Raw genomic sequence first — 72,089 nt, 5'->3', positions numbered from 1 at the left:
CATAGACATGCCAGAATGGCTAGCAACAGACACCAGCATTGTAGTCAGGCATAAGAACATTAAACTAACTGAAAAAACCACGATGGCTTCACTGACTGAGATGAAAAAAATATTAACTATGCATAAAAATTAATTTAGTTTGCAAAACATATTTTAATGTAACAAGACCTTTGTAGGCACTGCATTGTGTTGGCCATCACACAGGGAAGGTATTTAAAATATTATTTTCATCTTCATCCTTTTAAACCTTCACATATGGACTCCACTTGCACTGTTTATAATAATTTTGATCCTCAGGAAAAGCTCTACTTAGATACGACTGCAAATAAGGCACAGGAACAAGCAATTCCCTAGCAGTTTAAAACATTTTTTCTCTCTCTCCTCCCGACTCCAAAATCTCTTCAGATTATGTGTAATAGAATGGAATGCAGAGTGTCTTGTGGTATGGATGCTCATTTAATCTAAAAAGCTAACACCGGCATATTTTGGCTAATAAAGCACTCTACTTTTGCCAAACTATCACATCTCTTAGTATCCTTCTTGAGATACATGTAGAGCCTCCAGTAGCATTTGAGTGTTTCAGATGTATGAGAACATGAATTCTTTAAAGTGTACAGATTCCTTTAATTTGAATGAGTTAATTAGATACACCTAAGGAATAGGAGTACAACAGGACTACAGGTGAAATAAAAAGGTAAAGAGGCTACAATATGAATGGTGTATGACAGGCTGGGTTCTTTGAAGGTTCAAATGCAAGAATGGAGAATGTGCACTTCTGCTCTCTATAAATTTGAGAAAACTAATTTAACATTTGCCTACCTATTTTAGCTTCTGCTGCACATAAATGAATATATATTATTCATAATATTTCCTTCATTTTGATTTGATCTTCCCACTCGACTCTTAATAAGTCTTGGTTTTAATTAGGCCAGCTACATCTTGTAAAGTAACGGAGGCACAACTTTAAAACTATGAATTCCAAACAGTAAATGCAGCCTCACATGAAGAAACTTATCATGAAAAATAATTTGACATTAATGTTCAAAGCTTTGCATTTCTGTAATGTGATAAGTGAGAATAATTTCCTCTTGCTGTAATTCTTATAGGACACAATTTTCATTTAATACAAAATTTAATAGAGCAGAATGTGCTCATGAAATGTGAAAAGATTAGAAAAAGTTATGCAGCATGAATTTCAACGCAACTTGTCCCACACATCTATTTTAGTTATTGCAGACCACCTGTTAACTAAATGCCTCATGTGACTAGACAAAGTATAATGTACCTGCTGTGGCTGTGCTACTTTGAATATTAAGGAAGAATAACACTTGTCATTTACATCGCTGACTTGACAGAAGATAGTAGCCCAATTTCCTGATAGCTGGTATGTATCACTCGGACAGGATTCACTGCTGAATTGTCATTTGTCATTGAAAGACACAATAGTTATTACATTTCTTGTTTAAGCATTTGAGGGGTACCCTAATGATGTGTAAGTAACACCTAATCAACACATTGAGATTCATAATGATTCGCCACAAACAAATATGCTTCAAATAAGTAATTTATTTGCAAAGACACTCCATGCAAACTAAGACTAGTGAGCTCAGTCCACATTCCAAGGTAATCTTGTTTCAATTGAATAATCCAGACATGAATAACAAGAATTCATGAATAATAACAATTAACAAACAGTATTCATTATCTATTCATCTACAAGTTGATGAAATGCAGCTAGATCTCTAAACTGCAATTTGTGAAAATTACAGAATGACAGAATAGTTAGTGTTGGAAGGGATTTCTGGGGATCCTCTAGTCCAATCCCTGTAACAAGGCAGGGTCCCTTAGAGCAGTTTACACAGGTGGTTTTTGAATGTCTCCAGGGTGGGAGACTCCACAACCTCCCTGGGCAGCTCCTTCCAGTGCTCTGCCAACCTCAGCATAAAGTTGTTCCTCATGCCGAGGTGGAACTTCGTGTGTTTTACTTTATGGCCACTATTCCTCATCCTGTCACTGAGCACAAGCAAAAAGAGTCTAGAACCATCCTCTTGACACCTGCCTTTGAGATATTTGTATGCCTCAGTGTTCTCTAGACTACACAGGCCCAGCTCCCACAGTGTCTCCTTATAAGAGAGATGCTCCAGACCTCAAATGATCTTTGTGATCTCTCGGGCACCCTTTCCAGTTGCTCCTTGTCTTTCTTATACTGAGGAGCCCAGAACTGAACACAGCACTGCAGATGCACCCCACTAGGGGTGAATAGAGGGGCAGGATCACCTCCCTCAACCTGGCAATGCTCTTCCTAATGCACCCCAGGATACCATCAGACCTCCCTACATAATTTGGCAAAAACATTTGTCAAATCCAGTAGAGTTGAAATTTTGAATTATCTTTCTCTATATTACAAAGTCTTTATAATTCCATGGTTTACTCACAAAATACTTATCTTTAAAAATTAATAAGAGCATGCTGTGTACTGAATGCATTTATTCTTGATTTATTTAATAACTTTCTTTCAAAGTAAGAATTACATTTGTAAGTGTGCAAACATGAAACAAGACGTGATTATGTGAAAACACCAGGGTTTGGGAGATCATCCTAACTGGATTAAAGAAACAGAAATGTCTGATGTGAGATAAATCTTTTTCAGTATCAATTTCCATTGCTGACAGATCTTACTTAGTTTCCAAAACTGTTTCCTACTTCCATATCACTCCATGAAACTGTCAATTAATTTTGAAATTTTGCTTCTTCCATTTTTAATTACATGAAATAAAACTATCAATATGTTACCTATCACTCAATAATTGGAACTGTTAGCACTTTAAAGTTTGCTTGTGAAATTACTGTATAATTACTTCTTACTCTACCAGAAGAATTTACATATGTTCCACTGTGAGTCTGCTGCAAGTCAGAAAATTTGACACAATAGTGTGTAGCTACTGCAAAGTTTGAATACATACAAAATAATTTTCTTTACCTCTGTGCTCCAAAGTTGTTTCTACAGTTAAGATTTTGGCTGAGCATTGCATGATTCCCTCCCACTCATACCTTTTCCCAGTCGAGAACCACAGCATTTCCTGACTGTCCCTAATTTATGACTGTTATGAGTTTGATAAAAGTCTGTGAGACTGTAGTGGTTTGACGCTGGCTGGGTGCCAGCCACCTACCAGAGCTGCTCTACCACTCCCCTCCACAACTGGATGGTGGAGACAAAACATAACAAAAGATTCATGGGTTGAGATAACATCTGGGAGAGCGATCACCCACCAAATACTGTCATGGGTAAAACAGACTCAAGGATATTAATTAAATTCATTACTAAAAAAATCAGAGCAGAATAATGAGAATTAAAATACATTTTAAAAAACTTCCCCTCCCCCCATCCTTCCCAATTCTACCTCCTCCTCACAGCTGCACAGGCAGTCAAGGAATGGGGATTATGGTCAGTTCATCACATGTAGTTTCTGCCACTGCCCAGGAGGAGTCCTGCCCCTGCTCCAGTGTGGGGGCTGTCCCACAGAAGACAGTTCTCCATGAACTGCTCCAACGTGAGTCCATCCCACAGGCAAGAGTCCTCTCCAAACTGCTCCACTCTGTGGTTCACTCTTCCCCAGGGTGCAATCCTTCAGGCACAGCCTGCTCCAGTCTGGGTCCCCCACCAGGTCACAAGTCCTACCAGGAAACCTGCTGCAGCACGGGCTCCTCTCTCCAGGGTCTGTCAGGATTCTGTTCCAGCACAGGCATCCACCTGCTCTGCTCTGGGTCCTCCACAGTCTGCAGGTGGATCTCTGCATCCCCATGGTTCTTATATGGGCTGCAGGGGAATCAGCTCTGGTGCTTGGGGCAGCTCCTCCCCCTGACCTTGGTGTCTGCAGGGCTATTCCTCTCACATATTCACTTCACTGTTCTCTGGTCTCAATTAAATCTGTGCAATAATTTTGGGGTTGTTCTCTTCTTAATTTTGTTATCACAGAGATGTGGGACTAATTCAGATTGCCTTGCCCTTGGCCAGCACAGGGTCTGTCTTGGAGCTGGCTGGCATTGGGTGAAGCTTCTGGAAGCTTCCTACATAAGCCACCGCTGTAGCCCTCCCGCTACTAAAACTTGGGCATATGAACCCAGCACAGAGATATTGATTTAAGCCCTTCAAATATGCTTCGAGATATGCCAAAGTTTGCCTAGATCTGGCATATGTGAGCATCCTTACTCCTTCATGAATTGAAAAGCCTGATTCAAAAGTCCCCCAGAGACTTATTATCCCTGGTAATCACTGACACAATAAACCAGAAGCTTTCAAGGCACCATTTGGGTCAGTCATATTGCTTTGTGCACAGTACCAGGGGAATCTTTAACATATCACTTATTGACATAATTCAAAACCATGTCAGACTACTCAGGCTGTGCTTAGGGAGCATTAAGGCAATAAACCTGTACAAAATCCTAAGCTCAGCCTTTTAAAAATCCTTATTGAAGTTTTTCAGCTAAAATTACTCACAATTTTTTGAGTGACCAGTTCTTTGTGTGAAGTGACTTGTTTTAAAACATGTGCCTGCCACAACATAATCCTGAATGCCACTCTGGCACCATCTGGAGACCAAGAACTGTGTCACTTCAGGAGTAACTAAAAGATATCCAAGGATTTTGTGTCCCTTATTTGTCATCTAGAAGAGCACTAAGGATACCATAAATAACCTGCCAAGGCTTAGGAGCACCAAGCGGCTTTCAGTGACTTGACAAAGCTCTGTCTTTAGTCTTACATTCAACTCCTGCTCAGATTTTGGCCAGCATACAGCTCATGCAAGGCCAGTTGCATGTGCCCTGCAATGGCACTGGGACCAATGCCATTAGGTCAAAACAATGGCAACACATAGGCACGACATGGCTGGCAGAAGGACTACAGCCATTACACAGCCACTGTCACCTGCAGCTTGCTGTCTCCTGCAGCCACAATCCTTGCACATTGATTTACTGGCACTTTTCTTCAGAACCTGCTAACTCGATGTCTCGGTTTGAAAAAAGACAGCTGTCGGCTAGGGAAGGCAGGAGCCTCTCTTGAAATGGAAAATTTAAACCCCTTCCCTCCAAATTATTATAATTTTGAAATTAAGGGGCTCTCAGGCAAAGATATGAGAGTAGGAATAACAGTTTTTTATTAGGAAAAATAAAAATAAAAATTCAGTAATACAAAACAACACTGACAGAGTCAGAACACAACCTGACACTCTGTTGGTCAGGGAGTTGATTAAATGGTGGCTCCAGTCCTCCTGGGGTGACAGATGTGGTTCTGTTGAAACAAAGATCCTTTAGAAAGAGTGTAAGTTTCCTCTGAAGGTCCAGAGCTAGTGTAGATGGGCCTGGTCTTCCTCTGGGAATCCAGTGGAAAAAAGGCTGTTCCGCTGGGAAGCCAGCGGGAAAGGCTGCGTGTGGTATTCCAAATCTCAGAATGTATCCGGGTAGGAATTCTTGGCTCCTCCACCTGGGTGGAGCATCTCACAATGCAAGGATGTAAATTTATCAGTCATGCAGCGACACTCAATGACCCCTTAACAGAAAATATTTCCTGGAGGGAGGATCAGTTTGTGGGAGAGATAAAGAAAACTGCCCCACCTGGTTCTAACAGATGGCAATAGAATACACACCCCCAGCCACATCTTGCATTTGCAACCTAAGACATTCAAAGAAATTGGACATATCAAACTTTCCAGCTTGAAGGTGTAAATATTTCAGCTTACACAAGGAGTTTTTGAAGCAGCCAGAGAGCTGATAACTGCAGCTGGGGAGCTAGGGCTTTCATGCTTTCTGGCGTGATACAAGGGATGCTTCATTGTGATGGAAGAGGAAGAATGGGCACTCTCACCATTGGCTAGATTATTGTTTTGCTTACAGGTGCACAAGTTACAAGTTGTGAGCTGCAAGTAGTAAGTTAGTAATAGTAAGTTAGACCCTTCAAGAACTAAGTGATGAATTAGTGAACTCAGTTTACACTAGTGTCAATGAAGAGGACTGAGCCCCTGTAGGCTGTGTTGGTTTTCTCTTCTAATGAGATCATATAATAGTATATTTCACCGAACACCTCACCTGTAAATTTGAGAGATCCAAACAGACCATGACTATAGTTATCTTCCAGGGTTTAACTGCCCATGCTCAAGTTCTGCCCTGACCTGCTGTAGCCACATAACCTAGGATCCAGTTTTGCAGAAGAGACCCAAGTGAATCTTGCTTCATCTCCTACTGCTTTATACAAAACTGGCTGGACAACTGGAGGCTAGATAGCAATTGACATTAGTTAAGTGTCAAACACAGAAGGTTGTTTAGAAGTTCCACTGTAGTTTCTCCTGGCTTTAGTATTAACCAACATTTTCATCAAGAGTCTGAAGATTAAATAGAATGGCTTCCTGTTCTGTTTCTATTCCATTATTACAATGATTGTATTTCTGAAAGATAAAACTAAAAGGGGCTGCACATATCTAGGCTAATATCATTAGAGTCCAAATATCCTTAACAAACAAGAACTGATCTAATGAAAAACAGGAAAGAATTCACCAGAAATAAATGCAGATTCCTATTCTTAGCAATAATTTACTACACAAATGTAGGGTGTATAGCATTTGAATTTGATAGCAGATCTTCAAAAACAGATTTTAGGGATTACAACGGATCACAAAATGAACATCAGTGAATAATGGATAATATCCTACCCACAAGATAAAAACATCCAGCCGTGCAAAGATTTATAATTAGGAATATGTGAAGACAAGAGAAATAGCCTCCTTGCTCTGTCTAACATGGACTAAGTTTCAGCTTGAATAGGGGATCCAGGACACAGAATTTCAAGAAAGTGGTAGCAAACTAAGCATAAAACATAAAGAGTCAATTAAAACAGAAAACTGTGGTTATTTAGTCAAAGTTACAACTAACTTGGAGATGGCTTATGCTGCAGCAATAAATATTCATGGTGGACGCTGGGAAAATCTTACTAACAATGGAGGAGCGAAGCCCTTGAACAGGTTGCATATTCTGAAGGGAATATTCTGAACAGGGGATATTCTGAAGTCTTCTCTACTGGAAGCATATTAAAAACTGTTACAAGAAATTCCTTTGTCACAAAAGATATGATACATATTACAGTGCCCATACTGGATGTGGAAGGCATTCTAGCCTATTCCAAATGTTAGAAATAAAGTACCACAAGGCTGCAAGGAAAAAATGTAATTTTGATTATTCTTGTTCTTGTCATTGCCATTTATTTGTATTTAAAAAGCAGCATTCATCATGATGATGTTTGCTCAATTTTCATCCATTTATGATCCTTTTCCAAAGTCTATTTCTTCTCTTAATGAAGCAGGATTTTTTTTAAATCGTGACAAAATCTAAAGATTAACAGATAGTTAAGTAAGCTGTCTTTACATGCAACAGGAAGACTTTCAAAAACAAATCAATAAACATGTATCAGATTCAATATTTAATCTCTCAACAAGAGAACAAGTATATTTTATGTTCTTGTACCCTTAAAAGCTGTATATCAATATTATTAGGTTATATATTGTGCATATTCTCAGTATGGTTTCCTCAGCAACTATATTTTGGGTATCTTTGCTATGGCAACCAAAGATGATTGCTTATTTTACTGTTTCAATTAATAATCCATGGCCTGAACCATTAAAGCAATAGTTAGATAATACATCTACAAAAGGCTAAATAAACATGTGTTACACAAGTGCAAGTTTTCTGAAAGAGTTATTACTCTGGTGTAGGAATAATACATATGTACATCACTAATTAGACTCTGTATTTCAATGCTTAAAATAGAAACACTGGGCTCAGTTCTAGCCTTATACAGAGGAGGGCACAATAATGGGTTTTACAACATAAGTGACAATCATCTATTATGCAAGAATCACATTATGTCACAATCAACTTCTTTTGTACGAAGGCAGGAGAATGAATTTCCCAGTATGCCCTTCTGCTCCAGTCTTGCCCTCAACTGCATGAGAGCAAATCTATTAAGTCAAAGGAGCCTCTCTGTAAACTGAAATTGAATTTCTGACTTGAAACTCAGAAAATTGAAAGAGAATTGTGCCTTTGTCAATTTTGTATGTAGAATTTCTAATCACACTTAGCTTATCGTTATGTAATGGGCAATGTTTCCATCAGACTTCATAAAAATGGTGACAAAATATTCTCAATCAAGAGCATTTTACATTTCAGGATGGCAAGCACAAAAGCTGAATACATCTCTAAGTAAACATGTTTTTCTGTCTTTAAACAAATATAAAGAGTATCTAGATGATCTTAATAATTTTGCAATTTCCACTTATATAAGAATTATTTTATACATATATATAATTTTGCAGCTCTCCACATTTCAGCACACTGTCATCTGACTATGAAGTGGCTCACAGATTTAATTATAAACACAAGTCTAGAAGCCTGGTTTATGTTACCAGTCTCGACTTGAACATTGCTTTCATAAACCACATTTACACAACAAATACACAACTTACATCAGCAATGCTCTTATATTGCATGCAAGTCAAATCATCCTGTCCTAGAAGTAAATGGTCAATCTATGTAATTTACCTTATGCATGGCCTGGCAATTAAAGCAGCATAAATTTGGGAACTTATGCAAGTCTAAATATATGGTCTTACTATAATAATCCCATCATTCTTTGATATACACATCAAGGACTCCTGAGGTAACAGAAGCTAACAGGAAAACATCAGGGAAATATTTCAAATTACTTAAAGAGTGTCCATCTAGGAAGGCAACACATCCAACAGCCCAGCTGAGGTACCTTTACACCAACACACAGAGCATTGCTGATAAAAATGGATAATGAGAAGGTTGAGGTACTCAACAACTTTTTTGCCTCAGTCTTCAATAACAGCCTCTCTTCCCATGATTCTGGAGTGGATGGACAGTGGGATGGGGACTGGGGAAGCAAAGTCCCTCCTCTGTAAGTAAAGATCAGGTCCATGTCCACCTGAAGAACCTGAATGTACATAAGTCTATAGGATCTTATGAGATGTATCCCAGAGTCCTGAGGGAATTGGCTGATATAGTTGCCATGCTACTCTCCATAATATTTGAAAAGTCATGGCAGTCAGGTGAAGTCCCAGGTGACTGGAAAAAGGGAAAGCATTGTACCCACCTTGAAAAGGGTAGAAAGAAGAACCCTGAGAACAATCCATCTGTCAGCCTCCCCTCTGTGCCTGGGAGAGTCATGGAACAGATCCTCCTAGAAGCTGTGTTAAGGCACATGAAGGACAAAGAGGTGATTCAAGACACCAGCACAGTTTCTCCAAGAGCAAGTCCTCCCTTACAACCTAGTGGGCTTCTATGATGGAGTGACTACACCAGTGGACAAGGGAAGGGATGCCAGCTGTCATTTATCTGGGCTTTTGACACAGCCCCCCACGATGTCCTCTCTGAACTGGAGAGAGATGGATTTGATGGGTGGACTGTTGGATGGATAAGAAGTTGTTTGGACAGTCACATCCAGAGGATAGAAGTCAATGGCTCAGAGTCCCAATGGCCATCAGTGACAAGTGGTGTCCCTCAGGGGTCAGCACTGAGACCAGTGTTATTTAATCTCTTCTTAATGACACAGACAAAGGGCACGAGTGCACACTTGGCACATTTTCAGATGACACCAAGCTGAGAGGTGCAGTTGACACACCTGAAGGATGGGATGCCATCCAGAGGGACCTGGACAAGCTCAAGAAGTGGGCCCATGGGAATGCCATGAGTTTTAACAGGACCAAGGGCAAGGTGCTGCAGCTGGGTCAGGGCAACCCCTGCATCACCACAGGTTTGGGGATGAACAGATCCAGAGCAGCCCTGCCAAGAAGGACTTGGGGTGCATGAGAGGCTGCACTGAGCAGGCAAAGTGCCCTCCCAGCCCAGAAAGCCAATTGCATCCTGGGCTGCATCAAGAGCAGCGTGGCCAGCTGGTCAAGGGAGGGGATTCTGCCCCTTCTCCAGTCTGGTGAGACCCACCTGGAGTGCTGCATCCAGCTCTGGGGCCCATCCCAGGAAAAACATCAATCTGTTGGAGCAAGTCCAGGGGAGGCCACCACAGTGGTTGGAGCACCTCTCTAGTGGGGAAAGGCTGGGAGAATTGGGATTGTTCAGCCTGGAAAAGAGAAGGCTTTGGGGTGACCTCATATGGGGATCCATTCCAGCACCTGAAGGGAACATGCAAGAAAGATGGAGAAAGACTTTTTACAAGAACCTGGAGTTACAGAACAAGGGGCAATGTCTTCAAACTGAAGGAGAGTAATTAGATGTTAGGAAGAAATTCTTTACTGTGAGAATAGTGAGGCACTGGGACAGGTTGCCCAGAGAAGCAATAAATGCCTCATCACAATAAGTGTTTAAGGCCAGGCTGGATGGGGCTTTGAGCAACCTAGTCTAGTGGAAGATGTTCCTGCCCACAGTAGGGTGATTGGAACTGGATTATTTGTCAGGTGTCTTCCAATTCAAGCCTTTCTATGAGTCTATGACTAGCTATGTTATGATGTTATCATATGTTATGTTCTGACTGTGCACTTGGTGAAGAGGCAACAAATGCATACAATGCATAATGTCATTTCTTGTAGAGAGCTAAGTTCTGAAGAAAATACCCCCATGGAAAATCAATGGAAAAACATAAGTCACTTAGCCACACAGCCTTTTTTTTTTTTTCAGTCTTGGCCACATTGTCTTGTGCCTCAATCTATCCACAGAAATATCTTTCTTACCTCAAAACACGTAAAATCTCAAGCTATATTTGTGGTACAGTAGTATCGGAAGGTGTGATGTGGTTCCATAAATAGCTATATTATTCTCCATGTCATTCAATATTTGTTTCCCAACTCATTTTGATGGGAATCCACGATTAACAAAGATAACCCTCTCCACATAAACCAGGGTTTCATAGTTTTAATGATCTTTGATGCTCAGATCCTAATGGAAATACTTCATTTATTCCATTTATTTGAAGAACTGAATAATCCTAAAACAGCCACTCTCACCCAGTGGTTTTTACAGCAACTTTGCTAGCTGATACTCCTTTTGACAATTACTCTGTGTCTTTTTAAAAAAGGTCAAACCATAGCCATAATTTTCTTAAGAGAACACAGGGATTTCTGAAGAAAACATTACCTCCTGAGTAATCTAAATTAAGGTGGAAATACAAATCAAAATCCTCACATGGAGGTGCAGAAGCACCCACTGAATTTTCAAAATACAAGACCTATATATACTTTTCAGGAATTAATATAGATGTTTTCACTGGTTCACAGCACCATCACATTAAATGTCAAGATGACCTTATTGTTTTTGACCAAATCTTCTAAGTGCTGTAAAATCCATATGCTGTCCTAGATTTCCTTGAAAATCTCCAGACCTTAAGATATTCAGAAAAGAATGTCTGAGCAGCCCACAATGCAGTCAAATACCACTGTAAAAAAAAAAAAAAAAAGTGCATTCATAATTTTTTCCTACATACCCTGAAAAACTGTGTCTTTGTCTCAAACTAGTATGTTGAGCTTTTTTTTTTCACGTTTAAATTCTGAATATCTACAAATTCCAGGTAAAGCTTATAAAAAAAGCATTTTCTGTGGGCAATTGGCTGTTTTAAAGGAAGCCTGGTGATTCTACTGCAGCATAACTCCTGTTAATGTGTATTAATCACAGACTATCTGTCAGATTCTGAATCTGGATCCCCAAAAGTCTGTTTACTAGGAACATGTAATTCTCCATCTGTAGCAGTACATCTCTTCCAAGACTAGTACTTCTCATTCAAAACATGATGGGTAAGATTCATTTGCTATAATTTTAGGTATTTAAAAATTTGAACATCACAGTACGAGCTACTTTCCCAATGACCAGTGGACAGAAAAAAATATTTATAAAAAGATGTTTTCTCTTATCTCAAGAAAAATTTCTAGAAGATGTTGAATAACTTCTTTAGAAGCTCATTTCCTCACTTTTGAGTAACTGATGGCAGAGTCAAACTGATGCATCATTTTGTCACTGGTGAGTTGAAGAGAAACAGAAGGCACAGGTCAGAGGAAGATGGAGGAAACCAGACGATGGCACAGTCCTTACGTAGGAAGTTATGCCTCACTGGACAAAACAGAAGCGTTGTCAAGTGAGATGCAGCTACAATGGATTTGGAGAAAGAATCAATATCAAACAGTGTATTTTCTTCTCCAGATGTCATTCTCAGTAAAATGGTAATCCAAGATTAGAACTTCTCCTGGATACCAGTGTCCTATCCTGTTTTTTGCAGATACCAATACAACAGTAGACACTGTCCTATACTTAAATAGTTTAATCTTATTTTCATTGCATTTTCCTTGATATTTTATCAAGAAATTACTCCTTCTATTTCAAGATTAAAATTCTCCCACTTTTACTTGTAAATTCATTTAATCTTTCTTAATTAAAAACCCTCACCAAATTGTAAATGATTTGTTTCACTGAAATGCTTGGACCAAAATTATAATTAAATCACCAAAATCATTAAAATCCAAAAGGAAGCTCTCCCAAAAAGTACCATACTAGAACCATTAAAGAAAAAGGAAAGTAATAGGAGGCATCTTAGCAACAAATGTAGCAGATGAAGACCTCCTACACATAGTGGTTACATTATTTTGAAATTAATTTCAACACTTTTAGATATTTCAGCATTAAATATTACCAATTCTAATTTTATTTTTCCCATTAAATAGTGTAACTGACTTCTATAATCAGTTCCAAGAGAAACACATACATGTGGTTTGAAACTGAGCTCTTTGCATAATGCATGCATTTGTGTTGGTTTTCACACTCTAGTAATTATCAAGCAACTTGCCAACGTTAACCTTACTTCTTGCCAAAAGCCCTGTTCTAGTAGTAATCAATCAAGACTTGCACAAAAGCAGATTAAGTTCCACAGAAACATTCAAAATATGACACAAAGTATAGGAATATACTTGTGAGGAAATTGCAGACACTATTTTCATATTTAACTGCATGATTCCTTTCCTGTTTTACCTTACTAAATGTGACAATGGTAAAAATAATGCCTTGAATTCTGCATTTAAAGGAAAAAAAAAAGAAAACATTATATTATAATAGGTGATAAGCAGGCAATTAAGCCTTTGAAATCAATTCCTTCAGAGTGAGGAGGTGGGCAAAAATCAGCAAATGCTTATCAGGCAACAAAAGAAATGTTGCCAGTTGAAGGAGGACCTCTTTACAGCTATAGAGATTTGGGCTTACCAAAAGTAAAAGATGTATCTGTCTTAGAGAGAAAATGCTAAGGAAGAAGATACAAAAAAGGAGGTCACCAACTTCCAAATTAACTATTGGACAAAAGAGCACTGAGCTGAAGTGTGAAGAGTATAGTTTTTAATGGAGATCCTATACTCAGAAGCCCAGACAAAGACACCTACAGCCTTGAAACAAAATGCCTGTGTCTTTTGAATACTGAGAACTTCTTTCAGATGATACATAAGAGTATACAAACCATATATCAACAGTTATGATCCCATAGGGGACAAAAATTAATGCAAGAAATAGACTAGGAGGGTTGTGATTTTTTTTCTGGTTTTATTGCCAGATAATGACTAACCACTAGAAAATTCAGAAAACCTGACATAACTTGTATAGTAACTTATTTAAGTGTGGTGATGATATTACGCAGAGAAGCAACAGCTTGCTAGTATTCAAGACTGATAGAGCTTAATAAGCAAAGCTTAACTTAAGCAAGAAGCAAGAACAAGGTTGTTGCTATTTGATTTGCCTGACAACATGAAACATGAGAAGTACAATGGGGAAGCTCTCAAACAAATAATAAAACACAGGGTAAATATGAACATTCAAAAGCATATGTATACAAACTTGAGACTGAGGAACAACAAAGGAAATGCTGAAAATTCTAGTAAGTTCAAGAGATATATCTATCTGGTTTGAAATAGAAACAGCTCCTGAAGACTCATGGTAGTATGAGGAAACAAATTTTATAACTTTTTCAGCTTCTAACAGAGCACACCAGTAGTGGTATCTATATTAGAACTGCACAGCTGAGGAACACACCTTCAGCAGCTGTAAATTACTCTGAAAAAATAGCCCTATTATTGCTTCTTTATGTGTTCTGAATTGAACAGCAGCAATGAACGAGACTGAAAGAAGATCACTGTAATATTGTGATTGTTGAAATGAAATCTATTTCTCGTACTCAGTCTTAAGCTATTACAAGCACAGTGGGAGGAAATCAAGCTGTTCCATTGAGAAAATTGGTATTGAGGATCTGGGATCCCTTCACTGGGTATAACACTCCTGTTAAAGAATGAGGTGGCTCCTGGCTATGGTCAGCCTCAACCTCTGCCACCAAAACATATTTCTGGGAGCAGATTGTCACTCTTACAATCTGCAGATAGAATGTGTGTGTCACCTGAGTAACAAGTGCAGACATGTTGGCTTTTCCTAGAACATCTGCAACTTGTGACTTTTTTGGCTGGACATTCAACATGTGGTGGCCTACAAGTATGTCCATGCCAAACATGCCAAGTATGTCCAGTGAAATGGTCTTTCTGTGTCTTGCTGTTTTAACTGCTTCTTCTAGTGCCATATCTGAGCCAAGCTTCAGCCTCTTTGACATGCAGCAGTTCTTGTATCACATGGTATGTGAATCCAAACTATTTTGTACAGAACTCCTTAGCAAAGTGTTGCATACAGGTGCAAACAACTGTGCCAGAATTCTCAAATATTCACTGTCCTGTGTGAAGTAAGAGAAAATTTTTTCTCTCTCATGAAAACATTTCAGAAGGAAATAAAATATTTATCCATCTTACTGCATCATTCAAGAAGTTAAAGGGCAGCATGATATCTTAAACCACATCAGACCAGGAGGGAAACAATCCTGTCTTTGCATTTTTTTTTAAAGCAAGAAACTTTCCTAATACTTCTGCACCCTGTTTCTGTCCCCACCATAAGATGGTACACAACCACAACCACAGTAAATGTTCCCAGAGATGGTATCTGGAGAACAAGGTCAGGGAGTTTTGTGGGGGCCTCTTATATACAGTCTTCATTATCATCTTCAGATTGCTCTTACTTAGCCATATCTCCAACATACAGTATTTATTATGACTGAAGAAAAATGTGCTTGCACAGCTTTGCTCTCTGCATGTGTCTACATTCCTGCCCAGCAAGGCACTGATGTAAGGACCACTACTGCCTTGAAAGCCCAGGAAAAGTTTTACACATCCCCTTCCTTCCCACAGGGACTTAGGCCCTGACAATTTCTGTCACCAGCCTGTACTGTCCATGCTGCACCCTCCAGCCCTTCCTGCTATGATGTGATGAACACAAGCAGGGATCCAGGGAAATCAGTTTCTTCACCAGGCAGGAAAAAAAGTCCCTCTTTCTTTAGCAAAACTAACATATTTACAAAGGCAAAGCTAACACAAGACAGAGAAGAATCAGGCCTAGATTTGTGCTTATCCGCTTGTCTAAAGCCATACATTAGAGAATAGTTTTATTGTTGAGAATAGCAAATGCAGACTTCTACAGAAGTACAAAATATTACATTATTATATAATTTGTACCATATTATTTGAAAAATAGCATAGAAAATGTCATTTCTAATATCCTCCAAGAAGCCTTTCTTCTTAGGAAAAACTGTACTTTAGGTAGCTTAAAAATAAGAGTAGCAGTACTAAAAACATGCTCAGAGCACCCCTCCAGACCTGCTAATAGACATGCAAAAGAAGCACTGCTGCCCTTGCAGATAGCCATAGCAGAAAGACAGGCTGCATAAGGCCTTGAGCAACCTGGTCTAGTGGAAGATGCCCCTGTCCAGTGGAAATCAGGACTAGATAATCCTTCCAAACACTTAACATTTGATGATTCGATAATTAGCGTTGGGAGATGTCTCTGCAATGGCTTATGCAGGAGAGACCCACCTGCAAATCTTCTAACAAGGAAACATACAGCAAGTGCAAATCCAAATTATTCATTTTGTGCGTTTGTTTTACCAGAACTAAATTAGAACAGAGATAAAAGCATCTCACCACCACACAGCTATTTAGTGTGTAGCGATACCTTTGACATGCAATTTGTCTTTCAGAGGGGGAAAGATTATTCAGACTGACGTACCTTTGTGTTTCCTTTCAGATCTGAGGTAGTAGAGTCGACAGCAATGTTCCTTGGTGTCACAATCTGGCTGCAATCATCAAGCTGCCCCCTTCCAGAGAGGCGAAAATTTACCATGTTGACATATTCTTACTGGCAGTGTAGCTGTTTCATCTCATGTAGAAGGAACATACTGCCATGTTAGGTTTTGACAGGTCTCCAGAAAAATAAATGCACTTAGCTGGCAATTTCTCTGCAGAGACACTATGATACTTTAGCCCACTTTCATGAAGACCAACAGAAACACTTCCATTATTACTGACAATATAATCAGCATTATGTGGATTTTCATTATAATACTTTCTTGTTAATAGGCTTTTAGAGAAGTTTTAAAATTAAAAATATTTATTTTAAGAGTATCTAATCTCTAGCAAGAAATTAAGGCCACAAATTTGAAGATCTAATGACTAACATTTTCTCTCAACCATTAGTTCCTTCCTCTCTGTCAGGAGCTGACTGGAAGAAGTTTTGACATTGTTGCTCACTCTGTAGAAGACACTGTAATTTGAAACCTTAAGTCTAGCCTGTTGCAGCACATGACCTGTTTACCTAAATAAATTCAATCTCCTTTGTCTTCATGCTGGCATCAGAACTGGTGTGCTGTTAAAAAGCAATGATCATTTATTCTTAACACAAACATATTCTCTCTTGCAAAAGAAATTCATTCTAGTTCAGCATGGGTTTCTAGTCACCAAAGTAAACAGGATGTTGCCGTAATTGGGGGATAAATATCCTGCCCTGCTGCATGTCCTCGCCTCACTTGGATGTTGTTTGTGAGGTTTTCCTCTGGCTCCCAAGGCAACTGTTTGTCATGAGTTATCCTTGGTGTGATCTCTAACATATTTCAGGTTTGCTGTACCACCTGCACTCCACTTTTGGTTACTGTACCTGACTCTTTGGGGTTGTAGGTGAAAGAAAATATTGGCTGTAAAGAACAATAATATGTGGACTACATTAAAAACAGTGACCAAACATTACCAGTTAATTATCTAAAACTATTTTGAGGGCTTGTAGGTATATATTTTGCAAACTACCCAGGCATAATTATCACTTTATGGTACAGAAGCAAAAACAGCACAGGGGATACAGGGACTGTCATAGCATACCCAAAACCTTGGTGGTGTTGCCAGAATCAGAATAGCCCAGAGGCAGCCTGCATGGCAAGAATGAGGTGTGTTTTTGCAGTGACTGAGTGGTATTTGACCACTCAAGCATCTCAACACAGTGAGGTGAAATGGAAAATAAACCTCTTAGGCTGGTAGCACCCACATATCTTTTTTTCTTACATTAAAAATCCCCATTTGTTCAAATAATGGTGGTTGAAATCATTCCCTTCAATCATGTTTCCTACTTGATGCTGCTCATACCATGCAGGCTCATAATCCCCATGGGATAGTACCGAATCTGTGGTCCTTTTGTGAGATTATGTACAAAAACAATTCTCATTTCTAGAACAATCCATACCAAGGAAAAACATTATATCTATGTAATACTACCAGCTAGAGCAGCAAGGCCTTGGGGTATTTCTCATGAGTTAAAGAACTGTGCTGGGTTTATCATAGCTCAGAATGGGAGCAGAAGAGCCTGCGGTAGGACAGAGATAAAAGGACATTGGTTTGCTACATATCCAGCAGAGAGGAACCAAGACCTAACCAGGAAAAAAAAAATCTGATCAAACAGTTTGGGACTTTCACTAACATAACCCTTCAAGTCATCCTAGCAAAGCAGTGAATAGAATGGAATTTGTGATTCCAAATTCCAGTTACTTATCTTGTAAATGCTGCCTGGCATGTTAAACAATCATAGAATTTTTAAGGTTGGGAAAGACCTCTAAGATCATTGAGGCCAACTCTTAACCCAGCCCTGCCAAGTCCTCCTCTAAACCCCATCCTTAAGTACCACATCTGCATGTCTTTTAAATACCTTCAGGAATGGTGACTTCTTCCCTGCCAGCTCATCTTTCAGCACATGGGGACAGTCTGCTCCTGTGTCTTGAAGATTTTATTCTGGAAGAATGCCCAGGCTTCCTGGACTCCTTTGCCCTTCAGGAGTGCCTTCCAAGGTACTCTCACAACTAGTCTCCTAAACAAGCACAAGTCTACCCTCCTAACTTCTACAAGAATCAAAAACTATAATTTAATGTTCACTGTGCCAAAACAATGTCCAACCATCAAAGCACCCACAAGACCATTATGGGATCCAAAAACCCCCACAAAATTTTTCAGTTCTTGAGCCCAGAGTCCTGCACTGTTTTTTAATGACTTGAAATCCAAATGCCTGAATCAAACCACTTGGCTTCCTCCGCAGTGACGCCAAGATTATTTTTTTGCCTTTTCTTTTATATATCTTTTATATAACTTTTATATCTCCTCAATATTCTTAACTTGCATACTTGTAATTCCTTAAGTCTAATAACTTAGCATAACTCTAGTATTTTTTTAGGCTGAGAGACCAAACATCCCAAAGGCCGCATAGCAAGAGGCCAGAAAACCCTACGCTATCTTGGGAAACCAAGGTTCTCTCTAGAATATATCCCATAAACTAAAAATTTGGCCCATCCAGGAAGAAATTCGTCAAATGAAGGAATACCACATCATTCATCCAGGCCTCCAACTGGAACATCTTTATTAGATATCCTAATTTGTAAGGTCTATAAATTATATATGCGATATATCTTACATGTGCATTGTGGCACGTCCCATCTTGATGAAGTGGTGTACCAATAAGGATCCTTATTAAAATACCAAAGTAAAAACCCCTTATCCCTTAACTGTGTCTGACTCTGAATTTTTTTAAGACCATAAAAAGGCATCAGCAGTATGCAGGAGACCTGCAAGCTAAGGGCAGGACCCTTCCTAGGAAATTAACCAAGGAAGATCTAGCTTAGTGCCAGCCCTTTCACATGACTTGTATTTCATTTGTTTAACACAGGTGTAATATATAAAAGTGTTCTAGTCTGGTTGCTGTCTCCTGACCCACTCCAGAGTGAGAATTGCTGGTGGAATCAGCCAAGAGTGCCAAAGGCAGCCTCACCATCCCAGAGCACTCAGCAGAAACCGGTGCATGGCATGTGGTGGTGGTTGGGTATACACCTTTGAACTTTCCCTTACAAATCCAGGGGAAAGCCAGACATAGGCAAAAGATAGTTTGAAAAATACTACCTTAGTACAATTCAAATATAACCCCCCACTGAACAACAATTCACAACCTAGGACCCTTGTGTGTGCTTTCAAAAAATAGTCTGTAGGAAATTTAAATTGCAAATGAAGCTACTCTAATCTTAGCTTCTTTAAATACCTTACTACATGGCTCCTTCAGGGTGACAGATTACTAGATTTAGATTTCTTTCAAGTTAGTCTCATGACAACCATTTGGGAGATAATATAATCTCCATTTCTCTGCTACTCTGAGGTAGGCTTTGGCTGCTTGATGCACACTAAAGAAAGCTTTGTTCCAGCTCTGTGATACCCTGCCCCACAGAAAGCTCAGCTACCCCTGCATTCTTAGTCCAGGATCTGTGTGTTTGCCTATTAATAATAACAAAAAACCCCTTCAAATCACCAACATCACAGAAACTATGGCCTAGCATACAGTCATTTTTCATCCACATGGACAAATACAGCATTTCTAGTGACTGAACCTTTCTGGCAGAGTGATTGAGATTTCTCATGCAGGGAAAATATTGTCTAAAGCTAAAGTGTATTACAAACTATTTATTGGTTAATCGCCACACAGTAAAGTTCTCGGTACAATTTCTCAGTAGAAGTATATTAAATTCAACTGAAACAATTAAGGGAAAGAGATAATGCTCTGTGCTCTAATAGTATTTTATTTAAGTGTTTACTATTGCTAAACTTTGTTTGGACATATAATCTCAAGCTACATATTTCAAGCCCACAAATCTCATGCCAGAATTACTAGGGAAAAATATTCTGTATTATTTCACATTTTGGTAGCTACAGTGGGATTAAGTTGAAGAGCAGAGTTCTAAATTGAACCTTAACTATTCTCAATGATGTAAATAATACAGTATTTCAGAACTAAACTCACAAAGGAAAAATTCAAAACCTGCTAGATAACATTGTAAAAAATTCCTATATCAATGTCAACATCTAGAAATTGACCTTTTCCTTTGAAAATCTCTTTTAAATAGTCTGATAAAAAAACCCTGATATTCATATTATTAAAGTAAAATTAATGACTTATGCACAAACCCCAGTATTGCTTCCATACCTTAGAAATAAATCTGAACTGATGAATACTTTCAAATAAAATATCCACATCTCTGTTGCCACAACAGACATTTCTAAAAGGGCATGAGACTGCACCTTAGGATGACTGCAAGAGGAGTATAAATTACCTTTATACCATTTCCTACTCCTTCTACAGATTTTGTCAGAAAAATTAATATATCTTAGACTGCATTCTGTACTTGCTGTAGTCTGTCTCAGGAATGAATTATCACCAAATTTTAATGCTTCAATACTGTGCATTTTTATTCTCATTATATTCTCCCTTTTTTCTCAATCTTGTGAGAAAAATTATAATAATAAAGAGAAAATAGCAGAACATTTATCCATTCCCTTGACATCCTTAATATTGTAACCAGAACAGAAAATTATATGAAAATGATTTGTTCTTATACTAAATATAGGCACAAGGAAAGAAATACGTTTAAAATTAATCAGTCCCCTGAAGAATATGAATCCCTGGTCCATCTTCAGTGCCCTAAAATGTACTTCTACACGGAGCATTGTCATCAATTAAAGCTACAGTCAGTATTAAACATTGACATCTGCTACTGTGATGTGGACTGCTGTGAAGTAAGCCTGCAATTGGACATGATACCATTTTGGAACAGTGAGGCATAGAGAAAAGAAAGGCAAGCACTAGATCTCTGAGCTGTTTTATAGAAGCACAGATGTTAGGAAATCTGAACTCTGCAAGTCCTTGTCTCTAAACTGAAAAGGATCACATTTCTGCTAAACATGCAGAATATGCTATATTTAATGTTATTTGGTCACTCCTTTTTTTTTTATAACAGAATAAGATACAAATATATAAATTGTCATTTTCTTGGTATAAAACATTTCCATACCAAGGAAGAAAATAAATCCATCAATCAGTGTCTTAGAGTACCATTTCATAAGTACAATCCATCTTTAAGTACACATATATTTCTTTAAATACACACACATCATTACAATATCTATGCACACATAGATAAACATACAAATACAGATAGTAATGATATTCCAAGTAAAAACAGCCAAACAACTTTTTGCAAGTGAGCTTAGGATAAGCTTGCAGCTAAGTAAGTTGTCAAAACTGTCTGCATGTCTTTACCAAGGAAGAAGTGTAAAGAAAATTATTGTGGATGCCTGCAGAATATGTGTATCCTCAATAGCAGGGACCATGATCAATGGCCACTGAGATTCATATTGCATCTCTTTTGGACATGACTAGTTCATCTGATCTGTCCTTTAGGGTGCTCTACTATCATGTAGTCAAGAGCAATTCCTGTCCCAAAGAGATCATCAACTGCCTCAGTAAGAAATGGGAGAAGAAGTTGAGGCACAAAAACTTGCCATAGGGATGGAAAAAAAAACCGTGACAAAGAATATGATTTGAGTTTCATGACTGTCATGCCAATATCCTTTCTAGGAGTTATTCACCAATCTGAAAAACAAGACAATTTAATTACTTGAGCTGATGTGAAGATTTTAATTTTGATATTGGTGGAATACATCCAAATGCACCTGATATTTCAACTGCCTTTACTTTATATGTCATAAAGCTCATCTAAAGAAGTCTAAACATTTTACAGACTACAAGTACATGTATTTAACTACATACTTGAATCTGAAACCAAGTTCAGATTAGAAGCAGTGTGAATTCCATCATGGGATAGAAAACCCAGAACCTCTGGGTGATGCTGGGAGGGATGCTACAGCTTTTTTCCCTCTGCTGATAAATCTGCATATCTTTCCTGTCCCTGTACTCTCTTGGTAATATCTCACTGTGTTTTAAAGGATTGCTATTTACTAATAATTCGTTCTTTTGCCCACAGTATCTTCCAACAAATTCTAAGAACACGAAAACATGTTCTCATATTTGAGAGAATAACTAGTAAACTAGTGTGTTAATAAACTCATCTTGATGAGTACCCACTAAAACAAAGGCACCCCCTAGTTTTAAGGTAACACAACACAAGCATGCTAGCTTATCATTCTTTTTGATCAGATAAAAAACTAGTCTTGTGTAACAATCAAAATGAACCTTTGATTTAATTTTAAGTCAGCATAAGGATTTATCACATGCTATACTTGGCCTCCTCCTTATATTAAATGCATAATTTTTGCTTAAAAAGAAATTTCTTTTATTTAATTTATTTTAAAAAGAGAAGTTCCTTCCTGGCACTAAATTATATCATCTAGTCCAACTTTGAATTTAGGAAAGTCATTATAAATTAACTCATTATTACTCTGAAATGCACTTCTGTGGATATACTCTGAAAATCTTATTGTTGACAAGAAGCAATTAACTACAAACCTTAGCAGACTCTTGGGGTACCTAGAAGTTCACATTATCTGGAAAACTAACAACTAGGTCTGTTAGCTCTGTATCTGCATTGTAGGTAAGCTTTACTACTTTAAAAGTCAAATGAGATCATCATTATCCCTGAAAAGCAAGTAAATTATTTTCTTATTCATAATATAGTGATATTATTATGGTACTGTAGTCAAGGTCTTTTTCTAATTCTGCACTCAATAGTGAACACAAAGGAAGTAGAAATCTACCAGTATGAAGAAAGAAGATGGAAAAGTATGGTCAAAGTCCATGAAGATGTTAGATCTTGTGAGCAAGGAAAACAGTAATTTTCAAAGATCATGAATTATGGAAACCTGGGTCACATGGCTTAAAATCATAGGGAAAGAAATCACAGTTAAAAGTCTCCTATTTTCTTATTTGAATTTTTGATGAACAAACTGCAAATTACTGCTTTCAAGAGTTCTTTTCTGTGTCAAAGCCTTGGTAGAACCTTCTGCCAGAAGAATTTCTGAAATTTCATGAAATTTTATGTATCTTATGTGTTGGCAACACATAAGAACAGCAAATCTGGGAAATCTGAAAATTAAGGACAATATAAATGAATGAAATTGAATATCTGAATTAAAAAGAGCAAGCCTATGGAATTAAGATTTTTTTTAAATATACAAGCTTGAAGAAGAAACTCAGAGCAATGTAAAGAAATATCTTTGCATTTACCACAAAAAGTAAAAAGGTGTCAACTCCTTATTCAATCATCTGAAATGACAGGAGACTTGAAAAAAGTGGCAAGAATAACAAGATTTCAGATCAAAGAAGATAAAAACAGATTTGTGCTTGTAAATTGACAAAATTTACTGAAGTTTATGTAATAGTCAATAACCAGGGATATCAATGCAAATATCCTAAATACCTAGCAGCATCAATTATTAGTAGCTATTGAATTCAGAAACATAGTAGGATATGAGAATTACATTTTTGTACACTCAGGTACTGCTTAATTCCGCTAAACACCAAGAAGAACCAATTTAAAGACAGCTATGCACATCTCCGGCAGGAGAGCCTCTGGATGTAAGCTATTAAGCTCTATAAGAAGTAAGTAAATGAGCACGGGAATGAATTTTGGGGTTAGAAAACATGCAAGATTAAGAAAAGATTAATAAGTATGGAAAGCCTCAGAGAAAATCTGTAGCAAGTACAGAGAAATTCTGTTAGCCTCAATGGGTGATCGGTATGATGAGCGAAGAAGACATGAGGTACAATCTCCATGAATGTGAATTTCCCTTTCTTAGGACTTTGCAAACTGTTTAACTACCTACTTCTTTCTGTATGCTTTAGAGACCTCCTGCAGTTACCATCATTTTGTCTGAAAAGGTCAGGGCCTTTAGTAGCACCTTTCTCTGTTTTTCTGCTGTGAAACCAATAAATAGTATTTTACTGCACGTTATTAATATTAACAAGAAATATGCTCTTAGAGGAAAGTGATGCAGTGAAATAATGAGAACAGAGAGGGATCTTTCAGGAGCACCATCTCAGCATGCCAGGAGCCCACCCTGCTAAACACACTCTCTAACATAAGGGGACTTTTGGTATGACTCCTTGCTACCTCCACTACTGGCCATGGTGGCAAACTGCTGGCATCTCCTCTTCAGTTCTCCTCCAGACTAAATCACACACTAAGTCTTCCTGCTTCTCCATAGCCTGATGCCTAGAAAATTTACAGCTGTATATCATCATTTTCACACAATCATTTACTTAATCTCCAGTTTCATGCTCCTGGCTATCACAATCTGTTTTGAGGGGCAGTTTACCTGGACACCTTCAGTTCGGCACTATCTTTGCAAGTAATTATATAGAATGAGTAGCTGTTAGGCATTAGCATGCTTACCAACCCAAAGTCTTTGCAGGTGGGGAGGGCTCATTCTCTGCAGCTGACTGGAAGGGGTCCCAGGTGTTGCAGAGCTTCTGTGACCCATCAGGTCCATTGGGACTGATAACAACGATGACATAACTCAATTACTCTGATTCCTAGGCTAACTCTTGACCAAACTTCTTGGTTTTTCCTTTAAGATTTTACACCTTTTCTTGTTGTGTTTTCCTCTTGAATGCTTCAGCTGCTAACAATCCTGCCTCAACAATTTCATTTTTATCTCTAAATTTACCTTCTTGACCATTCTGCATAATATCTGACAGGTCTTCCTCAGCAGCAAGAGCAAAGGGGAGCATGCTCAAAGCATGAGCAGCATGATGCAGTGGGGCTATATGAGAACTAGGACTTAGAACTTCTGACACAGGTCCAGGACCGCTGGGTTCATCTGGGTGCACAGCCCTTGCTATTCTTTGCCAAGTGTTTGATCCTCACTCCCACATTCTTAGGAAAAGATTCTCTTTGCCTCTCCTGGAGCTGACATAAAGCCACATGCAGACTGAACAGAGTGTAGATCCCCACCCATTACCAGGTCCAGCTCAGGGTCAATCATCTGAGATGTCAAAGTCCTAACAAAAAAAAAAATTTAAAATAAAATGAGACCTATTGCTAGTTCTGGGGCAGAGATTGGGTCTTTTAAGGTCCAGACTCTTTGTGAGGAAGCTTTGATGTGCCACTCAAAGCTTTTTTTTTTGTTCACAGCCCACTGTACTAAGGGACCAAAGTGCAGCCAGAGAGTGGATATGGTATAGGAAACATGGCAAGCTTTTAGCACTATGATACTTAGCAGCTGGTGTTTAATACAGCCGTTTGCTTGACCAGCTGTGACAGAACACATCACTGGCCAGATGCTGCCTTCTTCTGCAGGACAGCTGGGACATGGTTGGTAAGCTTTTTCTCTGTTCTAACAGAAATTTATACAGTCCAGGGATCTTAACATGCATGACTGACTATTCATTCTCTTCAGTGGTCATGGGAGCTTCATTTATTCATGCCTGACCAGGAAAGGAGAGTCTGCACATTAATCACTGACTCGGGTGTTATTTCAGGTAGACATGATGGAAGGTTATAACACATAATGTAGCAAAGCTGCATTTGCCAGGCTTGGGTACAGTAGTGGAAAAGTGCTCTGAAACACAGGAAGCACCCAAGCACTCCTCTCCTATTATAACCATTCTGAGAGAGAAGGAGTGAGCAACCACTGATCACTCTGGTTATTTTTTGCTCAAGTGCATAGACAGTGCATAACCTTTTGACTACCAGCAGTGATAAAATCAGGCCACACAATTTTGCATCACCTCTACCTACAGTTTATAATATCAAAGAAATAGGACTCATATTTGATAAATTTTATCAAATTTATCAAATGTATCTATCAAATATTTAATCTGAGGCATTTACAACTCTGAAAGTCTAGCTAATGGCCTTAGAAGTGTCAAGTCTTGTTGCACAAGTGTTAAGCATCTTGGGAAAATGTTGGGTTGGAAATGGGCACCTAAGACTTTTCAGTAGAAAATATAATTGTTTTTTTTATGATGGACCCTGCATAAAGGGCGTTTTTATCTGAGGAAAGATGCAAAAACAGTTTGAACTGCTAAATAAAAGCAACACAATTTTCATTCTGTGTTTTGGAATGAATGAAGTAAATATTACAGAATGCTAGGGTATTTCATAGTAATCTAAAACTACCACTGTGCCTGCTCCAACAGAAAAGATTCACAAGAGTTTCTTGCAAGAACCACTAATGTTCCTTTTCTAGATGTCTGTAGTGGTAAGCTGAAAGTGCAATTACAAAAAACCACATAATGTATATGACATAGTGGTATCAATAAAAAGTTTGAGAATTTGCACAAGTTACCTAAAAGACTCATCAGACTGGGTGTACAATGACAATAAATACACCACAAACTTATCCAGAGGGAGCACTTGACGAAGACCTGTTACCACAAAATTATCAAAATGAAGGGCTGAAGTTACTGCCATGATATCTAACTAGTTCAGATTTTTCAAGCTTTTATACCAATTTGCAAAAATTAGGTATTCCTACTATATTTCCCCACAATACCTACAAGTGCAGTTCAGTGAGAATTTTTTGCTGTCAAATCTACTTTTGCCAGACATGCTATATCTGACAGCAATGTCTGACAATGGGCTTATAGCTCAAAGGACATTTTAGGCATTTTAAAACTATATATGTGACTATAGGATATTGAGTCCATGTTAATTCTCAATACAAAATAAAACATTTTAAAACAATAAACCAATATCAAGGTGGTTGGTCTTTCTGTCTTGGGTGATACAGAATAATAGGGATGCCAGATACTGAGTCCTGATACTGTCTTCTAGAGTCTTCTTAGGTTAGTGATGACTTGCTGGTTTTGGATGTGCTTTCCTGTACTCCTTAGGAAGGGAATGCGATTCAAATTCCTTTTCCATCAGGTCTAGGGACTTACTCAGCATCTCTTGGTTTCTGATCTGGGTATCCTAAGAAGCTGTACATAGATCCTGAAGATCTGCTGGTACTAGTGTCATCAATACATGCCAGTTTTCTGTTGTTCTTTCTGGTGCTTCTGCATTTCCATTCACTTTGCCCTCATATCAGTCTTCATGGTTCTTTATAATTCCTTTCACAGATAATATAATCACAAAATTATATCAATGAATCATGTGCTGACAGCCCCTGACACTTTGCTAAACAAAAACAAAACCCCTGCACAGTAAGAAAACAATGTCAGAGTTACTGCAGGAGGAGAAAAAGACAAATTTGGGTTTAAAAAAGACCTATCTGTATTGTAGGAGCTGCCACCACCTCCTGAAAAGAACACTGTTCATCTCTGGGATAAGAAACTAATCACCAGCATATGTTTTTCAGGAGATTGACCCAATTATGAAAGATTTTTCTCAAAAAAATATGAGAGAGGGAAAAAAGTGTTTAAGAGACTGGGGAAAAGGAAGTACTGTGAAATGTGCCAGAAAAGGCCACAGATAGGGACTAATAACATCAAACTGGTCATGGCATAAATGGGTATCTGGACCTGCCAACCTCAAAAGTAGTTATGCTAAGAGACCACAGATTTGTTCATCCAAGAGCAACTCAAAGATTAAATAAAACATGGTCAGCATAGTATTTGTTTGGTGGTATCTTAATTTATTTCTAATGGCGTGACATATTACTGCTATTTTTAATACTAACCATCAGCAGGAAGAGTAAAAAATGGCACTGGACAATACTGCTTTCAGAGACTGAGCTTCCCAGGCAGAATGTCTGTGAGCATCACAGCAGAGCCCTTGAAGCTCCACACTGCCTACTGAATCAAACATGGACTAAGCCTGACCCCTGGCAGGATCCCCAGCACTGCACAGCCACAAGCAGAGGATACTACATGTTCCTTCAACAGTGCCCAGCTCTGAGACATTCTTGGTCATGCCTGCAACCTGATAACCAGACATCCAAGCCCCCTGCTACTAGTGCCAGGTCACCCTGGTGCATAATGCCATGCTGACATAGCCTTGTCCCTGTGCTTCAGGGGGTGAGGAGAGGCCAGAGACCTGCTCTATGAGATCCTCAGAAACTATGCAAAACTTGATTCCACAGGAAAAAGTTTGGGTGCAAGCAAAGCAGCTAACCTCTCTGAATTAACCCACTCACTTCTGACTGAAACACTCAATTGTACATCTTTCTGTATTTAAGGACGCTTTGCCTTCCTAAGAGGCAGAGCAGCTTGGCAGCCAGGACACTCCTGCCTTATGTCAAAAATGCAAGTTTGAGTTCCTACTTCGAATGGGGCCCAAGTAAAGATTTGAAGCTGAATCTTTCGGGCTCTCCCACAGTGCACTATTGTGTATGCACGCTGGCATTTATGCACCTGGTTCCCGGGCTGTGGTGAATGCTTCATCCAGCTGATTTGCACCTTTAGCTCAGCCACAGGCTGGGGCTGCACTTCCACAGTGGAGATCCCTAGAGCCACACTGAGGATCCCTTTCTTGGAGCTGCCAGTTATGTCTCTTGAACAATCAACAAGAAGCTTGTTAACCATGTAGCAGTGTCAACTAACAGATGGTTCTGCACATGCCTGGTGGCAAGATTATAGACACTTACTGGTTAAGAGATTGATGACAGTGGTATCACATGGAGATACACTCAGGAAATAAGTCCTCTTGATGAATTTGACCTATAATTGCCAGGGTTATGACTACAGGGCTTTCAGGGTATGATAATGTGAATTGTCTACTGCTTTTTCATCAATAAATTTCGACTGCTAAATTGATACAGCCACCAATATTTAATTCAGATTCAGTTACTCATCATCTGATGTCACAACTGAAACACTGAAAGCAACACTGACTTCAGTTCAGTAACTCATAGAAAAAGCATATAGCAAAAAAAAGGTGCTATGCCGAATTTACTTATATGATCACAGGGAGGATTATACAACATTTATCCTCTCATTACTCATCTCATCATAAGGCCTATTGCATCCAAAGGCTAGATAATATGTTTTTCTGTAATACTGCTTCTTCAGAGAAGTATGACTTGCTGCATCTTATCAGCTTGGAAATGTCAATTGGAGGAAGTGAACCAAAGAAATCAAGACCGTTTATTCTACTTCAGAATTAGCCTAAACTCAGAGCAGGTACCTAAAAAACCTGTTAGAAACAAAAATAGTAATAAATACATTCAATTTAGAAGAATAAGTTGGGTTTCTAGTATCAGTTAAATGGGGGAAAAGAATTTGTGTTTAATTTCTTCAACACATTAACTACAGCTGCACACAAAGCACTGGAGACTAATCTCTCTATTAGTCACTCACTGGGGTTTACAATGCTAACAACTAGTAATACTTTTCCTACCACAAACTGACATTAAAGGCTTATCATTCATCCTTCATGCAGACAGCATGAAAATTGACACTCCACAGAGACATTATAAATAAAGCCAAACACTACAGGATTATTAGATAGTCCAGGTAACTTTCCTCATCTTCCAAAGAGACATTTTTGCACACTATAATATTCTACAAATATATTATTGTCACAATGACTTGCTCTTGAGGTTTTTAGACCAAGCACAGAGGAAAAAAGTGTTCCTGTGCAATCTGAAGGACTACAACGTGGAAAACTTTCAGTAACAGTCGTTGACCTTTCACTGTAGAAAACTGTCAGAGCAGTGAAACTAAGAATGAGGATTTTTTTCAGTGGCTGCTGGGGTGTTATACAGCCTTCCATGTGTATACTAATTCAAATCCTGCCTGGACCACTATTCTTTCAGCCACACTCAGCTGACAATTACTCTGCTACAGTTAAATGATTGCCATCAGCTTTCTCCTGAAGAAAGCAAACAAAGAAATAAACAAAAAGTTAACTCTTAGCCTCTCTCTTCAGTTCACCAATACAATCCTAGTTTTGTGAGACTTGCCCAGAGAGCCTCAGCATCAAAGCACAAGATGCCTGTTCTAGTTGCAATTAAAGTTACAGAACTGACCAGAAATTATTGCTTTACAGCAATAAATTTAAATAACGCCCATATGGCTTCACATCTGAACACTCACCAAAACAAATCTTTTGTTTTCTTTCCCATAGTATGAAGAATACAACCACTATCTGCAGCTCCAGCACAATCTTCTATTCATCAATACATTCCACCAGCACTTACATGTCAATTGGCCTTGACATAGCTTTCCTTCTAAATCAAAATCAAACATTTTCACTCTATACCTCCTGTTAAAATATCAGTCCATGCTCCTATCATCTCTCTCATTGACCCATACAATCTTCTTCCTTATGGCCTCCCCACCATCTGCATAAATCTTTTCTGATGCATTGAAAATAATAAAATAAGCATGAAACAAAAGGACAATATTCTTAATGAAAGCAATGTCTAAACCAATCTGCATACAGCTATTGTGTTCCAAAACACACAGCCTAATGGATACAGGCTTTCCAATTTCCTGAAATCATGGATAAATAAGAAGCTACATTACTACAAGCTAGGAAGAGAAAGTGTGACTTATTATCTCAATTGGACTGGAAATCATAAAAGAGTCAGAATAAATTTTGAATCCCTCAGTGCTTGACACTTCCAGAAGATGACAGATACAGAAAAAAGAAGACCCCAGAGACTATGAATATAAGCAATTAACATCACCTATTAAATATTTTCAAGATATTCTGCAATAACAACAAATAGGCAATCATTTAGTTTATCATAAGTTTATCATTTAGTCAAAAGCATTAGAATGTAGATGCTCAGACAAAATTGGTTTCAAATTCAGTAATCTTCTGTCATCCTTTTTTTTAGGAGTTAACTCTCTACATCCTCAGGAAGCATTACATAATAGAACCTATTTTCAAATGGTCTTTATTGTAGCTGCCTTTTCTGCATGTTTGCACGTGATCACAAAGTTTGTCTTAAAGGCCTCTGTTTGCAGGTATGCAATGGTACATAACAATGAGGCATAAAGCTCAGCTCCTATACACTGAAAATCCAACCTTAACACCTGGAAAAGTACTATAAAAAAGCAGGATACTAGTTGAAGGGATTTAGTGCCTTCTCTGCTGGGATACACATTTGGGGCTTGATCTGGCAAGGTCCTAAATGTGCTGCTCCTGACACTGTGAGCAATCAAGCACGTGAGTAAATTTAAACAGCTGACTCATTTCTTTGACTCTCTGTGTTCTATGTACATGCATTGGGTGGCATGTGACTGATGACTTCATGGGATGTCAGCCAAAATGTGCAGACTCTCATGCTGTTCAGACTAAGGGAGAAGTTAAACATCCCGAACACTTCAAGAGAATACATGTATTTATGTACTTATACACTTACACATACATATGTTTATATACATATAAACACAATTTTCTGTATGAATTCCATACATTTATATTTTCATGGTATTGCATGTTTTGTCTAAGAAGTGACAAAGTTTGAGTCTTGTCCTGCTGATACTGATGAGTTTACAGCCACAGATGAAATCTTTGCAGACCATATTTCTGGACGCTTCTGAAGAGAAGTAACACATTCTTAATGCATAAACTGTGTAATTTTCCCTAGTACTGCTCTAGAGTTACACAAAACAGCAAATATTCCTCTAAGTGAAGTAGCCTTGATCCCATTTGAATTTGAAAATTAGTAAAATCAAATGTTTTGCAATTAAGGATGCTACAAATAAATTCTGAAATAGTCATGGAAGTATATATCTATATTACATATATTTTTACAGCTTTCATCACATCTTTGTGATCTTTGAATCTCCGCTGGAACATAAGGCCAGTCAGCACAGAAAAGATTGAACTCTGTAATTGCAGAAGACATTTCCTCAGACATTCATGGGCACTGTGGTTTTGGCAGGAAATTTCATACATCCTGACAGAGATGGTGCATTTTCACAAAAGTATTTTCCTTTCCTATTTCCACATAAATCTGTGGAAGTTGCCACCATCTACAATGGGAACAGAAGTGGGGGAAAAAAAAGAAGGCACAGGATCCTTCCCTGACTTTGCTGTTGAACTTCTGCAAAAATTCCAGAAATTCATTTCATCTTTCCATGTCTTGATTATCTCAGATGCAAACTGGGGATAATTGTCCCCACTGTTCTTCATAACACACCACAAAATCCATACAGGAAAGCTAATATTTAAACAACACCCAAACTGTACTAAATCTATAAAAAAAGATTCCATTACTTTGGCTAGTGAGTTTGGATTGAGTGCTCTAATACTAATCTGGCTATCATTATTATTGTATTATTTTTATGTATATTATTACAAACATGCACATCTATATAGCTTCCATATTTCACGTGTTTTAGGTTTTTATCACCATGGTCACTGAAGTAATTAAGGTGATAATAAATTTATCAGTTTTAATTACATGTATTTAGAACTGTATTCCTCAGTTTACATACCCCCAGTGGTATTTCTTATGGCATGAATTTTCAGACTGGTAATAGAAGCTAAATAAATTTTCCCTCAAAAGTTTGTGTAACACGTGAAACCCAAAGGCATTATGCAGTTATATTTTTCTGAGTCACAATGTTTTTTGTAAGAATAGCTGTGTATTTAGTTCAACAATGAAACTCAAACTGTTTTACTAATGAAAAAGGAGCAGGCTATTGAAAGCAGATAGTTGGCTCATTCAATGTGCCTCTCATGAATGATGCCACTTCCCTTTTGACTGGAAGTTAATAACCCAGACTTTGCATTCTACAAAGTATTTATAGGACCTTCTGTGATAAAGATATGGGAAATACATTCCACAAAGAAAATAGAACTTCTTAGCTTGCAACAGCAAAACTTCAGCATTTACCAAACAATTTTATGTAGCTTCTAGCTTCATCAAAATTACTTTTGATGAAATTATTTATAGGTTTTCCCATGGGCTTACCACTACCATTGGGCTGCTGCACAAGCATCAAAAAATTTATGAAATTTTGGTAATATTGGGAAGAACAATTACTTGTTTTTAGATACAGGTGGATTCATTGGCATACTGAAGGCAATGGGAAAACTCCAATACCACACAATAAGACAATACTTTATATAGGGAATTCAAGAAACCTTAAATAAAAACATCCAAGGTGAACATCCATATTTTAATTAGTTCTCATTAGAGTAATCTGCACCTATGACTTCTTTCTTTAAAGAGTAGTTATAGTTTCATAATATATGTCTCAGATATTTTTATTCTTTCCCATTTGTATTCTTTGGGCTTTGTTAATTTTTAATTCTGTGTATAAATTTAATTACTTCTTGCCTTGGATATAATTCCATAAAAATCTGTGTATCAGGACTGTTCACTCTTCATGCAAAACAGCTGAGCAGCCTGGTCCCTGACCAGGTTCTTCACAGTGGACCATGACAAAAGGGTTCTGAAAGATATAAGTCAGTCTTAAAAGATTGCTTAGAAAAAGTGCTGAGCTGATGACCAGAAATAGTGAGCTGCATTTTTAAAGACCCATTGCAAGAACTACATAAAAGCATGTTACAACTAGTGACCCAGAACCACAGAGTATTTAATGAGTGGTTACTTTAAGAGTCGCCAAGGGGTGTATAAATTCCTCCCAAACCTCTCCACTACTCCGATGAGTGTAGAATTTATAGGGCATAGCAACATAGTAGGGACATTGTTTTTGCCAACAGCATGCTCAGGTGTGTTAGGAAAAACATTGCCAGCAGTTAAAGGGAGGTGATCCTGCCACTCAGCACTTTGAGACACAGCTGGACTGCTGGGTCCAGTCCTTTGCTCTCCAGTACAGAGGGACATGGATATGACTGGAATGAGTCTAGAAAAGGGCCAAGAAGGTGACTAAGGGTCTGAAGCATCTGGCATGTGAGGATAAACTGAAATAAGAGGGATGCACTAGCTTGGTGGAAGGCAGGCAGGTTGTTAGCAATGCATATATATATATATGCAGGAGTGAGTATACATACCTGATGGGGGCTTAAAGAAGAGAGAGCCAAGGTCTTTTCAGTGATGCCCAGTGACAGGATAAGAGACAATGGGTTCAAACTGAAATAAAGAAAACTCCGTTTAAACATGAAAAAGCTTCTTCACCATGACAGCTGACGAAACACCAGCAGGTTGCCCAGAGAGGGTGTAGAGTATCCATCCCTGGAGCTATTCAAAACCAGGTGGTTGGACTAAGTGACCTCCAGAGATGCCTTTCACAGTCAGCAGTTCTGTGATTCTCCTTCCCTAGGTAAGGAATTTTGGCATGTAGCACAGCTCCTCCTGAATTTTGTCCCTTCATCTGACAAAGATACACCACCTTCAGCCTAACTGCAATTTCTTGTTTTCCCAAACCACCTTCTAATTTCAGCAAACATTTCTTGGGGCACTAATCTTGAATAAAACATATTTTAGCATGAAAATATGAGGGACAATTTGTATAATGTCAGTTTTTTCATTTATAACTAACATGCTTAGATTTAGATGGCTCAAACTCCATAAGAAGGTAAACTTTATTTCTAATAATACCTAAAGACTTGGGGGGAAAAACCACCACTGTGGATATTTTCCTCTAAAAAGGTATCTAAATGTTGATTATATCTAGATTTGAAATGTACGATTACATAAATTTATGATGTTAACATCAATTTATTTTTCAAGAAACTTCTACTTATAACAACCATATGCACAGAAGTCAAGAAAATGTCTGACAGCATAGCTTGGGAAAAAAAAGATGCACTATAGAAAATAATGTGATGTAGTTGACAGCTGCTACTCCCCCTTTAACTCTTATTCAACTTCTCTTATGTTAAATAGTATCTTCTTTTATTTACCATTCAATACTAACATAGTTGTCATCACCAGGCCCTCTGAAGCTGAACTGTTTCTGCTGTATACATTTTACTGGATAATATTGGAAAATACATTTTTCTCGAAAAGAAACAGGTAAACGATATAAAATATTCAAACTACTTGTGGAAGCACTCTTGAAGAATGTGAGAACATCTCAATAGCTTACAAGAGTACAAACACTGAAATCAGGAAGACTAGATTCAGACTTTACTTTCTCAAGGCTGGAGGCAGTTTGCATGCATCATTCTAGCCATCGTCTACCTCTACTTTTGTTATGCTTCTACAAAAGCCCAAGAAACCTGCTTCTTACAATCCACAAAAAGCATGACAGTGTTCATAATAATCACAGGGAATTCCCAGATTTGCCACGATTGACGAGTGGCTCTCACATTGCCCTGTGGAGTTCAGTGGGGAAGTCAATCAATGGGTGTTTAACTCTGGCTGGCATCCTCTGCACTCACTCCTGCAGTCTGGCTGCTCCTGCCTCCTGCCAGCACCAACTCCAGAGCTTTTTTTATTGCAGGGCTGGCAGCTGCCTGCATGTCTCTCTGCTCCAGCCAGCGCTGCACAGAGACATCTCTCAAGTGCTGGCAAGAGAGCTCAAAGAGATTCCAGCAGGCAGAGGAGATCCCCTGCCAGGCTAAAGGACTGAGGAAAAAGGAATCGCTGGGCTTTTTAATCCTTTTTTTTCATGTCTGTATAAAGGACAGCAGGAAGTACGTGACCCCAAAGGAAAGAATTTTCTATCAAAAACAGCACCATTCTTTCTGTAAGCCTTTCTGTGCTCTCAGAAAGAAGCAACTTTTGCTTCTTGAAGGGATCAGAAGGAGTCTGCCAGGGTGACAAAAGAAAAGGAGAAGTTAACCTCGTGACAATGATAATAGGTTAAGCCAGTATGAAGGAAGCTTATACTGCAAAGATCTTCTAGGACTGAGAAGAAAATTGTCTTTGGTTCAGCAAAAGAAGAAATGCAACACCAGAGGATTAAAAAGAGAAGGAACACAGTAAAAACGAGAAAACAAAGAGACGCCCCTTTGCAGCAGCACTTTGAATAAACAAAGCTGCAGGGGGCACAATGAGAGACAGGACATGACTAAGCCATACAGGCAGAGAGAACTGTTAGTAGGCCTGTGCTACAAGCAGTAAGATTTCAACACAATCGAGTGGGAATTAAAAGAGAGGGAAGATGAAAACATGAGTCATGGATGATATTCAAAACTATTTGTAAATAGGAGCATCCAGGGCACAATCTCTAGACAGTCAAAAAACTGAAAAAACCACAGATGGAAGCCTAGCACATCCCCAGCAGCAGAAAAAAGAGGAGCCAGTACTAAAGATTCAAAAAGCAAAAGAAGAAATGGGAAAGGACGTTTTTTTTGGAAGTGCACTGGGGTTTTTTTAAGTGTTTGCTGGATTTGGGAACGAGTGTTTCTAAAGCAGTCCATCACTCAGAGCCAATGATGAAACACAGGCCTTTATGTCTAAGTTGTGGAGATATCCACATGATATCCAGCTGATGGAGGAAGGATTGAGCCATACTGAAGGAGATGTAGGATTAGAGAACTTTTGAACAGCATGTTTGGAGAGGTTAGAGATGACAGGAATAAAATAGATGAAGTGATAGGTACAGGAAGGGATTCCAATGGGTGTTTTTATGACAGGGATGATTTGTGACTACCTACCTTTATTTGAGAGGAAACTTAAGGACTTTGAGAAATAGAAAGGAAAAAAGGCAGGAAGAAGTAGACACACAGGATAGGAGGGGAAGAGATAATAAGAGATGAAGTAAGAGAAACAATGAAATCAACATCTGTGTGACAAATCAAGAAGTAAATATAGAAATGGTTAATGATAGAAGTAATTAATTCTGTATTTAAACTTTGGATTTTTTTCTGCAGAAGAAAATGAGATGGTTGCAGTAGAGCCTATTTGTTCAAAGAAGGAGAAAGACACCGTGAAGTCCAAAGGAAGAAAGTAGTGGTTTTTTTAGGAGAAAAACTGGATGTAGATCTATGACTGAAGTGAAAAGATGAGAACATAGTGATAGTCAGCTAAAATGTCAGATTAAGTATCATCAGAGAAAAGTAGCTCAAGGGTGAACATGTGCATGCAGAAGTGATAATCACTGCCCCATAGTCAGCATCTTATCTACAATCAGAGTTAGCCTCTTTCATTACAGCAGTGCAACTGATGTCCAAAAATTATTCAGAAAGCTTCTCAGACATGCTCATTTCAGCCAAGGTGGAGTTAATTTTCTTCACAGTGGCTGGTATGGGGCTGTGTTTTGGATTTGTGCTTTACACAGTGCTGATAATGTAGGGATGTGTTTGTTGTTTCTGAGCAGGGCTTACACAGAGCCAAGGCCTCCTCTGCTTTCGTACTGCCACACTGGCAAGGGGGCTCAGGGTCCATGGGAGGCTGGGAGGTGACACAGCCAGAGCGGGTGACCCCAACTGACCGAGGGGACATTCCAGACCATATGACATCATGCTCAGTATGTAAAGTGGGGCAAGAAGGAAGAAGGAGATGACATGTTGGAGTGATGGCATTTGTCTTGCCAAGTGTAGTGGGTTGAGCTTGGCTGGGTGTCAGATGTCCCCCCAAGCCACTCTATCAATCCCTCTAGCTGCTTCCCACACAAGTCATCCCTGTTGCCCCTCTGCTACCAAAGCTTGGCCATGCAAACCCAGTGCACCAAGTAACTGCTATGTGTGAAGGGGCCCTCCTCTCCTGGGGATGGCTGAACACCTACCTGCCTATGGGAAGCAGGGAATTAACTCCTTGGTTTGCTTTGTCTGGGAGTGCAGATTTTGCTTTCCTTATTAAATTGTCTTTATCTCAACCCATGAGTTTTCTGACTTTTGCCCTTCTGATTCTCTCTCCCAAACCTGCTGGTGGGGCAAGGAGCCACTGGCCAGGTTGCTGGCTGGGGTGAAAGTATGACATCAGATCAGCGTGGTCATGCAATAAACAAATGGCTCTCAAAAAAACTAGATAAACCAAAAAGGAGGAAGAACAAAACCAACGCAAAAACCCTACAAATACCCCCTTCAGGGTGTAGCTGATTATAACTTTTTCCGCTCCAGATAGTACACTTTATTTTCAATTTTCAGTCTCACAATATACCTACCTCCTTAGCCTTGTGCTCAAAATTTACAAAGCTTTAGCTTGTCAGCTCTGGGAATTCTCTGACTTTCCTCTGAATATTAGTTACATAATAGCTTGAGCAAAGCAATCAAAGCAGTGATAGGTCAAAAGGAAGATTTGCCTGAGGTGATGCAGGAAGTTGATGGCAGAGCTTGAAGCTGAATACACATTTCTCTGCTATTCCGACAGCACAAAAACCAACAGAGCCTCCTTGATTGTTTGGATTTTGTTGGCTTCTTTCCAAAGAAGCACTGTTTCTGAAGCCAAAGCTACAAAATGCAATGGCATTGAAAGAGCTAATAAGCCAAAGAGGTATCCCCAAATGGCACTGTTTTCTAGCTCTCAATGACGCTTCCATGTTACTAATAAATGATATATCTTACAATCAATATTTTCTACATGCATGCTGTACTTTGTGTCATTTCAACTGCCTGTGAATGCGTACAGTTCTTGAGATACTAAGCAAAGACTTTCTCTGGGATGTTACATTCCTCACCTTCAAAATAGTTAGCTCCAAAAATGCCACAGGTTTTTGCTACTGATATTTCTAGTTACAAAAGGTAGACTTGAAAGTCATTGTTCAATCCCTCTGTGTCTGTTCTGTGGGACTAAATGACAACTACTGAAAATTTTAGTTGGTAAGTGGTGGTGACAACAAATACAGCACTGGAATTTAGAGAGATGAATTCAACATTTTTTGACATTGCAGAACAGTGTAACATTTACTTGTCAACAGTGCAGGATGCAGTTAATAGACTAAGCAAGGAACTAAGCAAGGGCCAGGACTCCAAAGCCCGCTCTTCTGAGGTGACAGCAGTGATTGAGATGACACATCCTGCACTTCAAATTGCACTCTTCAGGTTCTTCAGGGGTTATGATTTATCTGTGACTGATTAGGGAATGGGCTAGGCACCATGGTCTTACTCTTCTCCATGCTATAATATTCTCAGAAATTTCCAGATTTTTCTCCCATGAGTTTATCGGGCATCAGCTTATTGAGAAAATGCCTTCAGAACTGAACGTGAAGAATCAAGTATTTAAGAACTGAAAAACTGTGAAATAGGCATTTAATTAATAAAAAGGATGGTTACAAGTTATACTGATATTCATTATTATTTGCATTATCAGAGTCTAGGCACTGCTGCTCAGAAAGATGATGCTTTCATGGTACTTGGAATAAAGAAGCAAAAAGATGTTTTTATCCCTGGAAATTTATTGTTTATGACAATTGATAGCTGATGGATCCTGACTAATGGGGAAAAGAAGGGCATTAATAAAAGAATTATCATTGGCACAATAGTAACATCCCACCTCAGATGTGTAAAGTTCCTATAGCCATGAGGAATGGCTGCTCAAAAGCAATTACAGTGAAATTTTATAAGGCAGAGGCAAAGCTCTAAGTATGTTGAATGCCCTATCTGGATCTCCATTTCTCTTTAAAGAAGCTCATCAGAAACTGTTTTGCTAAAGAGAAGTGTTTGTAAAAGTTGCTTTTTTTACAGAAGTCATAGGGAACATTGTGAGGACATGGGTTCTCAGTCATGAGTTAAGGCTTGTCATAATGAATTACAAATTCTTTACTGATTTTGACATTAAATTAGCACAGTTTCTTTGGGTTATTTCTCTGAGCACTCCAAAGAGACATACTAGGAACTTATAATAATTGCTCACTGGTCTTTTATCTAAACTTGGGCACAAACCTTTGCCACTGAAAAATAAGACTGGGCGCTGCTTAGGAACTACCTAGCGCAAAAAAACAGCCTAATAAGCAATTTCTACAAGCAGCCTTATCCAAAGCATAAATAAGATAAAAACTGAGACAAGCTAAGATCTTGGGGAGTGCTCTCACTTAATTACCTGGTAATACTTCTCTTAGTATTTTTTGTTTTACAAGTCCACAGGCTGCTCTCCACCATATAAAACTGCTTCAGCTGCTCTCCTCAGAGTAGGAATTGGTTATGATGGCACATACCAGTACTGTTATCACAAGGGCCTAAATCTGAAATGATGCAAACTCATGGTGACTTCTTCTACTCGTTTATTTGTAGAAGAAAGATCAGACGACCGGCCCAAATCGGTGTGTTTCTATCCTTTCACTTCAGTGGAGCCGCAGTGAGGGCAGCTGGCCACTGCTGCTGACATTCTCACGGTCCCGTTTATCGCACCTCGGGCACTCCGGGGCTCCGGCTGGGAGCCGCCCTGGGGAGCAGCCGGCACCCCCAGCCGGGGCTCCCGGGCGGCGCCCGGCCCCGCCGCATCCCTCCAGGCCCAGGCCGGCCTGGCGAGCACCGCTCCCGGGGTCACCGGAGGGGCCTGGGGCCGCCCGGGCCGCTGGCGACGGCTGTGCCCCCGAGCCGCCCCCGGGAATCTCGGCGGGCGCGGCGGGAGTGGAGCGGAGCCGAGCGGAGATGGCCCGGCCGGGTCACGCCCGCCCCCGGCCGCGCCACCGCCCCTTCCTGTCATGGCCGCGGCCGGGCAGTGGCAGCGCGGCGGGGCGGCGCGGGCCGGCGCCTTCGGCTGCTGAGCGCCCCGCGGGCGGCGCGGAGCGGGGACCGCCCCAGGCCGGAGCCGGCGGCAGGAGGTGACTGAGGGGCACCGTGCGGGCAGGGCCGGCCGGGGGCTGCCCCAAGGAGCGGCCGCCCCGCAGCCCCGCGGAGGCGGGACGGGAGGCGCGGGCGCCCCGGGGCCGGCAGGGTCCGGCGCTGGCCCCGCCGGAGTGCGAGCGGGGCAGCCGCTTATTCGGGTGTCCCAGCGCGGGTTTTTGTCGTGTGCACCCCGCGAACGAGCCATCCCCGCGGTGAGAACTATTGCGGAGAGGGCGGTCCGGGCTGGTCCCCGCGCGCTCCTTGGGAGCGCCTTTCCAAGTTGTAGGAACCACGACGGACCTTTGTCCCGCAGTGAGGGTGACCACGGTGGCACTGCCCCGGAGGTTAAATTCACGCCCTCCCCCCCCCAGTGTACCGCAGTCTGTCCATGCTCCCGCATCCCGAGGATGGCCGTGTTAGGAAGTGTGGGAGAGTGATGTGCAGCAGCCATCAGGCCCTAAACACCTGGTGAAACAGGCCCGCGTAGCAAGGCACCGGGTAAGCAGGCTCTGGTAGCTGCAGGCAGGAGAGCCTGTTCTGACTTTACCTCTCGGTAAGTCCTCAAAAGATTAGTTTCCACAGAGTTACATAACAAGATAGCAAATCCACTGTGGGTGTCTCATGATAATAAGTCATTTACTTTGGTAATTGGGAAGATAAAACCTAGATTTCATGAGCCCCACACAGATACCTGTAATGCACCAGTCTGTTGGCTTTTGGCAAGAGAAAACCAGGGGATGAGGAAGGAAAGTCATGTAACATTCCTTTTGTTTTCCTTGTAGATACCAGTGAAGTACCTGCTGTCCACCACTTTCTTCATTTAACTTCCCCTTGGGGTCAGCTGCTTGTCAGCATGCCTTCAACTGAGAATACCTCCAAACTTTTCCTGGTCCTCGTGTCACTGCTGCTGGTGCTGCCCGTAGTTGAAGCCCTGGATGCAGGAGATACCATTGCCTTCCTCCTAGGCCTCGCTGTCAGTGTCGTCGGATTCTGCGCCTGCCTTGGCTTGTACGCAAGGAGAAGGAATGGGCAGCAGTGACTTCAAGAAAATGCTCAGATGAAGTGAATTTCTGAACACAGCTTGGGGTTGGGTGTGACTGAGCTTTGGTTCTGGAAAACTTTCCAAAAAAATGTAGTAGATGTTTCTGCAAATCCCTCTTACTGTTCAGTATAACAGAGTAAAGATGGTACAAGACTGTACTAGTAAAAGGGATTTGTATGATCTGTCCTCATTACAAAAAGATAATTTTATATTGTTTGTGATTAAATATTGCCTTAAAGAAGGGTAGAAACTTTTTGAATGGGGAAGTAAAACTATAGAGAGGCTCACAGTAAGAGTTTATAAATTTAGCATGTGAGGGAGGCCATCAACAAGTTCCATAATTTTAGTTTCAATATTAAATCAGGAGGAAGCAGCTCTTATCTTCCAGTCAAGATGACAAGAATTTTGAAATTAGTCCTAACCAGGTAGCGAGCGAGCAGACTGCTCTAACTTGTGTGCTCATGCTCATGTTCTCTGTAATGACAGTTAACACCTAACAACTCACTTCTGCTGTCACATGGATGAGACTTAAGAGAGCTAAGGAAACATGAAAGGTTTTCTTTTTTCCTTTTAGAATATTTTAGAGTATTTTTTATTTTAGAATATGCCACTCCTGTAGCCTGTATTCTTATTATCAAGTAGATACACCTAAGAATGAGATCACCATTTTTACTTAACATGTATTTCACAGAAAAGTACATGTAAGGCTATGTAAATCAGATTAGGAATATGGGCTTTGTCTCTTGTTTGTTTTTTTGTACTCAGCTTTTTTCTAGGCACACCAGTTTTAAGGCTTAGTTCATTTGATTTTTACACTTTTTTCTCCAAACCTGAAGACTTAACTATTTTGATGAGGAATTTGTGTATTTCTGCATTAGAAGGTTATTAGAACTATAACAAGACCATTGTGCACGTTTCTTTTATAATGTAGAAAGAACTTGCTAAAATTCTGGGTTTAGTCCATTGTTCTTGTGGATTCCTTGTGACAAACCTATGTTGCTAGTTAAACATTTAGGCTTCTCTAACTGATGCATATGACTTCCACAGAAGATTGGGACCAAAACCAAAGTAAAAAATCCTGGTGCAAAATGGGAGATGTAAACAGTCTTATTCTATTCATGTTCAGTCAGATTGTGTTGTATATGGTTGAAAGACAGTAGTGTGTCTGTTTCTGTAAGTACCAAAGGTGAAATGGCTCAGCCAAGAATGTCTGCCACAAGTCTCTCTGACTTGTTAGGGTGTTCCAGCTTGAGCCAAGGAGCACAATCTGTAACAGAAGCAGAATAAGGAGCATAGGAAGATGAGCTCTCCACAGCTCAAAGAATTTCCTTCTGATCTTGTGCTGTGGACGCTGCCACTCTTTGCTAGAAATCTTGGCTTTTATCTTTCAGAGTTATGTGTTTTGATTTTTGTATTCTTCTACTTCCTCTGTGCCTCTGTTCAGTAGAGCACAAAGCAATGGCTATGGGCAGGTCTTATGTAGGTAATTGGGTGGGCAGATATGTTCTCCAGATCCTGATTTCTGCAGGCCATTTTTGGAAGAGAGGGACAGAATGCACAATTACCATGTAGAAATGAAATGTACAGCCCTAAGAGGACCTTCAGACAGAGGTATCACCTTTGAAAGCTCCTTAGCAGCAATAGATGATCCTGCTCATGATAATTCAACTGGGTGGGTGCAAGCACAGATTGAAGTGTGATTTTTGATGTTCCAGCTTAGCTAAACAAAAAAAAACCAAACAAACAAACAAAAAACCAAAACAAACAAACAAAAAAAATACCCAATAAAACCCCCCACAAAATTGCTACTCAATTCACTTTATAGTTCCCAAAGTTAAAAAATATTGCCTAATTTTTTCAGTAAAATATTAGGTATTGCTCTTTCAATAGAATACATTTTAACACAAGCAGATTTTCACTGACTCCTTTATCTATACCTTAGAAAAGATCCCTGGCAATAGTTTCACAGGATTGGGCAACAGTTTTTCACTGCAGGAGAACAAAATTGTAACAGAGTTAATTATCTCAGGCAATAGGGCTATGAGACATTGTATTATTTGCCCAAAGCTGTATGTACTTCACTGAAAGGCGTTTGCACAACATAATGGCTTTGTTTCCTGGGTTCTGATAGAAGCTTTATTGTTAAAGACTTGCATTTGTCAATTACTTGAGTGTAAAATCAGATACCCCTGTTTTTCCTCTGTCTTAATAAACTTTGATGTATGATTTGTCAACAGCTTGATGGAGTAATTCTTATAAAAAGGAAAATTGAGATGACACAAGTGACTGTAACTGTTGGATTTCCTTCTGTTGACTGTTATTTTGATACCTACTTTTGCTTATGTTAGATAACTTTATGAATGAATGTATCATAAGGTATGATTTCAGTTAACATTTGTACTTCTCATGGTCCTACTACTTGTTTATCCCATTTCAGTAACTGTTACTTTAAAGCACCTCAGGGGGCTGGTCCCTTTAGTTTGACACAGTCATCTTGTAGTTGCAAAGAATCCTGTTTGTCTGGTACAAGGAAAACTTGAAGTATTTATTTTTCCTTTTGACTATGAGTTTTCAATGTATCTTACGTAGTTGCCTTTATACCAGAAAAGCTATTTATGTCAGTTTTCTTGCTGGCGACACAAGGGTATAAAAGACCATTTTCTGTTGGTTCGTTTTGGGGTTTTTTTGGTGTTTTTTTTAATGAAATACTATTTGAAGTTTTTTAAGAGCTAGTTTTATCCTAGCATTTTGTGAAAACGGTTCTAGATCTTTCAGGATTTCAGCTACTGCACAAATCAGTTCACTTTGTGCACTAAGCTAGTACTATTAGTAGCTGTTTTCAGAGCAGGAAGTAGAAACAGCCTGACAATGTCCACCTCTTAACAAACATAACCTACCCTCTGATAAAAAACCTGCAACAAGAAAGAGTAGCTTTTGACTGCTATGATTTCCATATGCTTTAACAATAGTGTAGCTAAAACACCGCCATCCTAAAACATCCTCTTGTGTACTGACTAGACACAGTTAGACACAGTCTGAAACCCTGGTTCCTCTTTGCATAGTGCTTTGAACAGTCCACGTACAGTCTCTGTGAATGGACAGAAGGCCTTCACTTCTCCTGACATACCTTCAAGTGCTGCACACCAGCTAGGCCTTACCATTCTGCTGTGAACAGCAGTACCTCGGGCTGCAATACAAAGGTTTCACACAGTTCCTGATCCACTTGCTTCTCTAGTGTGTCAACGCTGGTAAACCTCTTTCTCCTACTCAGATAAATCCTGCTGCTGCTGCTGCTGCTGCTTTAATACTGTTGTGAGGCCTGGCAGTTCTATGATATCTTGCATTTGAGGACCTTTATTATTTACAGGTATTAATGCTTGCATCCCAATTGTATCCTCGGAGCAAAGTAGAAGGAGAATCCCTGTCTTATGATGGAGTCACAGGAAGCAGTTGGCATCTCCAGGATACTCACTGATTTTTCAGGCTTGTGGTTCTCAGCCACTATGCCTTTCCATGGAAACTGTCCCTGGGCTAGCCCAGGCTCTTGTCTACTGACTAGACACAGTTAGACACAGTCTGAAACCCTGGTTCCTCTTTGCATAGTGCTCTTTACATAAGCTGTGTGAGAAGGGGAGTTCACTGTTTATAACAAGAAAAACAATGCTAAATGGATGAACCGATTTACACTAAATGGTAAATGCACTAATTATTATGCTACAGAAGTAACCTTTCCATTCATTTCTACATCTGATGAAAGGTTTGGCAGATCTAAACTGGTGTAATGATGAGATTGTTAGGAGTAGTGGAAAGGAGAGCTTGAGTCTGGTGTCCTCCCAATTTACACTTGAACAAACAGTAAATGATCTGAAGTCAACAGGAAGTATGTGTTGTTCACCAGATAAAAAAGTGAGACTACTAATTCAGAACCAAATGCAGCACAACACACATTGGGCAAGATCTGATGTGACTACTGATGCAAGGGACCCAAACTATTTAATTCCTGCCAAAATCAATGTTCAGACCTTTCAAGTGACAAGTTTTTAATACATTAGACAGTGACTACATTGCTAAATGTTCAGTTCTTAAAGAACGTAATCAGTTTTTAAATTACAAAGATTTTCAGTTCACATGAATACACAGTTACACCAACTATTACATTTGGAAAACAAGTTTTCCAGCAAGCAACCTGAATTTACATACCAGGCATGATATGGTAAATAACATAAAAGTACATCTTTCTTTGAACTAAAATTAAAAGAACAATAAAATTATTATATAAAATTATATAGGCTTTCAAAATATTTCCAAACCTTGTACTGTTTCCTCAGTTCAGTTTCTCTGTAATGGAACTTGAAAATGTGTGGGAAGCTCTGTCACATTGAGGTACAGGCATACTAGACATTCAACAGAGCCTTTTGTTTCTGGATTATTCATCTGATCAGATCAAAACAGAGATTTTCATGAAAAAGATAAAACCAAATGTCCCTTTAGTATGCTAAGCAAAGAGACACATATAATCATAGAATCACAGAGTGTTAAGGGGTTGGAATGGCCCTTAAAGACCATCTAGTCCCAACAGCCCCTGCCATATGGGCAGAGACACCTCCCACCAAACCAGGTTGCTCAAGGCCTTATCCAGCCTGGCCTTGAACACTGCCAGGGTTGGAGCATCCACACCCTCCCTGGGCAACCTGTTCCAGTATCTCACCACCATCACAGTTAAAATTTCTTCCTAATATCTAACCTAAATTTCCCCTCTTTCAGTTTGTACCCATTATTCACTGTCCTGTCACTACAGTTCCTGATGAAGTATCCATCTCTTGCTTCCCTTTAGGCCCCCCTCAGATATTGGAAGCTTGCTATGAGGTATCTCTGCAACCTTCTCTTCTCCAGGCTGAATATCCCCAACTTTCTCAGTCTGTCTTTTAGGAGAAGTGCTCCAGTCCTGAGCTTCATGGCTCTCCTTTGGACTTGGTCCAAGAGTTCCATGCCCTTCTTCTGCTGGAAGCACCAGGACTGTACCCGGTAGTCCAGGTGGGGTCTCACAAGAGCAGAGTAGAACAGGAGAATCACCTCCTTCACCTGCTGGCCACACTCCTCTTGATATAGCCCAGGACACAGATGGTTTTGTGGGCTGCGAGTGCACACTGCTGGCTCACGTAGAGTTTTTCATCAGCCATCACCCCCAAGTCTTTCTCTGCAGGGCTGCTCTCAATCACCTCTCCACTCAGTCTGTAGGTGTGTCTGGGATTGCCCTGAACCAGGTGCAGGACCTTGCACTTGGCCTTGTTGAACTTCATGAGATGAGGTTCACATGGGACCATCGCTCGAGTCTGTCGAGGTCCCTCTGGAAGGCACCCTTTTCCTCTGGTGGGTCGTCTGCACGACGCAGCTTGGTGTCATCAGCAAATTTGCTGAAGGTGCATTACACAGCATATGTGGAGGCCTGAAAGCAGAGTGCCCTCCATTAGACCTAGGAGCTGCAAACATTAGAGGCAGGGAAGAGAGAATTGTGTCCACAAGCACACTGATGCAGAAAACTAGATGTTGCTGCAGGGTTGGGTTAAAGTTTGTGTTCTGCTTCAGTCTTCCTGTATTGGCTATGTTCCTCCTCACTAGTCATTGTCTTAGAATTTCAACTGGAACCGACAGTACTGGCAGCTTTCTCAGTAAAAATTGTAGTGCTTCATTCAAAGCACTAAAATTTTACATACACCTTCATACTCCTATGCTCCACTTGGCAAGTATAAAAGCATGAAAATTATCTTCTTTTCCTGAACAGAGCTAAAACACTGCAGAGGAACACAGTTCTGCAAAACTTAGAAGAGAAGGGTCTGTCTTTTTCTTCTGTTTTTCCATTCTTTTGTTTGTGCAGCTGATTGTACACACTGTGATAGTGCTAATAATAAATAACTCCATGTCATTCCCTACCCTCTCACAGAAAAGCAACCATCCTAAAACATGACTGATTTTAATCTCAGCAGAATCAAGGTGAAGAAAATGGTCGCTTTATCAAAATCTGTTCACTTTCCATTTCATGAGTTACCTGTGAAATGAGAATGTCTTTAATTCTAGAACTTTTCAAGGACGTTTTCTTCCAACATATTTCTGAACTGATATGGTTATGGAAATTACATGCTCAATACCTGCACTTATTTTCAGTCTTTAACCTAACATGATTGTTCATAAAGGCCCATGGTATCACTTTTACATTTTATTTTTTATCTTCTCAAATGACCTGGAAGATCAGCAGAAGCCATATTGACTCATTTTTCCTCAACAGCATGTATTTATTTCAGCATCTGTGTGAAAAGCAAGGAACATTTAAGCTTTTCAGAACTGTGATCTTTTCGGAAACACCATTTGTGATCAAATTCCAAAAGTCTATCCAGTATTTGCAGACAGTGTATAATCTATAAAGTGGTATATATCTACTGAAAAAAGAGAAGACATTTTTCATAAAAATTAATAATAAAAAAAATAAAATTAAGGATGTTGATTGAATATATGGAGTGGTAGCCAATAACAAACGACTATTCAGCACTAAATGTCACACAGACATCTTTCATCCTATCATATTTGCAGAATACAATATAGTATTGCAGAAAAAAACCCCATAAATCACAAAAATATATTTTATATTAACAATTTAAAAAAGTGCTTTTCAGAGAATAAGTGCATATTATTTCTAATAATTATGGCTCTAGTGCAAATCTCAATTAAGTCAGCCCAAAAAAATTTATTGTCTTAAATTGAATACAAGCTCTTCTAAAGGGGTGACCATACTGCCTTCTGAATCCCACACAACTTTGCCACAGCCATCCCCCATGCCAAGGCTCTGGCAGCAGGCTGTCCTGATGCACAGGATGCTGGCTAACCTCAAATCCTGCCTAGGAAGCGACAGGCAGCTGTGTCTCTCTGGGTGCCAAACGCATGCCCAGGCCACTGCTACCCTCTTGCTCCATAGATTCATCTCCTACTGTGAAGAAAGCCACATAGATGATGAGCTATTTGCTTAAACTTTCAGGAATCGCTGTGTGGCTGTTACATCTTTAACCTTCCATGCAAGATTTCACATTTCAAAATTTAATATTGTTGTTACAAAAACCAGTATATAACCCTTTAAAATACAGCATCCATGTGGGCTGGGGTGAATACATCTAGGAGAAGTAGAAAAGCAGAGGACACTGTCAGATGAAAGGATATTCTAAATTGTCCATCCAAAAAAAAAGAGAAAACAGAAACGATCTTTGGGAGCCAAGAAATGTACAAGGTGACCTCCAGAGGTCCTTTCCAACCTAATTTACTGTATGATTCTATGAAATCCTAGTTGTAAATGGGATGCATAAACAGAAGCTCAATTCATTCGTATCTTCATTGCAAACAAGGATATATTTGTGGTGAACAAATCTAATCACAGTGTGAGCCCATAGGGAACCTGACTGCAAAAGCTGTGAGGCTGTTCAGTCATCATGTAAGACCACAGAGAAACCAGATGTACCAGGATTCTCCCACTGTGTCTAGCGAAACTCAATCCCTGAGGCATTAAAAGGTTATGGAAAAAAGGGAGAAAATGCAACACATGTACACTAATCCTCTTTATGAAGTGGGATTTTTAGAGATGGGTTTATGGGGCTAGTACTGTACTCCAAATGGAATTCAACTGCTTCAGTGTAAAGCCTCAAATGTGAATTATGTCAACTCCTGCCCAAGTCAACATTTTGAAAATATTAAGATTTGACAGCCAGAATAAAAGACCTTGTTGCACATGGAGTTCCCATTGGCATCAGTGGGAGTTCAGGACAAGGTCAAATACAAAATAGAGATTTGGATGCAGTAGATACCTTGATAGGGTGGAGGGGTCCCTGCATTTGACCAGTAGTGCACCTTGCACCAGATGGTGCTCGTCGGGAACTGCAGCCACGTTAGTCTCCATCTACATCTCTTTCCTTAGAAAAATATTAGCTGAATTATTTATTGTGATAACTGAATGCCAAATTTTCATCTGGTTTAAAAACAGCCTGAAGTTGCTGAAATCAGTGCAGTCATCCTGATTTAAATTCATTTTGAACAGAAAACACAAGAGGCTTCATTCTGACCTTGCACCAGCCCTTATACTACTGTGTAATGCAGTAGAATTATTCTTGATTTCCATTTATGTGAAAATCTAATTGGTTCTTAAAATAGATTCTGTCTTTTTTTTTCTCTCAGTCTGCTACCAGTAAATTATTTGACCTACATCTTAATAAATATTAGGAAAAAAATTCTTCTCCCCACACTTATTCCACAAATACACTTTAGAACTTGTGCATTCAACTTAGACTCTACTTTTTTGCCCCCCCAACATTTATCAAGAAAGGCAAAGGAAAATCAAGTCAATGCACTCTCAGGGACACCATACTAATATAAAGTGCCTGTTTGCTCACTTTTAATGTATGTGTGCCATACATGACTGATGTACATCTGCTTACCTTGCTGCCTTGTTGTTCTTACGATTTCAGAAATAAAAGCAATCTGTGTTTGTGGCAAACTGTTCCTTAGGAACTCCTTTCACCTAGTCTACATGAGGTTCTGTGTATTAAATAAGTTCCTCATAGATTTTCTTTTCCTGTCCAAAAGTAACACTGAAATCCCAGTAAAAAGGATTACATGCTCTCAATTTCAGAAGGGCCAGCAAGGAAATTATTATAGCTATAGATAGAAATGTAAAGGACTAGAAATCTGAAATTTCCTGAGTTTTGCCAGAGATTTCTCTGCTTAAGTCCCAATTGATTTAATGGGAATTAATAATTAAAATCCCTTCTACTTCCAAAGGGATGCTGACCTTCCAGTAGTGAATTTAAAGCATGTGATCACTTTATGTACACTACCAAAATAATCTGAAATTGACTGTACATAATAATTGCCAGTCTGCTGCCTTAATATATCATAATGTCAACTGTTGTAACTCAGGACAATGAAAGTTGCCCAATTCACTGCAAAATACAGGCTTTGGGAAATAAATGTCCTAGAAACAGGGCAGAAGCACTGACAGACATACCTTAAATGTACTCTTTCACACAATAGTAGCAAAGCAATTTGGTCAGTAAGAACTCTATGTCCTCTTACAGCACTGGGTTTTTGTTTTTTCATTATCTGTGTTGCATCCCCACTTTCCTTTTGTCCTGTGCTTCAAAATCTACAACCTGGTCTCACAAGAAATATATTCTAAGTAAATGAACCGTAAGAGTGAAAAAACATGTTTTTCATTTTTTAAACAGTTAATCCCTGTCACCTGCTTACAGGAACTATTTCTGGTCTTATTTCAAAGGCAGAGAAAGATGTAGCTTTTATGAAACTGGGACATTTGTAAAAAGTATTATAAGTATATATGTTTCTTTAAACTTACTACCAAGGTAATAGAAACCCATAAACTACACTGGTTCCAAAAGGATGATTCCTTCTAGGATGCTAACACAGAACAGATCAGAACAAATCTTTCACCATCCCCTGGTAGAGAGGCTTAAGAAATCCTTTCTCAAAACTGCTATATAATGCACTATTTTCACGTCACAGCATACCTAAGCCTTAAACCATAATGCTGAGTCAAAGTCTATTAGACTTGGATCTCTTTCTTCATTTTAGCACTTGGAAGTTCAATGTTAAAGTCTCAACATATTCTTAGTACAAGCAATTATTCATCCTCTTACTCTTCTTGTATTTTTCAATTTCAGAAGCCCCCAGGCATGAATTAACATGTAGGCTTTTTACATTAAAAAGAAGCATTTTGCTTTCTGTTTTGAAAATGTATCTGTTCACTAGGCACCATACTTGAATAACCATACCCCCAATTTGCAGATTTTTAAGTAAAGGTTAAAGAGTTTAAGGATTGCAAACCTACCTCACCTTAAAATAGTTTTGGTTTAAGTCTGTTCATAATTGTATTTTGAGATTGCCAAGTATACCAGAAGTCTGAAAGTTTCATAATTAAGGCCTTTACTTTCGCTGTCTCCAACTTCTCACTGCATCCACCAAAGGTTATCCCATGTCCATTTATTGTCTAACTAGGTTTGCCTAAATTGGTCAAAAATTAATTTGAATCTAGCCTTGCAATCCCACTAATTTTATGTTTTCAACTATCTCTGTCTGGCTGTGACAGCAGAAAATAACTTATATTCCTGCTACAAGTTTTTCTTCTGATTTCTCATGTCTTACTCCAGAATGGCCATTAAGTTACCACCCCTTTTTTAACTTTTGCTTCTCTTCCCAAGACTGACTCACATTTTGGTAACTAACCTATATGGGAATATAAATCATTCTGAGCAATTTCCAGCTCTTTATGTCTGAAGGTCTTCCATCTGATTTCAGCTTGCCGACATTTCATTATGTTCCATGGCTGACCTTGTGGCAGTGTCCTTTGAAAATTCAGTGCCCTAAAAAGGCCAGAAAAAAAGAAAGAACTTTCTTTTCATCAATATAGAGCATGCAGGTTGAAACAGATATATCTTGAGGACCCGTAAATTCCAAGAGAATTCATAAGTTTTACATAAACTCTTCAAATTGCCACAGTTTTGTTATGCATGCATATCTCTGAAGAGATATTATAACAATAGAGATATTATAATAGAGAGATACATTATATCAACTAAATGTTCTGTTAGCTTTTGAAGCATTACATTATTACTAAATTTACAATGCAGCACAGAACTACACAACAGGTATGTTTTACTTGGTTACTGCTGGTACTGTACAGAGAGGAGCTGTTGTGTTGGCTAATTAAAAGAGCGCTTTTTTGTCCACATACATATCTCCAATTAGGAAAAACAGATTAATATTATTTGGATCTCTTATTTCCACATTTTGTTTTAATAATGGAGAACAAATAAGTACAGGGAAATAATAAAATTATGCAGTGAGGAACTCTAAGAGCTTAAGAGGTAGTTTAATTATCTAAAACATGACTTCAGCAAAATCCTTCAAAAAAGGACCCAGCAATCCCTCACTGCAGCAACAGAAAGACTAACGGTGCTAACTTTTCAATTGACATTTGCCCTTTGAGCTTTAGGATGCAAGCTTTCCTTTCACATGCAGAACTGACCAAGAGCGTGCAGTGCAGAATCCCAGTGGTCCAGATGTGACACAGAGCATAACCTAAATGTCTTGCTCCCAGCAATGTCCCTAGCAGCAATGTCCCTAGCAGAGTCTGACCTGAGTGCTGTGTTCAGGTAAGGTACAGCAGCAGTAGTGAATGCCCCAGTGCTGCAGGAAATCCAGCTTTTTTTCCACCTAGTACTTACTGTCATGCACAAAACAGAAGATCTGGAATTCAAGCCCAGCTTCATAAAAAGATCCCTGAAGTACTAGACAGTACAGTCCTGGAAAGCATGGTCTCCTGTTTATCCTGGATTCTCCAGCTATTAAAATGCAAGAGCAATGAGAGAGGGAGAGTGAGATGTGGGCAAAAGAGATTGACTTCCATGTTTGCTGCTTAGGATACCTGCCCCTTAGGGCAAGATTTAGGTCCTGGTCTCAGCTCCAGAGCCTGACATTATGTAATCAATGAGAAAACAAAGCAAAACCAGCACTAAACTATCTATGTAGCTGGGACGAGATTCTATGCATTTCTCCTGCCAGCAGACTGTCGTATCTAGTACAGTGCAACATCCTGATTCTGCTCAATGTTTCACACTTTTCTTTAAATACCACACTCAAACATTGCCTGACCACATGCAAATACTGGTCCAATTTAGCAAAAGATACTGCCACTTGCTACAGTTAGGCTTGACTAGTTTTGCAGGTGACATTTCAGATAAAACACTCATTCTTTCGTACCTCCATGAAACAGGCAATGCAGTAGTAAATGAATATTTACAGTTCCAGAGTTACATCAGAGATACATTCATGCAGTTCCTTCTATCATGCACTCACAGTGCTGTTCTGATAGTATCTGCAGAATTCAAACTGTTGTGTTTCTTAAAAAGATGACCTACCTTTACTGAGAGACTGTTCCCTGCATCCTCATAAGTATAAAAACTTAAAATTATTTCTCCTTATTCTACATATAATTGAGACTATTTCATGCTTAATATCCAACAAACTGACAAAACAGGACCATGGCATAAGGTTCTAGGTATCAAATTATTTGCAGTGAACAGTTAACAGCTGATTTGACCTGAATATGAAAAACTATTTGCACTTTCTAGATCATAAGACCTAAAGCTTGGTAGTACAACATATATTCATGGCAGCTGCTTGCAAAACCAATGTTTATCCTCCACCTCAGACATTACAGATTTGACTCTCCATTGTCTCAATCTTGTGCATTCAAAGCAATTATCACTCAGCAGTATACCTTTTAAAACAATTTATATTTTCTTTACAGAGCTTTACATCAATCCAGAGTCATTACACAATACTATATAATACACATATATATATACATATATATCATATCTATGCATAAATATAGAAAGTGTATGCTGTAGGTGTTATCTTAAAACTTGAACAATAGATTCGTAGGAAGGCTAATGCCTAGATGTGAAGTGGTCATATCAGCAAAAAATAAATATTTCTTACATTGACACTGTTAATTTTTGTCCTTAAGCACAGCCTAAAAGACAGCTTTGAAAGATGTCAGTGACAGTTATCCTATTTTATCCTATTATTTTTAAATCCCCCCTCAGTATATTGCTAGAAATAGAAAATTCTATTGTCAAATAGTCTCTGTAATCCTACAACATACTGTCCATGGTTCACCTCTAACCTACCTTAAAGACAGCAGAAAATGGAAGTATTTACGTATCTCAGCTCTACAAAAATGATTGATTTGACACATATCCCTCTGCACTGATAATAGTCATGCAAATAATTCCATGAGCACAGGAAGAAATGATGCAGTAACTGCAGCAGAGGCAAGAGGAGCTCAGCAGTGTGACTGTGGATCAGTTTGATGCTGAACAGGTCAGTAGGATGTGCAGCCTGTCACAGAACCAGCATGGCCTTTGCTACCTGCCATTCTGCCCCGGGTGCAGAAACCACAGTGACATATCCAGGGTCCTGTTCAGCTGCACAGCTGAGCGTAGCCAAGCTTGGTCACCAAGACACCAAACAAGAAAGGGACTAGAACTCCAGGCCATGGCCAATTTTGGCCAGGAGATGAATCACTGAATGCTGAAGCCTCAGTTACACACCAGGGTCCCTAGGGAGGTGTGGCCAGTCTGAATCTGGAGGCCAGCCAAGGGAAAAAGGTAAACTCTAGGACAAGCAGCCAACATCTACATTCACAAAATTTATAGGAACCTCACCAGCGTCTGAGACCTCTCTGCTCATGTATCTGACTTCACTAAAATCAGCCTTCAGATTTAAAAGAGAAGGAAGGGAAGAAATATGTGTAAATTCACTTAGGCATTATATAGCTTTTGACAGAAGGTGTATGAAAAATAATGAACCATAATCACTCCTTTCATTGGGCCCAACTACACGCTAATAATCTCTAGTGAACCAACAGCACTAAATGGGATGAGAGCAAAACCTGCTAACCCAGCCATCACCCCAGCCAAAGAATATTCCACACATTTCCACATATGCTGGAAAACTATGAAAGAGCTTGGGATAGAGTAGGTTTACATAACAGGTAAAGTTATGTGTATCTCACATGAGTCTCTGTGCTTTATATTGGATGCATAAAAATGTTGGACACAGCTCAGCTGGAAGAAGTCATCTTTCCCCTGTCTCTCAAGCATTTTCAAGTTTGTCTCTCAAGGCAAGCATTCTGTTCTGTAATGTCACTAACCCCATTCATTTTGCTCCACAGTGTTCCACTGGTGCCTATAATGGTGATAGGAAAAATGTGTTCCTGAATGCTGTGATTGGCACTGTTAATGACCATGACACTGCAGAGCTGCTCTGTGCTTCAGCAGGGTTAGCTGATTTCAAGACCTAAATTTCCATTTAGCAAGGTAAACCAGAAGTATTGTATAGCTGTGGGAAAGCATTTTACTGAAAATCAAATATTAAAATCACAGAGACAAAAGGACTATAAAATATAATACCTGAGAAGGGGTAAGGTGCACAGAAAACACAAACCAAACACTTCTTTTAAAAAAGAAAATCTACAAGCTTTCTAGAGCTAACATACAACACTTCTAAAATTGCTGTAACACTGTAGTAAATTAACAGAGCTTTCCATGTTAGTGGTTCTGGGGTGCTGGCTTGCATTGACAGGAAACCTTTTTTTGTATGGTATGCTCCTCTTCTACCCAAAAGTCATTGATACAGTGCCATATGGTAAGGTAGGGGAACAGTCACTGAAGAGGTCAAGGTTGCATAGCTGTGCATCAGAAACAAAACATCATCAGCATGGCCCTGGGTCAGTGCTCCCAATTCAACTTCTAAATTCTGGAATACTTTCTACCTGTTTTTCACCAGATTGTTTTCATATTATTTGTTAGATAAGCCTCACGCAAAAATCATGTTTTTCACCCATGGTGATTTAGTCATGAATTCCAAATGTGTTCAGCTGTTTTCAAATATTTTGGTTGTTGGATTGTACCACTGTGATGTATTCGCATTACCGTATGTCATGCAGAGAAAAACAAATAGTCAATGGAATGTATTTACAGTGGTTGAAAGACATATTTTATTGTAGATTATACTAAAATATCTACAATTAATTGGATTAATTAAACAGCAGTTGAAAACATATTAAATAAATGAATCACTATTTCTGTAAGACCATTCTGTGTGTCTACGCATATGCTTCAACAAATCCCATCCACAAGATTTGGAAGGAATGGTATTTTATTTTTTGTATAGAGAAAGAAGAAAGTATTCTCCCTCCTGTTCCACATTCAATTATCAAAACACCAACAGGTTTTCTGGCATAGAAAGAGAGTGGAGACACTGGATATAGCAGGAACTTTACTAAGTTTGGTTCACATTCTCTTGATGTTCTGGCAAGAGGTTCTTTCTCCTACCTAGGTGTGCAGGTAAAGATAGTCTTCCTAAGGTCTGCAGCTGAGAGTCCTGCTGTATGCACTCTTACTGAGGCATCTTTACAGTGCTGCCCATATTAACTAAAAACTATTGATGGAATAAGAATTTCAATGCTTCCCATTAACAAAACTGCAAGTTCAGAATAATTCACATTAAAAGACTTGATATACAGAGACATAAGATAGTGCCTACCTTCCACTATGAAAAAAATCTAACCAAACAATCCAAAACTTGAAGTAAACAAATTGCATAAAGATTACATTTTGAATATTACATTATTTCTATATTTGCATGGAGAGATCCAAGATGAAAGTATTAGAAAAATACTCTTGAGTATTCTCAACCGTTCAAAAATACTATTGTAACAAATGTATCACCTTGAAATTACTGCTTCAGATACTGTGAAGTTCCTTTTTTTCCTTCTATGGAGCTCCACCATCGATCTGCATCACTGTGGATGTGACCGGCTTTATCTTTTTTAAGTCGCTTGTTATGACTCATCCTTGGCCATGAAAACAAGCATTTCAGTAATTCTTCAGCACAGCACAATACATATATGGTGCACAACCAACAGAGACAACATATGAACCTTTCTTTGACTCACTAACATTCTCTTTTCTCTTTTTCCCTCTAATCATATATGTAAAACTACCATTTCTGAAGTCCAGCATTTTAAAAATGTATCTTATCTTTTTGCAGACACAACTAATTAGCAGTGCAATTTAATATTGCTAATTACCCATGGCCACAGTTAAGGTCATTTGCACTTTTAACTACCTGATATTCAAGTGAAGTCAAGTAAGTCCATGTCCACACTACCTAAATTGCACAATAACTGAACTTAACACTGCAACACTGATGTAGCAGTTTATCTACAAAACCTAAATGCAAAAGATGTGTCCAGTCTTTCAAATGCAGCCCTAGTGAACAAACTGATGAAAGGTATTTAGAAGCCTAAGGAAACAGGTAAGTATCTAAAGGGATTTTTAGAAGTATATAGGTGCCTCACTCCTATTAGAGTAATGCAGAGCAGTTTTTTCTTTGCAGGACAAAGCATTTTTCAGATGTTTGGCAGATAAGTGTTTTTGTATTTAAACCTTCATTTATTCCTGTGTAAAAGTGCAGCACAGATCTACTTTTAAGAACCAAATTAATTTTCAAGGGCAACTATGAAATATTTTTTAAAATACTGAATTAAATGTTTTTGAGAAATATTTATAAAACATCAGAGAGTCTGGGTAAATGCTAACATTAAAAATATAATTATTATCCATAAGAATTGTTATAGTCACATGAATGCAATTTTGTTGTAGATGAAAACGTGCATCACTGAGACAGAGACCACTAAAGAGATTTTCAGTGTGGGGTGAAATTTATGTTTGTGTTGAGAGCCAACCCAGGAGGCAGACACTGCCAACAAATGTCTTTACTCTGAAAACACTTTACTAAGGATAAGAACCAAATATATTGCAGGTGACATTCTCTATTGTGCAGGGGTCCTACACAGGTCTCTGTATTATATAAGTCCTGCTTAAATACTGCTCCAAAGTTGCACAAATCTACTGCACAGGCAAGAAAGTTCCCTTGAAAAAATTCCTTGAGCCCTTTGAAAAGGATGCACTTTAGTAGCATCTATCACAGTTTCTCAAGCAATACATAAATCTTGTGCTGGCCTCTGCACAGGGGTAGGCACACCTTGTAGATTATTTCTCCTGTGTTGTAGAAATATTGGAAAATCCTACAGTGCTTAAATTCACATTATGCAGAACAGGTTGATACTACATATATACAGATTTCAAGACAGTCAGTAAACACATTAATTACTGAAATTTTTTTGCTACTGACAACTTCTGGCCCCATGCTGAACTCCTCATTCCACTGAAATAATTGAGAGACATTAATGACCTTAGTGAGGACAATATCTCAACCCATCTAATCAACTGTAATTCTTCTAACCCAATCTCTACCTCAGACTCCATTAGTGAGATTTCTCAGTGTCAGACTTCTCAAAACCCTCTCACATTCTGAGGAAAGGGTTCAAAACCCCGGCAGTCACGCAGCATCCTCACCTGGTTCACAACTGTGAATTTCAAGGCACATATTCTCAGAAGAAATAGATGGCAACTACCCCAAATGCTGCTTACACACCAACAAATTCCTCTGTGATAGTATTGAACTGTGACCCATGTCTGCACTCGTTCCTGGCTCCTTGTCCACGTGAGCCCAGCCATCCCCTCAGGGGAGAGAACTGCCCAGACCTGCAGATGATATCAAAGATTGAGAATATCAAAGTAGGATTCTACAAAAAGATGATCTTGATCTGGAAATGGACTTAGTGGATCCAATTCATTAAACAGTGTTCCTTGGTCATTCTTGAATAGTACCTAATTTGGAAAAAAAAACCTAGACTTGGAATACAGAATCCTCAGTCACTACCAACAAAGCTGAGTATTTCACCAGTTATTTTCTTCACTGTGATACTTAAATAACTCAAATAGGAGAAAATGAAAGAGCTCTGTGCCATAACTCTCAAGAACTTTATAGTAGAGTTCTCCGAACCTGGAGATGGTTCTCATCTTTGATCTAAATCAGAAAATCAGCAAAATTGTCTTGCCTCTCTCATTTTCTAGTGAAAGTTCTAGTCAGTCTGCTGCTAACTCTAATAAGGTACACGAACCCTCTTGTGCTTGTACTTCACTTAGACTCTCCTTCTACCCTTCCTTCACAGGGCACAGCAGTACATAAGTATGAAAAGAAATAATGTCAAGGAAAGCTATTTATTTCCCTAGGAGTAATCACTTCTTCTGATATGCTTGTTTGGGACCACGGGTCCTCTGTGTTTTGAAGTTTCCTTTGTGTTGCCCTTAGTGTTACCCCACCCCCCCCCCTTATATTGTGTGGTGGACAATTTATTCAAGATTCAAGATCCTTCCTTGTGCCAAAACCCCAAGAAATTCTTCTTGGATATCCCTAATCCACTCACTATGCAACTTGGGCTGCCTCACACTTTTTTTTTCTGAACCTTTCATATTTCTAGTGCAGCTGTTTTGAAGAACTAGTTAGCACAGACCTCATCACCTGTCCTTACATATCTCTTTTCCCTGCCTTCCAACTGTTCTTGCTCTCTGGAGCCATCTTGTTCTGACATCTGCCTTCACCTTCCAGATTCTCAGCCCCATGACTCTTGGATTTTTTTCCCCTACATGGAGGACCTGCTACCTATGCAACAGTTTAACACAGCATTATGTCACTCCACTCTCTTACTTGGCAACAAAGGTTTCTCTTGAGTGACTCTACCCTTATAACAAACAGAATGGAGTTCAAGCCATGTGATGGACTTTAGATTTGTGACTCAGAATAAGATAATCTGCGCCCTAATGCATATCTTTCTCAGTGATTTCTATGATAGGAAACTAACTTTGTTATGTGGCACTTCAATCTAGATGTCTACATTTTGTTGAACAAAATTAGAACACTTGTTCTCAGGTTAGCCTGTGATGACAAATGGATTTATGCTGAACTGGTGGTTGAGCGCTGAATGAATTCTGAAGTTCACAAACTTCTAAGCAGTTTGTTACAGGTCTAAAAGGAGAGCAAGTTTTAAAATGTTATATAGCAACATAATCTTGTAACATCTCCTAAAAGAAAGCCCAGACAGAAAAAAAGTTAAAACCTGCATCACAGGATCTATTTTATGATGATGATTGTGTTGCCTTGTTTACTCCTAACAGAAAATCATCATTCTTACACATACCAATGTAAGAGTAGGCCCTGACCGTGACCATACTATAGTCATTCAGTACTAAGTATAATAAATCTTCCTAATCTTGCATTGCAAATGTTTCATTTCCATGCATGGCATTTGGAGAACTCTATATTAGAGAGACCATTAAAGCTACTTCCTTGCCCTTCACATTTTAGGAATGACATCAAAGGTTATTGTTCATGTCACTGTGGGTATGTATATTTAACAACAAAGAAAGGAGAGGGGTCTGCATAGCTTAGGTGATTGCAACATGAGAAGTGCAACTTGAAGTAGTAACTTTAACAACCACCCAATTTTTAAAAGTGAAGCTAACCCCTGCCAACCTAAAGATGAGCACCATCATGTCCTCATAATTACGTTTGTTGAAAAAATTAAAAATTGTGTGGCACCTGAGCTTTGTGTCAGTTTTCTGCCTAAGAATAAATTTTATCTGAAACAAGCCACATGGTTGAAGTAGTGTGATGTTGGTTTCAAATACATGTATTTTCCAGTGGCTGGAGACCTCTAGGCTTGGTCAGGCTGCTACTGAAGCTAATTTTGTGGTTTGGCAACCAATTCCAATGCCTTTTAGTGAGTGTCAAAAAAAGAACCCAAACCTGACAACAGCCTTAAAAAATGCCTGTAGTCTACTAACAGTCTCACGGATGTGACACACATTATGAATCAACCCTATAAATCTGTCCCACAGAAGGATTTATTCTGGCTTGAACGGAAGCTCCCAGCGAAGAAGTTCCTCAGGATCCAAATCTCTCGACCCAAAACAAGCTGTTCCTCAACTGCCTTGCAGCCAAAGCGAATTACTCTTGGGGCACGGCTTTCATGTTCCCACTTCTCCCGGATAAACTTCCACACAAACCGAAGAGGCGGGAGGGCGGAGGGATCCCGGTCCTTCCCTCTCCCTCCTGGTTTTGCCACGGTGGCACCAGCGAGGGTCAGCGCCGGCGGGTGCGGGGGCCGGCGGGAGGCCCCTGCGGCGGCCCCGGCTGCAGCCCGCCGCCTCCCGGCGCCGCCGCCCCGGCCCACCGGCCCGCATGACATCATCGGGACGGCTCGGGATCGATCCCCGCCGGCCGCCGGCTCGGGCGGCGCTCCTCCGCGGCGGCCGCCGCTGCCGCCCTGCGCGCCGAGGGGGACCGCGGGCCCTGGCGCGGGCGGAACGGGCTGACACCGGGCTCATCGCCGCCGCCATGCAGCGAGCGCGCTGACGGCTCTGCGCCGGCTTCGGGCTGCGCGTCGGGAACCGCTCCACGGGCTGCCGGGGGAAAGGTGCGGCGTCCTCACGGCCCCGCGGCGGATGCGCCCTCCGCCAACAACGGCGCTCGTTAAGGAGCCCTCCCTGGCTCGGGGGTCAGGAAGAAGGAATTCACCGGGTGGGAATCGGGAGGAAGGAAAAGGAGCCACGAGCGGGAGGATCAAGCAGCGGCAGCTGAAGAAACCGCCCGGTGCCTCTCCTGACAGGCTGCGACGCGCAGCGCGGCGGGCGCTTCCAGACCCCCGTCGTAAGCGAATGGGGCGGGAGGGGGAGCCCAGAGGCATAAACAAGGAGCGCAGGACCTAATTCCTTCCCCTCCCTTTCCTCACTGGCTTGCCCGGGCTCGCCAATAAATCCAGCTGGGCTATACATCGCGATGGGAACGTGCTGCCAAGGAGGCTGCCTTCCCGTCGCTGAGGATGCTGCCTTCCCCTCACTGAGGAGGCTGCTGCCGCCGGGGCTGCCTGCACACCACTGAGGACGCTGCTGCTGCTGCTGCCGCCGCCGAGGTTGCCGTGCCCTCTCCGAGACAGCAGCAGCTGCTGCCGCCGAGCCTGCCGTGCCCTCATTGAGGCGGCCGCCGCCGCTGCGTTACAGGGAGAGATTGTGGCGCTGCGACAGGGGAGGACGGGGCTCGGCGCGCAGGGGGGAGGCGCGGCGAGCATGCGCCGCCCGAGCCACTGACTGGATCCTCAGCCAAGGTACCGAGGCAAAAAAAAAAAAAAGAAAAAAAAAAAGGGAAATTGAAAAAAAAAAGGAGAAAGGAAAAGGATTGAGAGAAAGAAGAATGAATGACGGTAGAAGAGAATAGAAAAGACCGCCAGGGTAAAGCAGCCCCCGGTCGGCGGGAAGGAGCAGCTCTGGCATGTGGGGATCTCCGGCACCAACAGGTAGGAGGAGAGGGTCTGGGGGCGCCGAGGGCTGCCGCGGCTGCAGGTGCGTGCTGAGAGGGCTCTCCCGCTCGGGGCTGCGGGGCTGATTTCCAAAGAAGGGGCATGATGGAAGCCCTCCCAGACAATGCCTCTTCCGCTCTCCCCAGCTCCCCGCCGCGGGGGGCTCTCGCACGGCTCCGGCAGATGCGGCTGATGCCAGGCAGCGGCGGCCGGGCTGCCTCGCAGCGCGGCGCAGTCAGTCCAGCGCAGCATGGCCGGGCGCGGGGGAGCGGCCGTGGCCGTGGGTGCGTGTGTCAGCGGCGGCGGCGGTGTGAGTGAGTGTGCGGCGGGGCCGGTGCGTGCGGGCTCCGTGTGCGCGGAGGCAGGGCCGGCCGCCGCGGGGACAGCTCCACGGAGGAGGGGGAGCGGCGGGGCTGGCGGGAGGGGGGAGGGGGAGCCTGATTTCATGGTTTTAAAACGATGCCATGATCTGATCAGCCTCTGTTTACACAGCAGCAATCAGGCTCTTTTGTGGACGGTAAGAATGGAAGGATTTTGCTGGGATTCAGTGGGAATATCCTTTGTACACCCGAGGTGGCATAGGAAACACTTCGTGTGAATAACGAAGGAGCCCGATCATGCCTGCTGTGGCTCCTGTCCCTGGCTCTGGAGGGAGAAAAAAGAAAAACAAAACAAAACCGGAAAAAAAAATAAAAGCAGCAACAGACAGCTCTTTATTGTATTTTATTGCATGAAATGTGTTCCGGTACGATTCACTGGGAGGATTAATGGGAATCATGGAGCCCTAATTAGCAAAAAAAAAAAAAAAAAAAAAAAAAAAAAAAAAACAAAAAAAAAAAAAAAAACCCCCAACAATTTATATGTTTATTTAAGCATAACCAAAACTAGCTCTCCCGAAAGGGTGGGCATTATATCTGGGCTGTGCTGCCTATTTTTGCTCAGTATTTACACTGACCGTTGCTTATTATGAATTATGTCGAGGCTTTAACGATTTGCATCAAAGCACGGGGGAAGGGGGGGAGGCCGGGGGGGACGACACCCTAAAGCATACTGCTATCGACTGTCTAGATACCTGTTTATCGAAAAGGCTAAACGATAAAATTATTGTTTATAGAGGAAGGGAGGGGGATAGTGAATACTGTTTCTCTTACAAAATGCATAAACTAACACTGTGTGATTAATGTGCTTTGGTGACTTGGGTTAAAAAACATAAATTCTGCAGGGTTTCTTTGGGTGTGATCCATATCAACACAGCAGTTGCCTGTTAAAACATTGACAAATACTGTAGCCATAAAATAAATGTAGGTAATGTCAAAATATCAGCAGTCTTTGGGGATTCTTTAAAAAAGATGTCAGTGATTAACTCTTGGGCTTGCAAACTGGGAATCTTTTGATTCATAAAATCTCTGAGGCTTTAACTGTGAAATTATATGTGCTACCAAATATAAGGGGCACTGGTCAGTCGTGAAACTGTAACAAATCTGCCAATAGTCAATTATACTAAATAGTCAGTAAAAAAAAAAAAAAAAGCCTTATGTTTTTTTAGAAACAAACAATAGTACTCAAATTTACAACTTCATTTGGTTCTCCATAAATTAACATCTTTGCTAGCACTTTCTGACATCATTTTGTGTTAACTTAAGAACTGATAGCTCGATTTTTTTTCAGATATTTTGATGGCATGACAAATCAGAAAGAAGAGGATGTACTGTATGACTAGACACAAGATCAGTTCTGTTTGTGGATTACATTTTCAGTAAGATGTATGGATCTATTTTTTCCTTGTTCTTAAATATAGATCATGAGACTTGACTGAGGCAATATACATATCATCCATCCATCTATGGCGAACTACAGCCATGCAGCTGACAACATTTTGCAAAATCTCTCTCCTTTAACAGCTTTTCTGAAACTGACTTCACTGGGTTTCATAATAGGAGTCAGTGTGGTGGGTAACCTTCTGATCTCCATTTTGCTAGTCAAAGATAAGACCTTGCATAGAGCTCCTTACTACTTCCTGTTGGATCTTTGCTGCTCAGATATCCTCAGATCTGCAATTTGTTTCCCTTTTGTTTTCACCTCAGTAAAAAATGGCTCTACGTGGACGTATGGGACTCTTACTTGCAAAGTGATTGCCTTTTTGGGGGTTTTGTCCTGCTTTCACACTGCTTTCATGTTATTCTGCATAAGCGTCACGAGATACTTAGCTATTGCCCACCACCGTTTTTATACGAAGAGACTGACCTTCTGGACTTGTTTGGCTGTTATCTGTATGGTGTGGACTCTCTCTGTAGCCATGGCTTTCCCCCCAGTTTTAGATGTGGGCACCTACTCATTCATTAGGGAGGAAGACCAATGCACTTTCCAGCATCGTTCCTTCAGGGCTAATGATTCATTGGGATTTATGCTTCTTCTTGCCCTTATCCTCCTAGCCACACAGCTTGTCTACCTCAAGCTGATATTTTTTGTTCACGATCGCAGGAAAATGAAGCCAGTCCAGTTTGTTGCAGCAGTGAGCCAGAACTGGACTTTCCATGGTCCTGGAGCAAGCGGTCAAGCAGCTGCTAATTGGCTGGCTGGATTCGGAAGGGGTCCCACGCCTCCAACCTTGCTGGGAATCAGGCAGAACGCCAACACCACAGGCAGGAGGAGGCTACTGGTTTTAGACGAATTCAAAATGGAGAAGAGAATCAGCAGAATGTTCTACATCATGACATTCCTCTTTCTGACCTTGTGGGGTCCCTATTTGGTAGCCTGTTACTGGAGAGTTTTTGCGAGAGGGCCTGTAGTACCTGGGGGATTTCTAACGGCCGCTGTCTGGATGAGTTTTGCCCAAGCTGGAATCAATCCTTTTGTCTGCATTTTCTCCAACAGGGAGCTGAGGCGCTGTTTCAGCACAACCCTTCTTTACTGCAGAAAATCCAGGTTACCAAGGGAACCTTACTGTGTTATATGAGGGAGCATCTGTAAATCTTTAGCCTTGTGAAACACTACCATTCTCTGCTAAGCAATTGTGGCCTGTAGCCATGTCTTGAGGAGAAAATCAAGAATGGGACGTCAGCAGCTGCAAGGATTTGGGCAACATTCTGCAGTCTCTGCAATAGCTCACCTCTAATCCTGTTTTAAACCTAAACATGTTCCTGCTGACCACTGCTGAAGGTTTGTAATTAAGAACAAAGGACTGAACTACTGCCCTGAATTCCTTTATGTGGTTGAAATCTAGATTATGAAAGTAGCAGGTGCTAAGTATCAGTGCTAAATGCTGTGTATATCACTACATAAAATAAGAACATCAAAAAGATTAGCATTGGACATCTTAATAAATTAAGTTGATATGAGGTTAATGTGTTGATAAAACTAATTTTAGACATCTGAAGACCTTTAAAACATTTCATACAATTATTATTTTGCAAAGACTGAAAACTGGGGACTCAAGTACTGTAACTGATTAAAGATGTGCCATGCATTATTGGATTATCACACTTACAAATCTGTTTGCCTTGTGAGTAAGTTTTGGGGAGCATTCCAAAGCAGTATTTTTGTTCAGATTTTGACTTTAATTTTTTTTTCTCCAAATATATTACTCTTTCTAATTACCATTTTCCTTAACGGTGAAATTACTAACATTTAACTGTATTCTGTGTTTTTTGCTGATTTGGTATAAAGTTTAATAGACTCTTATTTATATTTTTTAAAAAGCTAGATATCAGTCTGTTAGGCAACGTTAATGATAATATCCAGTCATAATTGAACAGTTATAATTATACAGAATAAACACATGTTGCCTTAAAGGGTTATCTAGTATCTTCCATTTTGTTTAGCATTGAAGCAAATAAGCAAGGAAAATTGAATCAATAACTCTGGTCAGTCATTTGGGAGTGCATGAAAGATCACTTAGTCCTCTTTTTTCCTTTTTGCTCCAATGGTTCCCAAAATCAATATGCACATCACTGGGATTATATGATTTTTTTCTAGGTGTGCCGCCCTTTCTAGTTTGTTCTGAGAAACACAGGCAGTTGATGTATGTTTATATTTTAAGACAGCTGTCATGGGGAGACCGCAGCCTTAGTATGATATCTTGCACAATTTGTGAAGCATTTATTCTACTGAAGGCACAGTCTTGTTTATATTTTCTGCACATTTTGGTGTATTGGTTGTTTTAAATTATTTAAGTTTTAACTTGTGAAAGCATATACTATGATTTCTTAGTATTTTAGAAATACATTAGAGTCTGTGAGTCTTTCCTTCTTTAAGATACAGATGTGTGGATTTCAATATAAAGTTGCATTTGCCAAAATTTACCTGTGTAGCTTGTTAATTTTCTTGGAATAAAATTTTACATTTTTCCAGTTATACAATTAACCTTTTTTATTTTGTCTAGTGAGCTAGCATGAAGTACTGAGAATGTAGCCATTATGAATTATTATCCTTTGCAGTCACTGTATTCCCAAACTGTAAATGCATGAATGATGGGGACCACAGGATTGATAAATGATATTATCTGCAGTAGCACTATTGTGTAGTTTATCATAATTACCCATCTATCTGTTCTAATATGTCAGTTATATTTAAAGTTACAACACAGTATTTGACATTAACTTCACAGTTTAATTTTGGAAAATGTGTATAACTGAAGCACAAAATCATGAGTTGATCAGTCATAAAGAACACAGATTTTTCTTAATTTTGGGAGAGACAAGACTAGAGGTCTGAATTCAGTATTGGTATATCTTGTCCTTTGTTGCAGTTTTATGACCAGCAAGTTAACATATGCATACACAAGTAGCAGTCAATAATGGAAAAGCTTAAATTTGTGTGATAACATTATATAACATATGCAACAATTCAGACAGTTGTGTCTATATGTGATCAGACAACTTGATCAAAGATTTGGTGAGCGATCTGTTTGACCTCACACTTTTATACTGAGGTTGATTGGTGAGAGGCATGGCTTTATATACTGTGTTGAAACAGAAAAAATGCTGAAACAATGAGTCCTCATCAGTGTAGGAATGTTTCAGAACGTTATTTGAAATGGGACCAATAAACTTCTACCAAAAGGACATTTTTATTACACTGGAAAAGGCTTTGAAATTAAGGTAGTTAAGCAATTGTCAAAGATAGAAGGAGTGGATAAAAACTGAATCATATGTTGAGAAAAATTCTGAAAGTCATTCCACTTAAGTTTATTAAAAGGTTGATTGGCAATAACTTCAGTCTAATTTCTTTAAAATAGTAACCTTTACAAGGAACATTGATATTACATATTGTAATAAAGAAGTACATATAAATAAAGTTGTAAATAGTATATAGTTGTAGAAGTAGTCAGTTCTGATGATTAGCCAGAAAATTTTCAACTATGAAATTTCAAAAGCTGCAAATCTGGGGCCTGACCTAACTCTTAATAAAGTTAGTTGGTGTTTTCCCACTAACTTCATTTGGAGCAGAAGCAGGCCCTAACATTTCTATAGTACTATACTTCTGAAATACTAAGGCTGTATTTACTATGCAGTGGGAAAGAAAAGAAAATTTAAATTATTTCCCTGAAAGTTTTGCAAGGAACAACTGATGTAAATTAAAATAATAAACAGTAAACAAATCTGAAAGCAAATATTTTGATAAATGTTTTTCTTTTGATATGAATATAATTCCTTTGGCTATATGACAATACTGTATTGCTACCTGAGAAAGGGCAGGTAGTTTTTATTAAGTGGATTTTTAAGAATTGTGCCAGTAAGAAATCTTGTGACAGAAGTATTTAGCTTTATTTTTCTCCAGTGTTGAAAGGACAAGGGGATGTTCAGTGAAATTAAAATCCAACATATAAAGTAGCATTTTATGCAGTGTTATTACTCAGTGGATATAGGATGATTACAGACTGATATAGGATGTCAAGTAGTTTAGAAAGATTCCTCAAAGAACTGAATGTATACATGAATTAAAGCAGTGCTTGCACTTTTTGCCATCAGTGTCATTTTGATCCTAGTCAGCATATCAAAACTAATGTATCAAGGTATCAATTCAAAGGAGCAAGAAGGTTCATTCCAATTCAGTTCACTGTTGTGTCACAGTATGAAGAGCCTTTTGCTTTCATTTTAGTACAGGAGTTAAGCTATTGCCAAAGCTAGAATACAGGGCTGATAGAATAGCAGAGAATATCACAATATTTTATATCTGCATTGATCTAGAATGTTCATGGGTAATGTTAAGTCAATAGTTTAAATTTTCTGATGAGAGAGGAAAAAAAAAAAACCAGACTCCCTGAAAGAAAGACTTTCTCCCCCTGTTCCTTTCCTGCCCTCTGTTGCCCCATGACCCTTTGGCAGCGTCTTCATGAATCCTTCTACAGGATCAAATGTTTCCTACACTGGGTTTTGTATTTCTCCTGCTCCTTGAGAAGTGTCTCAGCCCCTCCTCCTCCCCAGCAGATAAGCTCCTGCAGCAGCTTCCCAGGGTTTGTCAGCATCTGGGTTCCCCCCCTGAGGATGGAGAGGCGCTGCCAGGTCCTTCAGCTGCCTTTGTGGCTCATGGCTCTCAGGGCACTTGGCTGGCATGCTGGCTATCTCTGTCTTCTGGCTTTGCTCATGAAGTAGATGCTGTTTATGTTATGCAAACAAAAATGAGAATGGGGAGGGGGCAGCAGGAAAAAATTTTCCCTCTCACGAATTTTTCACAAGGAAACCACTGTTTTTGTTGCATTGCCCAAGAGCACATTGTATTTTAAAAGCATAATCGGAGTTAATTACCTTCTAAATGAATAAAATCTACAGTTAGCCAATTAAGTCAAGGTTTTTGGTACAGATAAAAAGTCTTATTATAAAATGGCTTTTTGTCAGTCTCTAGACCTTAGAGGGAGAGGAGTCCATTCTGTCTGTCTGCTTTTAAGTGCATTGTGTTTGTTCACTTGTTTTGCTTTTGCTTTGACTTTCATGCATTTCAAAATTTTATTTATATTAATAGGAATCCAGGAATGCAGCAGGTTTTTATCACTCATGGGTTTAAAAAAATAATATTAAAGGGAACTCTCATGATTTTTGTGGTGAGTTAGGGAGGTATTTTGGCAAGTACTTGGTTTTTAGCAAATGTTTAATAAACCTGTAGGCTGCTGGGCTCCTGCATAGTTGCACAGTCAGTTCTTAATTATTGAAACTAGTAATGGAATAGACTAACCCTCATAAAGCTAACACCCAGGTAATACAAAGCATGTCCACATTAGATAAGAACTTCCTATGTGTATTACATTTATCAAGGAATGGAGTTAAACTCAAGTAAAAGTGAGATCAGAAATCCAAAGAAGAATGGTGGGTGTTTTTCCTTTTTTTTCTGCTTTGTTTTAGCACAGCACTGCTAATCTGCAACCTGGGTTACACACCCACATACAACTGAGAGTTGCCTGTACAATTCTGCATAGCACATAGGCAACTTCCTTCTAGTTTATATTCATTGAGAGCTCTGTGAGTGCACACTACTAATCTGATTGACTTTTCAGAGAAAAGAGAAGGCTCAGTCTGAGATACTGCTCTTCAAAATTAAAATTCAATAGAACTTCTCTGCTTTTGTATACTTCAGTGATTTTGAGTGTGAAGAAATCAGTGACTTAAATCAGCCATGATCATAAATGTACTCTGGCCATGGCCATTAAAACAGGACAAGATGACATTTTGCAATGCATATGCAACAAATCAAAGAGTTTGATATTATACACCAAGACTTTGTGTGAGTGGTCTGAAAATAGTTTATGTTTTTCTTTTAGAAAAAAGTATGATGAAGCTATCCCTTGAAATGGAGAAAGCCTTTAACTGTCCAGTGTGGACAAAGAAGAGGAACTTTAAAATTTGCTCATTATAAATAGTAAACAGTTTCAGTGGTGTTTTTGTTCAGTTGAACTGTGTAATTATATAACTATATGATGATCAAAGGAGTGTCACAGTAAATAAGTTAGATTTTTAATAGTCTAGAAAGGAAATAAGTAACAACAATCTTCAGACATTTGAAGTGAAGTAATTACAGTAATCTATATGTTTTATAAAATTTAGGTAACAAAATAATTATTTACATTTTCTGTACTTACTGATTTATGTACTTAAAGAACCATGTCTTTAGATAGTGAGTTGGCTTTTGCAGGCCAATGAGAGACTTCTTTGTATCACAGGTTCTGTACTTTGCTTTGTATGTAATAAGCACAAGAGATATAAAACCAGAAGTTATCTGATATCAACTTCAAACTCTGCATTAGGTACAGAACTTCTCCAAATGGTCAGCCTATTACTGTCTCCAGAGATTATTCAAAACTATGCTGTGCTACTTCAAAAGAATTCTACTTCAGCTTTGTTAAAGAGCAGTCTGGTTAAAGATGTGTGTTTATTTTCATTCTATAACCCTCAAGTTCAGGCATGCTCACATCCTTATGCAAATTGAAGAAATTGCTAGAAATAGGAAGTTTAGCCCTCACCAATAATCTTGGTGAGTTTTGCCCTATAATAATCTTGGTGAGTCAGGTTCTTGAGATAGTATAAAAGGGTGGCACAGATATTCAATGACTACTCTAGGCAGAAAGTGGAAGGATGCAAAAAAGTATTCATCCCTGTTTAGGAACTGTTTAAAATCCTGCTGTTTGGTGTCCTACAGTGAGCCCATCTTCTGTGGGACTGGCCCACCACAGGCCTGCAAACCACTCCACGCTGAGTTTAAACAGGACTTTAACAGGTTGAACGTACTCTGAGTACTGAGGTCAGAAATTCCTAGACAATATTCATAGGCTACAGACTAGTGATAGTTGCTTGTCTCCTCAAAACAGAAGTCACAGAATAAACAGAGGCCAAGAGAGAAATGCTTATTGTAAGCTGCTTGGGATTTCGTGCCCTCTTGGCCCCCTCAGAGGTGACTGAGAAGATCTGTTTCATTCTTGATTTTGTTTGGGTTTTGTTTGTTTATTTTGAAAATGCATGCTAACTCAGTTGCTCTATTCCATCCCACCTATTGCCAGCTGAACTTTTGATGTTATGCTTAATCAAGTCTGTATATTCTTTAAAATACATATCTAATAGTACAATGTATTTGTAGCTTTGCACTGATTATGCTGATATGTATCACTGTTTGTTCTTGCTCATTTCCATAAGCATTTCCTGTGTTTCAAACACTCAAATCCTATTTTTTAAATTAAGGCATTCTATAGTTGTTTCCTAATTTTTCTGTGAAGGCCTTTTAAGTTTTGGATATTTCTCCTGTTTGTGCCAAAATGCAGATTCTTAGGACACATCACGGGGAACATTTAATTTCTTTGACTGAAGGACTGTCTGGACATCATGAGACTGGAAATGTATATTTAGGTCCTGTAAAATAATTTATGGTAATGACTGGGCTATAGAACCGATAGTGATGGGACTGCTGGAATAGGATATTTTGGTAACTGTGGCTTTAAATTACATCGTAAAACATCTAGCACAAAGGAGAAATGCTCCTTTTGTAAGATAATTATG

The 72,089-nt window shown here is 39.6% G+C and overlaps 2 protein-coding genes across 4 annotated transcripts; both read left to right on the top strand.

The window, feature by feature from the left end:
* Window positions 1–40,576: 40,576 nt before the first annotated feature.
* On the top strand, window positions 40,577–43,960 carry SMIM30 (small integral membrane protein 30). The gene is made up of 2 exons (XM_066549661.1): window positions 40,577–40,680; window positions 41,467–43,960. Exon 2 carries the CDS (start codon window positions 41,538–41,540, stop codon window positions 41,721–41,723), a length of 186 nt encoding a protein of 61 aa, XP_066405758.1. The 5' UTR covers window positions 40,577–40,680; window positions 41,467–41,537; the 3' UTR covers window positions 41,724–43,960.
* A 17,607-nt stretch (window positions 43,961–61,567) lies between these two features.
* On the top strand, window positions 61,568–67,119 carry GPR85 (G protein-coupled receptor 85). Of its 3 annotated transcripts, none has more exons than XM_066550507.1 (2): window positions 61,568–62,607; window positions 64,279–67,119. In XM_066550507.1, exon 2 carries the CDS (start codon window positions 64,454–64,456, stop codon window positions 65,564–65,566), a length of 1,113 nt encoding a protein of 370 aa, XP_066406604.1. In that variant the 5' UTR covers window positions 61,568–62,607; window positions 64,279–64,453; the 3' UTR covers window positions 65,567–67,119. The 3 variants fall into 3 exon arrangements, with proteins under 3 accessions (XP_066406604.1, XP_066406605.1, XP_066406606.1); XM_066550508.1 differs by having other exon boundaries at window positions 61,568–62,924; XM_066550509.1 differs by lacking the exon at window positions 61,568–62,607 and adding an exon at window positions 63,015–63,127.
* The last annotated feature ends 4,970 nt before the right edge of the window (window positions 67,120–72,089 follow it).

Source organism: Molothrus aeneus, chromosome 5 (genome assembly GCF_037042795.1).
Source record: "Molothrus aeneus isolate 106 chromosome 5, BPBGC_Maene_1.0, whole genome shotgun sequence".
NCBI classification, from domain to species: domain Eukaryota; kingdom Metazoa; phylum Chordata; class Aves; order Passeriformes; family Icteridae; genus Molothrus; species Molothrus aeneus.
Note: the sequence above shows the minus strand (reverse complement) of the source record. Positions and strands in the feature narration are given on the sequence as shown.

Bases quoted from the DNA above. Each gene is read 5' to 3' on its own strand.
- GPR85 (XM_066550507.1), top strand. From the start codon at position 64,454: ATGGCGAACTACAGCCATGCAGCTGACAACATTTTGCAAAATCTCTCT.
- SMIM30 (XM_066549661.1), top strand. From the start codon at position 41,538: ATGCCTTCAACTGAGAATACCTCCAAACTTTTCCTGGTCCTCGTGTCA.